Genomic DNA, 72,089 nt, shown 5'->3' with positions numbered 1-72,089 from the left:
ATAAAACTTTACAGAGCAATTTACTGTGAATTCCTCTTCTCCTGATGTCTTGGAAAGTGGAAGTCCCTCCAGTGGTCACCTGTATTTTATACCCCTCAATCATTCCAGTAGAATGTATGTCTCATTCCAGATAATGTCTTCCAATCAGTTTCTGAATGAGAAGTGTTCTGTGGCCATTGGCTGAATGCCCTCAACTTGATAAGGGCAATAACGTTCTGGACATATCATATGCAAACTCACTCCTAGATACTGTAACCCCCTAAGTAGCTCACAAGTGGTGTCATATCTGAAAAAAAGACTGAGAAAAATGGCAATCTAAAGAGTAGACTCAACCTCTTACCACCAACTTGCTCATTGATGGGCTCTTTGCAGAAACTCTGAACATCACTGAGTCTCACTGACGCTGTACTGAGCTTATTGACAGTATCTTGCAGCTATGGTGTTACTTCGAGATAACAACAAAACCATTAAGTTCACCTATTGCATTACACCTCTCCAGTTCTATGGAAAAAAGTGATTTCTCTATCTTAAAACTTGAAGAAACAACAAACTAATAACCAACAAAAATATTGCCACCTTACACTCTTATTAAATACAGAAATCCTGGAAGATGGATGTACTTTTTTCCCTAGCTAGCTAGAAGCCTAAGGCAGGAGAAAATTCCTGAACATCAGAAAAATGAAGCTCTTTTTTCTTCAATACCTGAGCACTTTAATCCAACCCTCTCAAGAAGATGGGAAAAAACTCAAAGTATTTTGAACTGTTTAAGTATTTACATGGTAATTATCCCAGTGAGTGAGAGAAAGAGAAGAGGAAACCCTCTGTTCCTTGAGATCCTTGTACTGTGAACAATTTGCTAGCTGCCTTTGCATACATTATCCTGTCCAGACCTCTTAATTGTCATTAGAGGTTATCTCCAGGATTTCGAGAACTCCATTTCACAGAGGAGACCAGATTTACTGAATATTTGCATAATTTTTCCCAAGATGGCACACTAGGTAACTTAGGGTACGTATTTAGATCCCTTTGCCAGACTTTGAAGGATGTTGTCTATTTTATCTTTGCTGTAAAGCCTTGAAAAGTATTGGTAATTATGTGCTACAACTTAACATTAATTATCCGAAACTTTATTATCCATTATCACTAGACTGTCTCCAATCCAGTGAGATTTGGAATTAAATCCTGATCCTAAAAGGCCCAAAATCTAATGTCCAGGCTTCCTCCATAAAGCCCCCATTATCCCTTATTATCTTCGAGGCTGGGTACCAGTGCCCACTCAAGAAGAACAATGAGAATGGGTACAGTTGTCTAAATGAAGCAATCATTTTCTCCATGTTGGTCTAGTCTACAGCACTGGATTTCTTACTGACTCACTCTGAGTTCTGAGGGATCACCTGGTGACTCCAAAACTACTACCTGCCTACCATAAACTCCTGTGCATAGCCTTGTAGTATCAGCTGTCTCTTCTGGGCACCAGAATCTTCTCCTGTGGCCAGGCTAGGAACCTCAGTCAGCATTCTTCCAGTCCTGATTCATTGTTTATCATTTCTGCAAATACGTTTCTACAAATGAGAGGTTACAAAGGCCTGCAGACTTAGGCAGGTAGTGTAGATGAGTGAAGCTGGACAGACAATCCAAGGTGAAATGGAGCACCACTGTGGAGTCTAAGCGTCTGGCTGGGGAAGCCGCTACTATGTAATCATCTGAGAATGTGGGCCTGGTATTATCACCTGTACAGATTTTTACAAGAAGACAGAAATCCCAATATTTTATGTAATATTGGCAACTAATCCAATTGTGTTTCTAAATATTATGGAGATACACAATACAAATGAACACTGCCCACAGTCCTCTAGTTAATGACTTCTGCCTCAGGTAATTGCTCAGCCCTGGCTTAAAAAGCATAATTCTCACAGTCTTAAAAGTCTTACTTGCAACAAGGAGAGGTGAGCCAACAATATAAATTTATGTTTGAAAAATAATTATGGAGGAATTTGATTACCATATCAATGCATTACAAAAGTAATCCACTCTAAGTAGTACCGGGAGATAATTCTCCATGAGTCTCTCAAGTTACTACCTATCTTGTGAGCAGAGACACTGACAACCTTTGTTTCAGACAATCTGTTCAGGAATGTTTACACTACAAACAGCCTTGGAAGAGAAATATGGAGTCTCCCTGTAGAGCTATGGTAACCTCCCATTACAAAACACTCAGGGTTCCTCTCGAGTACTATAACTTTCTATCCTATTTGTGTCATTCTGTGAAATTTGTGGCTTTGGGGACCAGTGAAAATGCTAACACCCGGAGTCCTCTGTCTCTGACAACTGTCTTCTTACAGCATTGATAAAAACAATTGCAAATAAGGTAAAGTCTCGGGTTTTTAAAGGTTCTTGATAACCGATATTAAGTTTTTCCTCCACTCTGAATTTTGACCATGGTATCTACTCTAAAATCAACAGCCTTATGTCTCTTTCCATACCCTTTACCACATTTCCCTGAATCAATATATCCTTATCTCGCTTTTGAAAGTACAACATTGCCTCTTCTCCATCAAAAGAGTCATGAGCTCCCATCATTTTTAACACCCAAATCTCTTCCTATCTCATTGTTTTTAACTATTTGAGGCTTCCGTCTTTGCCCTCAGACAATAGCTTGGTGCTTTGCAATAACATAACCTAACATTACAATAGTAATTAATTCCCCGGGTTAATTGAGAATTAAATAAATTTATATATTTAATGTGCTTAAAATAGTACATATGTATGTAGTACATAGTGAGAAAGCAATAATATAACTGATTATTTATTCAATCGAATCTCTTTAATAAATTAGTTAAGGGCTCAACTTTAAATGCAGGTTGTGACTTATAGCCTAACTCTATTATTGGCAAGCTGAATGGTGGGTAATTTAGGGTTAGGTATGTGCTTGGTCTTTTCTCAATTCAAATTCTCAATAGTTTAGAAAGGTATTATTTTCATAAGCTTTTGAAAAAAACAATCTTCTACAAATGATATGAAGGACCAAATACTAATCCCTCTCAAGTCAAAGTATAAATGAACAAATATACTGTTAAAAAGAAACCACAGGGCCATAATGGAGCCATTTAAGTTAAGCCCCCACATCAGTAAACCAAGACTTAATACTTAACCTAACTGCAGTTTCAACTCTCCAGGAGTGTGTAACCTTTAACCAGTCAACATGGGGATTTCCTGGTCAGCACGAGGAAGTTTACTGATAGACCCCTTCCTTTCCACCTAGGAGGGCCAGGCCACATCGCCTAAAACAATGGATCTTTGCTAACAATTCCCCCTCATTCCTCTGCCTTTTTACCTTTAAAAACCTTTTCTTTCCTGTTGCTCAGTGGAACTCTTTTCAGTTCGGATGCTGCTTCATTCAGGAATTGTTTGATAAAGCCAATTCCATCTTCAAAATTTACCCAGCTGAATTTTTGTTATTTAATAATACTATAAAGGCTTTTTTTTAAAAAATACAAAACTTTCCCATAGGTGACCTGTACACTCAAGATGCCTACATACCATCACATAAATATTAGAAGTTTTCTTCACAGCCCTAATCAAAGTCAGTTCACCCAAATATTACTTCCATTGATGTTTCCACTGTGCTATGGCATTTTTTCCTAATGGTCTCAAATAACATCCCTGCCTTTCTATTTTTCTAAGCCTGTGACAATTAAAATAAAAATTTCAAAGGGTAAAAGGAAAGAGGAAAAACTACAAAAATCCGATTTGATTTTCCTACACTCCCCGCCCCCCATTTCCCAGCGGCTAATCCCCTCTCAAACAGTACAATAGAACAGCTAGACATAAAGAAAAGGAGATAAGACTGGCCAGCCAGTGCATTGTTCTTGCTAATCTGCACCATTTACATAAGGGTTAGAAGGCTTGTTTTATCATTTAAACAGGCTTAAAAGCCTCTTTGCAAATGAGATTTAGTTCCTACAAAAGAATGAATTCTAGCTATTTGGTGAGTTTCTGCTAGACCAGCACTGGGAGCTGACTTGGCAGTAACTTAAGCCACTTCTTTGGCCACATACAGTCTATGCAAAGATTGCTTCCAGCTGCCAAAACTGAAAAGTGTCAAGCTGATTAAATTCTTTCCAGGAGGTGAACAAGATGAGGAGCAGGTTAAGAGGCCAATAATATCAGATCTTAAAGGATACCTGGGCAAACTCGTTTTTACGCGGGTGCTTTAAAAGTGGCTTTGAACCCTTAAAGCCTTTAGAGTCAGCCTTTGAAAGGGAACAGAAGGGAAGGCAGCAAATGAAATTCAGAGACAGAAAGAGTTAAAATTTCTCAAACTGTGAAGTGAGGGCAAGCTAAACTCTTTGATTCATTGTTGGTCTGAGTGGCATTGAACACAAGGATACACTGCACGACTAACTCCCTTGCCAATGTTAGCACAAAAGGTAATTTGAAGTAAATGATTTTCTTAACATAGAGGAGTACACCCTTTGCATCAAAATCTTAGATTTTAAAAATTAAGATCATATTTTTATATACCATACCTATTATTTGTTTTACCTGGCACACCTTGAACAGATGTTCAACGTGACCTTGGCCTGAGGTTCGGCAGGGTGAGTAGCACGACCTTGGTTAAATTTGCTCCCAGAAGGTACAAGGGTAGTTACTCCCTCCATTCTTAAATCATCGAGATCCTCTGTAACAACATAAACAATTGCAGAGAAAAAATTAGCCCTAATGGAATTAATAAGAAAAGTCCATATTTTCAGGTATCTGCCAATAGTTAAGCAAAACATTATATTTCCACTTTGCAAAAATATTACCTCATGCTTCAATTATTTTTCAAATCATTTCTAGATGTAGTTGGAGACAAATTACATGAGAAGATTTACAGAAGAAAAATGGTAAGAGACTGGGTCTGTTTTGGACAGTGGGCAGACCATCTATGCCTACAGAACATGGGTCTATCACCTTTTTGTAACTGGTCAAAGAAACCAACCTAAAATCTCTATAGCAATTAGCCTCACATGGTCAGGACTCAGTCAATGACTGCCAGTTTCTCAATTTTTGCCTCTGCTTCCAACTCAGAGCCAACCAAAGACAAGACTATATGTCTTCCAAATTAATTATATAAGATCATTTGCTTCTAATTAACTTGCCTTCACAACTTTCCTATCCAACAGCTTCCAATAAGAGCATGTCTGAAGGCTTCTCTGTTTTCACTCTTAACCTTTCCTTTTTGTTTTCACATGGGGAGGACAATATACCTGAATAGTCATGCCCAAGGTTCACCAAAGCCCGTGCCTACTTTTCCCAGGTTCTCAATCAAGACTAAAAGATTTAAGTTTCCCTGGTAATTCAGTCCTGATGGAATATGTACATGATCCCCTGCTTTATTCATAGCACAAGGACTCCTGTAAAAAGGATTCTATTTATTTGTTCTCAGTCTTAGCAAAAGACGGACATAAAGTTTCAAAAGATAAATTATAATTTTGCCAAAACATAATCCGTCATTTGAGGTTATAACCTATATAAGTAGGCAAATCACTCTCTCCTGATAAGGCTATAGGACTATCTGAACATCTGACACCCCTCCCAAAACAATCAAGAGTATTTTGGGTTTAAATGGGTATTGTAAACAAGTGTCAAATTTTCCTGAGATTGTGACAACTTTCAGTTTAAGTCATAAACAGGCTTTCCATTATCTGAAGAAGGCTTGTCACAGGAGTCTATTTGTCTCCTACCTCAGGCAATCCCAACTAACATTTTTTCATCTACTTGCACATGAGCAATTTGGCAAGCCTACCGAGTTTTAACTCAATTTCATGGGAGTCATAAAAACTCATCACTTTGACCTGGTTGAAAAGGCGTATTCCCTTTTCTTGTTTTAGAGCAATAACCACCACTTCAAACTTTGGTGCTTTTGCTGAAGTAGTTATATAGACTTCTCTCTTGATCTTATGGTTCCTCATACAACACAGACATTACTACTGTCTGAAAACACAGCACCTTTCAGCTATAGCTAATTAGCCTCCATGAGATTTTGTTCATGTCTCTTCCTCACAGTACTGTTCACCACTGAGACATGACTGATCTGCCCTCTTCTGCCCCTCCCAGAAGAAGAGAACTTCACAATTTTCTTAGCTCAGGGAACTTTTTACTATATTCCATTCAGTCTTTTTGAGGACTCCCATTGAAAAGTCTGGCCTAATATTATTTGTTGATAGATCATACCTCAAAACTTCAAACTGGAGTAGAAAATGTCTTACCAATTTAAGCTTGCCTTTGGAATACAATCCTCTACGTGAAGTAAAATCAGCCCAGATGGCAGAATTATTGCACTTACTTGCGCTTGTCAACTAGACAAAGACCACAGAGTATATATATACATGAATATATGAATTTGGGATGCTTTGGAAACCAAGGGGTCAACTCTGTTGGAACTCCCATCAAAAATGGACAAGATGTTTACATGCATTCCTTCTTCAAAAAGAGGTAACAATTATAAAAGTTGGGGTTCATGAAAACAGAAATAATATGGGAGCTAAAGGAAATAATCTCTAGCAGATCATTTTGCCAAACAAGTGGCCTTAACAAAGATTTTGACACTATTAAACTCAAAGGATAAATCCTTAAAGGAATTCAAAGAGACCATTGTAAAATGTCAACATTTAGCCCCTCGTTTTGAAAAAAATAAAAGGGAAAAAATGTGGTTCTAGCTTCACTAGATAATCTCTGGTGTCCTCAAGACAGCTGCTTGGTGGCACTAGGTGGTTTCAAATGTATATTAGCTAAATTTCTCCATGAAACTACTCATCATGGGACAGATAAATTGGTTATTATCTTAAATTAACATGGCTGGGTTAACTTTAAAAAGATAGCTGAAGTAATATTTAAGTCATGTGGACTTATCATCAGCATAATTCTAGAAAAGCTGTAAATGTGAGTCATGGCCAGAAACTAAAGCTTCAAGGGCCCTTCTGATGGATTTTAAATAGCTTTCACTTTCCATGAGATTTCAATATGATTTAGCTGTTGTATGCCTGTATAATTTCAGGATGGGTCGAAACATTGTTTTGTCAAAAAGCTATGATCTTTACAGTTGCTAAAAATGTGCTCAACTTTGTGTTTCCAGCCTTGGGAATATAAATTTTTATCAAGTGACCCAGGCACACTTTTCACAAGAAATACGATAAAAGAACTCTGTAAGGTATTACCCCTTACTCAGAAACCATGTCGCTCTTACCATCTATATACTTCTGAAAAGGTAGAAAGAATAATGATACCCTTGAAATAAAACTAACAAAACTTTCAGAAACCCTTGACCTCTTTTGGTCAAGGGTACTCCTACCCACCCTTGATGCAGTACAGTCTGCTCCATCAGGGACATATTGTTTGCTTCCCTATGAACTGGTAACTGGAAGGCCCATGTGTTTAAAGATTTTACGTATGATACTATCCTCATGCACACAGACATCACAAAATATTACAGGTTAAGGGTGCATTCAAACAGTCTTCTTAAATAGCCTCTTCATGATTTTCAACTATGAGGCTTTATCTATCAGAAGATGTATCAGGGAAAAACTGCTCTTCAACCTAATTGGAAGGGATTCTATGAGATACTGTTAACAACAGATACAGAAGTAAAACTCTCTGGAGTAAATACTTGGGCTCACATTTCACAACTAAAGAAGTAATCCAGAATCAACAAAAGTGGAAGCCTGACCTACTAGGGGACCTCAACTGAAGATTCTCAGAGATTCTCTAGAAGCAGTTGATCTTCATAGTAGAAGATGATCCAAGACCCAACTTTTAGAATAATCCAGATAGTGGACAGTTTCTGTACAAGATTCTGGATAAAAACCTCTGCCTAATTCCTATTTTGGTTTTTATCTGCTTACTTATAATCATTTCTCATTTTCTAGAGACCCTGGATATTGCCTATCCATAATGACCCTTTTTCTTTTATTCTCCTTTTACTAAACTTAGATCAAAGTATAATTATTGTAACACCAATCTTTGATTATCCTAAACAATAGCCTTCAAGCTCACTGGTTGCTAGATACACTATTTCTCACTAGACCCTAATGATGAAAATCTAGGGCAAATTCCAATCTAGGGGAAATGAGATCAAAGGGAATTATAACCAATGGTGTCTTCACTTGCACCTACGGGGACAGATGACCTTAAATAGATCCATTTGTGACTCTGCTAGTATCCTTTTCTCACAGAAAAAGAGAGGGACCTTCCTAAGATGATGGGCCAATTATTCGCCACCTGGACCAATAGAAATGCAAATATGTAATCCAGCTAATAGAAGGTCTGGATTCCAACCTCAAGTCATGAACAGTTTCTTTTTTCCTGGATATCCATGTGTTCCTAACAGATACTACTTCCTTTGCAGCCAGGATAGCTAGCCTTGCTTGCCTTATACTACTATCTTACACACTTTAAGAATAGTATTACAGGGGCGCCTGGGTGGCGCAGTCGGTTAAGCGTCCGACTTCAGCCAGGTCACGATCTCGCGGTCCGGGAGTTCGAGCCCCGCGTCAGGCTCTGGGCTGATGGCTCAGAGCCTGGAGCCTGTTTCCGGTTCTGTGTCTCCCTCTCTCTCTGCCCCTCCCCCGTTCATGCTCTGTCTCTCTCTGTCAAAAATAAATAAACATTGAAAAAAAAATTAAAAAAAAAAAAAAAGAATAGTATTACAAACTTTATCTGCACATAGACACTCTAATTCTATAAATCATCAAATCTGAAAATTACAATTGAGATATAAGCTCCAAAATGAGGCTACCCTTGATTATTCAGACACATTACCTGGAGGTGTTACCAATTCAGTACTCCTACAAATAAGCAAAGCAGTGTTTCCAATAGTAAAAACCATACAAACAAAAGACTGTAAGACCTGTCATTTTAACTCTGGCATAAGTTATAAAATTATACCACTCATAACCTAGATGGATTATAGATCGGTCTCAATTCCTTGGCAAGGGTAATAATGGGCAATTTAGATTTCTTGTTCACTAGTCATGACAGTATCTCTGCCATTCATTGCTAACATTTCGTGCTGTACTTGGGTCAATGGAACAGATAAGTTAGAAAAAGCTACCTATCATTTTAAGGAAAAAAAGCTTTTTGGTTCTCTAAGATTGATCTTTATGACCTACAGAATTATTCTCTTGGCCTTGTTCGGACATTCAGGCTGCTGTTTTTGAAGTATCTCAAATGAACTTTTAATTATTCTTGTTTATGTCACAGGGGTCATGATACCAGCCCATTTAATTATACCATCTTAATACTTAATGCAAGTTTTAAATGCTTCTACACAGCCACTTTCTTATCAGATGGCCACCATGAGGATACAACATCAAAAAGATTAAGAAGCCCTTGGGATGCAACCGATTATGGAGACAAGTGAACAATCATCAAGCAGTGAAGATCTGGATCTCTAGTCATCTTCTGGCCAACTTTTTGCATGGACAGTATGACTAAAGGAAGGGACTTAGAGATTGAACATACAAACAGAGGGAGGAAAGATCATCGAGGGCATTAGAACACTTCCCACACCTCTGCTGGAACAACCCTGTGAAGCCTTAGCAGAAATTAGTCCCAAACATTCAGGACTTGGTTAATAAAGGCCGGCTTCCCTCCTTTTGTGCCCATTTCCGACTCAGAACCAACCAGAGAAAGTCCAATGTGCTACCCAAACCAAGTGCAAAGGCCGTCTGCTTCTAGTTAGCTTGCTTCCAGGTTCCTCATGCCAACAGCTTCCAATCACAGCATAGCTCAAGCCTTCTCTCCACCTCATCCCCCTCCCCCGACAAACAGTAGAATCTCCATGCCAGAATTCTCTTTCTACTTGCAAATTCAAGAAATGTATTTCACAAGGTGTTTTGAAGTTAGCCTAGGCACCCCATCCCCATCTGAGTATGATCTTTTTTTTTTCTTTCTAGCTCAGAATAACTATCACACAGAGGCAGAAAAAGAGAACCCTAGAGTGAGAAGCCTGCTGGAATTCACTTGCTAGTTCGTTGGAGCCTTCAGGGTGCTGCAAGCTAAGACCACCTCAGCCAGCTGCATTGGCTGTGGACTGTCCAATGCAGCTGTGATGATGTAGTGCAGTTGGCTCTTAAAGTCTTGGGAGAAGGCTTACTCTGAGAAATACTGATCCTTTTATTCCTTACCAATATTAGTTCTGCCAAAGACGATCAATAAGCTCCTAAAAACTATAGAGTACTTACCAAAGCTCTAAAGGGTGATGCAACTATAAAGAATCCTGCATCCTGTTTAGTCATGGAAGGCTACTAATAATCTATGTTTAGTTTGCAAAGGAAAAAAAATACAAATCTAGGTATCCATAATTCCATTTCCTTAACAGCCTTATTACAGGGAGCAGGTGTCTAGGATTAAATCATCAAAGAAAAAAACAGAAATGCCTAAACTTTGAAAATTTGGAAAGTTTACACAAATTGAAAGAGAAGGAGAAAAACAAATTAAAGAATTTGAGTAAGATCCTGTCCAAGGCATTTTCAGTATTGGATAAGTCAAGGCAAGAAATGCTGAGAACTTCTAAAGATAGAAAACTTAGGTTCTGTGAACATCGATGGTATCAGTGTTTCCTTTTCTTCCTTCCCTCCTTCCTCTCTCCCTCCCTCACTACTCCTTCCCTCCCTCCTTCTCTTTTCCTTCCTTCCTTCCTTCCTTCCTTCCTTCCTTCCTTCCTTCCTTCCTTCCTTCCTCCCTTCTTCTCTTCCCTTTTTTGGGCTTTTTTTTCTAAATAAAATGTTCTCCAAGATATTCCTCCACAGTATGCAGCCAAGTGCTGTAACTATGGTAGATAGGTAGATATACCATATACCATCTTTGGTAGTAAGTAGATACAAATTCAGTCTATTAAGGAAAGACTCTCGCCAACTAAAATTTTCTGTAAAGCAATCTGAAATACATTTTCACCAGAGAATCTCATAATTCTTAAGATAATAGTGGTAGAGTAAGATTATGTAAAAATAATCTGGTGGGAATTTTTAAAAATATTCTTGCTCTTTTTTGATACTTTGAAGTCTAACTGTCTAGTGGATATTAATGTCTACTTAAGAAGGTAGGTAACTATAATATGATATAATTAGTTTTATCCCAGAGACAAAACAGATATAAATGTTTTAAATGTTATGGAAAACAAATAAGAAAGCAACAAACCGAGGCTTTTTAAAAACAACAACAACAACTACAACAACAACAACAAAACCTGCCAGATATTATCTATTAATGCTTGGCACTATTCTATTTTAATGAGGTAGAATATTTTCAGTTTCTAACTGAAATCTAAATGATAAAGTAATTATTAGAATGATGAATACACTGGGGTGCCTGGGTGGCCTAGTGTGTTTAAGCATCCAACTTTGGCTCAAGTCATGATCTCACGGTTCATGGGTTAGAGCCTCGTGTCAAGCCTCACATCAGGCACTGTGCTGATGGCTCAGAGCCTGGAGCCTGCTTCAGACTGTGTCTCGCTCTCTCTTTGTCCCTCCCTGCTCATGCTCTGTCTCTCTCCCTCAAAAATAAACATTAAAAAAAATTATAAAATTTAGGAAAGCTGAATACATTAAGTAAGAAGTGAGTAAAAGTATATAAGCCAGACCAGGTAGGAAATGACTTTTTGGAGGGATGGAAGAACATGAAAATGCACATAGACTTGAAAGTATATAGTATTTGGGGGGATTTTATGCAGCTATTTGACTATAACCTGAGATGTATAGGGATATCAGGATGTAATACTGGAAAAGAGCCTAGTCTCAGATAATGAAGGGAGATAAAATTATCAAATCTGTGTCTTAAAAAGATAACTGTAAGTGTATTTACTAAAAAAACCAATTTTCTAGAGTTATATACAATGTTTAGAAATTTTCTTTTTGAACATAGGCAATGCTATGATCTCTATAATATAGAGATATTATCTCAATAAAATATTCTTCATTGAAATGAATATATTCAATTACATTTAGTAAATGAGCTCATAAATATATTACTCATCACTATAAATGCATTTCTCATTAATAAGTTCTTACATAAGAACATACAATTGTACATTCAACTAAATATCAAGAATATATTTGATATAGTTAATATGATCAATTTATTATAGAACTATACCATCTAATTTAATAGTGACTAGCCACATGTTGCTACAGAACATTCAGAATGGCTAGTTTGAATTGTGATATGCCGTTATGAGTAAAGTAAACACAGGATTTAGAAGACTTAGGAAGAACATAATACAAAATATCTAATTTATAACATTTTTAGTGACTATGTGTTGAAATAATAATAGTTTGGATATGCTGCATTAAATGAACTTTATTATTATTTTCTTTTTAAGTAGGCTCCATGCCTAGCATGGAGCCCAATGTGGGGCTTGAACTCACAACCCTGAGATCAAGACCTGAGCTGAGATCAAGAGTCGGACACTTAACAGACTGAGCCACCTAGGCGCCCCTAAATAAACTTTATTATTACAATTAATTTTACCTATTTCTTTTTCCTTTTTTAATGTAATTACTGGAAACTTTAAAATTACATAAGTTGCTCCAATTTGTGTGGCTCATATTGTATTTCTATTGGACAGTGCTGTTCTAGAACATATATTTCATGAATATATTAATTAAAATTATATTTTTAAATAAACTAAACTATGCTATATCCTATAGCTTTAGACTAACTTAATATGCCTTGAATTGATGCAAATAAGAATATAGTCATGAAATATATGTGAGAATATTCCTGAGAACAATATAATCATTTTCATTGACTCTATTCAAAAGATTATTTACTTTTTCTTTTTTAATTTTTTTAACGTTTATTTACTACTGAGAGAGAGAGAGAGAGAGAGACAGAGAGTGAGCAGGAGAGGGGTAGAGAGAGGAGGAGACACAGAAGCCAAAGCAGGCTCCAGGCTCTGAGCCATCAGCACAGAGCCCGATGCGGGGCTCGAACTCACAAACCGTGAGATCATGACCGGAGCCGAAGTCAGTCACCCAACCTACTGAGCCACCCAGGTGCCCCAGATTATTTACTTCCATTACTTGCTTTCCTGCTCTCTGGCTTTATTTTTTTCCCCTTAGCCCTTATCACTCACTACCTGAATATATATATATATATATATATATATATATATATATATATACACACACACACACCTGAATACACACACACACACACACACACACACACACACATATACACAAACAGACAACATACATTTGTGTTCCACATGCCTACAGCCATTTTGAAAAGTAAAAACTGGAAGCGAGGAGATGAGAGAGGAAGGAGTCTGTATCAGTAGTGCATATATAAGCTTCTGGCAGCCTGGAGTAAGGAAGGCACAATAAAAAGAGAGAAATGTGTTAGGAGGTAACTTCCGAGGAAGACTCTGTAGGTTTAGTGAACGATTAAATGTGAAATCCTGGCAGGTTTCTCCACATTACATTTTTGGGGAATATAGGAAGAGATAATGTCTTTGGTTTGGCACGTGCTGAGATGGATCTGTCTTCAGGATATCCATAGGGATGTTTGATAGACAGAGGGACAAGTCTAGGGCTGGAAGTGGGGGTGGAGTGAAGTTACAGACCATATGGCTGAGAAAAACTGATAAAATTATCAGCCCCGCAGTTAAAACTAAGCAGTGACACTTCTTATGTTAACTTTCTCTATAAGTGAAATGATACATTATATTCATATTATATTTAAAAGAAGAGAGTAAAAAAAAATTTTTCCCACGGGGGAAGCATGAAGCAGTAACATATTTTTAAAGGTAGCCTATAAAATAGTGATGCATCCTTTGACTCACAGGGACACTATTGAGGAAAATGAACTAATTTATGACTAAAGACTTTGAGCACTTTATCTTTATACAATCTAAATAACCAAGAATTAATCAAGCAAAGAATTGTTTTGATTTAATTTAAGGAAATAACAGCTGCCTAGATGAAATAATCTCAGGACTTTCATTTCGTTCAAGTGTAATCCATGAAATAATTTACAGCTGCTTGAACTAGACAATGTGGGATCTGAGCGAATTTTCACATCTGTTTCTAGGAACTTTATAACAAAAATTAAAAGCTTTCCAAACATAAGTCCCTTCACAGTGATTCAGCGAAGGGTTACCCAAGAATTATATGGCATTGCAATTGGTTTGTTGATTTACGTTGATAGTGCTGATTTGGTCAAATATTTTAAGCAGATGTTATATATTCTGAGTGAATTATTAAAAATAAAACAAATGTTAAGAAAATATATAAGAAATTAGACAAGTTTAAGTAAAATATTTATGAAAACTTTTTTCTTATGCAAGACAGCTATATTTCCTTATAAGGGGGAAAGAAACAATGGAGAGCAAAACATAATTCACTTTGCCTGGATAAATTCTGGTTAAAAGGTGGAGGGAAAATGTTAAGGCCATGATTCTATTGATTCTCTGTTTCTATGATAGGAAAAAAAATTTAAAAAAGGATAAAATAGGCAGAGAGGGAAAGGATTAGGACCTGACATCTTTGGTGGGGAAAGACATATTTTGGAACAATGCTGGGGGTATCTGACCACAGCAAACCCCCTCAGGCAACTCTCCCTCAAGTTTCCTTCAGCAATTTGATGACAGACCTGACCAAAAATAAGTAGACCATAAAACCTATGACCCACGAGGAACTGGTATGGCCATAGACCACCCCTCATACAATGGAAATGAGTCAATCAGGAGCGGACAACAGAGCACCTAGAGTTATCCAGCCAATCAGGATAAAACCTGAGAAGGAACTGGGGAGAAGGGAAGGGGTGGGGCGACCAGAACCTTAAAAAATAACCACCGATGCCTATTGTTGGCAAGCATTCACTTTTGAATGTCTCCTCTCTGTAAAGAGAGCTTTCCTACTATTCTTCCTTCCTAATCTTATATTCTAATAAACTTTTGCCTGCTGCTCATTTTGTGTCCACCTCTTCATTCTTCGAAGTGGCCAGACAACGAATCTCAGGTATTGTGGTAAAAAATCCTCCCACATTTCAGTCATGCCTGAAATAGGAGTTCAGCATTCTTTCTCCATATATCAGAAGAGTACAACTTAACCAAATTTGTAAATAGTTAAGAACAAAGTGATTGATATCAGAAATTATAGGCTATAATTTTTTTGAATGACCTTAGTTTAAAAAAAAATTAAGTTAGGGGTGCCTGGGTGGCTCAGTTGGTTAAGGATCTGACTTCAGCTCAGGTCATGATCTCAAGGTTCAGGAGTTCGAGCCCCACCTTGGGCTCTTTGCTGTCAGCACAGAGTCCACTTCAGATCCTATGTCCTCCTCTCTCTTTGGCCCTCCCTGCTCACTCACTAGCTCTCTCAAAAATAATCATTAAAAAAAAACTTTTTTTTAATTTTAAGTTAGAATTGCATCGGGGGAAAAAATGCCTTGTGTAATTTAAATGCTGTGCTGGTTTCCCTCTTTAGTAACATGAGAGCAGGTTACAGAGTATTTACTTTCCTTGACCACATGAGATCAATAAACAAAGAAAGTGATTAGACCAGTAAGTTAGGGAAACTGTTTACAGAAATTTAAGTTTACATGTATTCTGTATCTTCTACTATTAACTGAAAGGAGCGAGAAACTTCCTGAGATATCTTTGTTAGCTACCAGTTCCTGTTTAATTTCTTTGACCTTCAAGAGCCAAACACATCATGACCACAAACATTTGTAAAAATTTATAGGCTAGAATTTGTTCACTTAGATTGCAAATGAATCACAAGTCTTTTGCTAATTGAACCAATCATGATGTAAATTGTGAAGGCTTTACTGTTAGTCAGAAAAATTAAGACATCTGGGAATGGTTTTCTCTTTCCAGTCTGCAAGAAAATACTACTGCTTCTAGCAAATTCAAATCTACACACTACTCGCAAAGACTGGTTTCTGCATCAGAGCGTATCTATTTTTCTTAATTTTCACCCACCACGTATTTAAGAGATTATATTGTATAAACAAAAAAAATTTTTTTTTGACTTTTTCCTGAAACTTTTGTCACCTTCTGAATTGCTGTGATGACACATTGTGGATAACACAGAACGAGGGACCATATCTGAAGGGTAGCATCAGGGACTGGATTTGAGGGATAGTAGGGGGAAGCTCGAGAAGGGAGATCAAAAAAGAGCTTAGAAGTAGAGGAATAAAACTGGAAAACATTAAGTGAGGCAAACCAGGCAAAGTGTTTAGAGTGTAGACTCGAGCATGGCAAATAATGGTATCCAGGTAGTCACAGAGAAAGGTTGATTAATCTAAAAGACTGGAATTTAGTAAATGATTAATTTTCATAAGGTGATGAGTAAAAAGGTGTAGGTTTTTCAAATATAAAAATCACTGCAAAATCTTGCCTTTTCATTTCTCATCCCAATGGTTTAGTTACAGAATGATGAGCTACCATTATGTTACGGCAAGCATTGTTTCACCCTCTACGGGTGATACAACATATATACATCTATTCTTTTTGTTTTTAAACTGTTAACCCTATTTAAAATAATTTTTACATTCCTACAGGCTCTATGTTAAATAAATAAGGTATTAATTTGTTGATTGCTAGTGAACATTGACCATCAACCTAACATATATAGCCTGCACCATATTTGATGATATTTTGATTTTTGCCAGACCACAAGTATTAGTTGGGATCACTTTGAAGAGTGTTTCTGCATGGAGATTACATAATTTGTTAACTCAAAATAAGCCTTTTGGAGAGAATATGATAAATTTATACACTAATTGCTACAGTCCCAAGACCAGCAGTTAAATTTTCTGTATCTATTCTCTAAAATTATCTTTAGTAGAATTGACTCTACCTGAAGTCAGTTTATTTTATATACATGATGCAAATACAGGAAGGTAAATTAATGTGATATTTGTGATTAAACTCAGGATTTATTGTCAGTTTACTTTTTTCTTGGGTTTCAAGTGTAATATGTCGTTGGTGGTTGACATCTTCCATCACTACCCTTCTTTCCTCTTTCTTTTCTTGTATTCCATCCTTATTTTTGCTTAAGTCTCCAGCTTTGATAGTATTCTTCTTACTAGATACTAGACATTGTAGACTTCTTTTGCTCCAATAGTCCTCCATTTTAATTCTTTTGTACTTTGCTTTACTCCTTCTCTCGACTTTGTGCTATTGATATTGAGATTTTCACCTCATCATGTGATATTCTCAGTTAGGCAAATTTTAACCCACTACATGCACATTTAAAAAGTTTTTTTTTTTTTTTCAACGTTTATTTATTTTTGGGACAGAGAGAGACAGAGAATGAACGGGAGAGGGGCAGAGAGAGAGGGAGACACAGAATCGGAAGCAGGCTCCAGGCTCCGAGCCATCAGCTCAGAGCCCGACGCGGGGCTCGAACTCCCGGACCGCGAGATCGTGACCTGGCTGAAGTCGGACGCTTAACCGACTGCGCCACCCAGGCGCCCCTAAAAAGTTTTTTAAAAGTTAGACAAAAACGTATTTCATTATGCTTGTCACATTTGTTGGAATTCTAAATCCAATATGGCTAATTCAAAAATAGCATTAAGTATCATAGCTACCCCTCTTCCTATTCCCTCCAAACTCCCTTTATTTCTGTTTTCTGCTCAGCCCTTTGGAATACATTTTAAAAGAATCAAGTTTTTGGAAAATAAAAAAAGAAGACCATGGCTGGCCATATACTAAAATTGTTACTGATGTATTTTGGCTGTGGTTGCCAACTCATTCTCCCTTGTGGTGTGCCACAGGCAAGAAGCAAGCACAGGACATACCTTTCCCATCACTGAGATGGGAGCCACATGCCACAAGATGTTGCCATCCTGTCTGACACACTGTATGTTCCCTTTCCATTCCATGTTGCTTTCTTGGAATTCACATGCTGTTCTCATCCTTTACACTTCAAGCCACAAAACACTGCAACCCCAAATGAAATTTTACAAGACCATTTTCAACTCTGTTCCGTTTTCTTGGATAGTGGCCTCTATGGAACTATTCTTTAATAACATGTCATACAGCATGATATCACCTAAGAACCCATCTCACACCCTAATTATAGAAACGTTTTGAGTTTACTAAAAATGGATATTTAAAGATAAGAAAAAAATATAAAAATCAAAAAATGTACAAAATGGCTATACAATATACTCCTTCTGCAGCATCCTTAGTCTCTTTCTGTGCCTCGAACAATCCAATAATGCCCATGTTTTCAGATCTCTGCACTTACTGTGCTCCCTACCTAGGGTGCCCTTTCCCCAGATATGACCATACAGGGCTTCTCTCCCTTCATTCAAATCTCTGCTCAAATATTGACCTCCAAGAGGGGATTTCCTTTACTATTCTATCTAAGAGAGCATCATTTATCATATTTATCCTTTTTATCTTTCTTTATCTCCAGAACATTTGTGACATTCTGTAATTACTTTTTATGCTTATCAGTTCATCATTTGATTCTCCACTAATAAATTTCCAGGAGGGTAGAGAGTGTCTTACATTTCCTATACAGTCCCTGGAACATAATTGATGTTCTATGCATATATTTTGAGTGAATGAGTGGATGAATCATCCCAACACCATGATATACATGCCATTGTTATTCCATTTCATTGACAAGGTATATTGTAGATAAGGTCCCTCAGAAAATGTGAAGCATTTCCCCAAGGCATATAGTATTAATTGGAAGAGACAGCAATTGAAGATTGATTGGTTTGACTTCAGAGGTGAGGATCAGCTTTTATATATACACATAAACACCTACAACAAATGATTTCTCAAATTAGTGCTCATATAAGTTATTAATAGTATTATTTGCCTTCCATGTTTCAGTATACTTGTATCACATTAACTCCATATATAATACCACTCTCCAATGTCAAACATTTAGAGGAAAACTATCATTTGTTCAGTGTCTGTTATGTTTTAATCACTCTTTTAGGTGCTTTCAGATGTTACACCTTATTTTGCCCCACATAACAACCCTCCAACATAATGGTCTCAACCATGGGTAATTTATTCTTCCCTCTCCACCACAAGGAGACATAAGACAATGTCTGGAGACATTTTGTTGTTGTTGTAGTCATAGGTGAGGGAAGGGGGTGGTGGATATTACTGGGATCTAGTGGGTAGAGGCCAGCCTCTTACAACAAAGAATGTTAATAACATCCAAAATGTCTATAGTGCTGAGGTTGAGAACCCCAGCTCTAAGGTTTGTTTTATTCCCCATTTACCTGCATTACAGGCAGGTACCTTACATGAATTAAATGGATAGGTATAAAAAAACAGACTATTGGCAGGAGATTAAGCAGTTTGGGGAGTTTAAAGTATAGGCCAAACAATAGTGTTTGGCCAAATAAGTTTAATCTATGGATTCTGACATTTGAGTTAGACTCTAGTTTGATCAGGTCACATGATTAATATGTTGTGCAGCCTGGATTTGAACAGAACACTAAGGTGATGTTTTCCCAACCATAGCACAATACTCTATTCATACCACATTACTGATTAACTCTGTTACACAAAGATGGCTTAGTCTGCTGGTGCTACTCTGCTTTTACCTTAACACCAATGAAACCAACAACATATTCACCATACACCCTCACTCCAAATGATATCTATCTAATGGATATTTTCCCTGAAAATTTCATAGGACTATGGAAGAGATAGTCTCTTGACTATTTATTTTGACTAAATTGAACTTTGAACAGCAAAACTTCCCCTAAACCGTCTTTAAACATCTTGGGGCTTTTACCAATTTTTGTTCCCAAAAGCTCTTTCATATTTTGCATCCCATCTTTTTTTATTTTCCCTCCTTTCTTAACTACAGCCTCATCCACAGTCCTTCTGGTGTACAACTGAACTCACTCTCAGTTTGCATCCCCACTCAACACCATGATGAATAAAACAAAGATTTCACCTTGAGATTTGTTCTTATAAAACAAGTTTCTGCCATGACCATTTACTACAAGGTCTTTTAGTATAATGAAAGCCCCAAGCTTATAGCTGCACCATTCATCACCCTACAAGTCTGCTATATGAATAATGCAAAAAGCACATATGTTCTGGCCCCTTCTCGACTCACAACACTGATTTCTTTGCCCTTCAACAGCACTATACATGAGAAAGAAAACAAGAGGAGTTACATAAAGATTAATATGCTGAACACATCTGTGTCATGATGACTCTAAGATGATCCATAATCCCTGCTTTCCAGTATTTATGCCCTTGTATAATCCTCTCCCATGAAAGTGTGGTTGAGCATAGCAACTTATCTTCTAAATAGCAGAATGAAGCCAAGTTGCTTATGTGATTAGGTTTTTTAAGAATGTGACTTTAATCTTGCTAGCACATGTTTTCTATTGTTTTGTTTATTTGTTTGTTTGTTTTTGGCTTGCACACTTTGACAAAACAAGTTGCCATGTTTTGGAGGCCCACATGACAAGGAACACAGGGTGGCTTCTGCCAACATCCAGGTAGGAACTGAGGACCTCAGTCCAATAACCCTTAAGGAACTAAATTCTCCCAACAATGCTTTGAGCTTGAAGGGAGATCGTTCCCCAACTGAGCATCAGAAGACACTCCAGGAGTCCTGACTGACATCTTGATTGCAACCTTGTAAGAAATCCTAAAGTGGAAGACGTAACTGAGCTGTGCCTACATACCTGACCCAAAGAAATTGTGAGATAATAAATGTGTATTTTTTTAAGATGTTTAAGTATATGGTAATCTGTTGCAAAGCCATAGATAACAAATATTACATTCAAGCTATTTTTCTTTTCTTCAAATTATTTAGAATAAAATTCTTAATGAAGTCTGAAAGAATTACTTTAGTGGGTAGTTTTATATTAAATAGCCTGACTTGAAGATTAGTTGAACTTATCAAAGTATATAAAAGACAAAACAGTTAAAATTTCAAACCGCCTTATTTTAAGAGACCTAGTCATTCAAATAATTCCTTAAAGTGTTTTCCCAGTTTCAAAATGGCAAACAAAATTATGAATTAAAGATGAATAGTTATCATAATTTAACATTTGGCCAAATTTATCATACACAGAGCTAGGTTGTATATAAAGTATCTTTATATACAGTTTATAGTATATTGGCGTTCCACCCATAATTATTTAATATAATACTTTCACCCATAGTTAATAAAATAACATGATGTAATTTTGTTATTTTAAATTATAAAGTTTTGTAGTAACTGAATTTTCCCTTTGTAGTTGCAGTGTTGATTATAGCTATGATTTGATACTGTATCTTAAATTTAAACCAAAATTATAACATCATTTGGGTAGGAAAAATATGATCTACTTTATGAGTCTCAGATCCAATATGTGGTTTTCATGAATACATTCTGGCAAAAAAAATGGAGTCAGCCTGTAGCAGCTTTTCATAGAAGGTGCACACATATACACACAGATAGACAGACATACACACATATACATGCATACAGACACACATATACACTCATACTCATACAGACATACACACCCATATTCACATATACATACACAGACACACACAGACACACACACACACACACACACACACACACACACTGCTGGAGGACTCAAGCACCACATGACCCATTATATTTCACACTGTCCTAGCTCAGAATCTCCAAATGGATGATTGCCATGGCTTAGATAAAGCCAGAGCCAGAGGAAAAGTCATCCAATATTTCTTCTGTGTTTCATATTTCAGAACTTTTGAAATGAAAGCACTTTTTCATATAAAACACATTGAACATATTTCTAGATCTAACTTCAGTGTATTGGTGTTCCCACATTCAGGCAAATATTTATATATTTCTCAGTCTATGGATCACTATTTCCCAACACAAACACTCCATTCCAGGACGTTTGGTTTATTCACAGCCTCCAAAACACATGCAGACTGTTCCAGAACTAATTACAACTAAGATGGGTAAAAAAATGTAGTATTCTTTATTTTTTATATGTTATCTGTAAGTGATCCATCCTTTTGCATAAGAGGGCAAATAAAACAAAATTAAACAAATAATAATAATAATAATAAGCCCTTACATTTGCCTTTTAAAGGTATCTTAATCTCCTCTGGCTTAAGCTTTCTTTTTCAATAAGTGTAGTCTCTTTTTAATTTAGATACAGTCAAATTAAGTTCAAATTCCCAAAAAGGCCTTTTTTTTCCTTCTTTCAAGTTTCACTTTTCTCCCTTGCCAGATAAGGTGGGATCTGGTTACAAAGGGAAGAGTGTATGTCCTCAGGACAATGGCTAGCAAGCAGCTACTCTGTGCAGACCCATATGCCCACCTCTGTGTTCCTTGCTGGACTCTGAGAAGATTGTGCTTACGCAGTCTGGTGTTTGGGCATGGCTTGTTCTCAGTATGGTCAGGAGCCTGGCCATCATCCCTCCACACCACTGATTCAGCTCCACTTCCATTCTGGGATCCTCTGAGTCCCACCTCCAGCTTCCTCCTTCACTCAGCCTAGGCTGGGACATCACATCTCTGCTGCGGGGTCCCTTCGCCCCTCATCACCCACAGTTCTCAGCTTTCCTCCATGTCCCTCACAGGGCAGTTAGGAGCGGCTGGGCCTCCTTTAACACAGAGGAGCTGGGAGGACTGGAAGTGTCTTCCTACTCCTATCTTGCAAGTCCCCTTCTCTCCACTCTTTTCTGTTCTACACTTCTGGCTACATAAACACAGAATGGGAACCAACAGTCCAAGAGCGCTCAGAGTTTACATCAACCAGTGTATGGTTTTTGAGGAAAGATTCTGTCACCTTCCTTCCCATTCTTAATCCTTCTGAATGTTTCTACACCCTACACAACTGGGATTTCTGTCCTGAGAGGTGAACCAGGACATTTGTTTCTGACTTCCTAAGTTGGACTTTTTATGTCTTTTCCTACTATCCAGGATAGTACGAGCTTTCCTCTTTCACTTTGTCAGCTTGGCACTTTCTCATGTTCACTATGAATATATGATCTATGATTAAACCTCTGAGGAGCTTTGCTTTAAGATGCAAAGGGAGACCTTTTAGACTTTAGAAAATACCTTTCTCTCTCCCCAGGTCTTCCTTTAAGATGTCTGATTCTGTTTACCCTCAAAGCAGTTAGCTTTGAAAGATAATCAAGAAAAAAACCTTTCATTTAGGCGGTACCCCCTTTTTCCATGAGGTGATAACTTTATGGTGGTCAAAGGCAGCAGGAAAATATAATTTAAAATTAAAAAATAAGGGGTGCCTGGGTGGTTCAGTCGGTTAAGCGGCTGACTTCGGCTCAGGTCATGATCTCGCGGTCCGTGAGTTCGAGCCCCGCGTCAGGCTCTGTGATGACCGCTCAGAGCCTGGAGCCTGTTTCAGATTTTGTGTCTCCCTCTCTCTGACCCTCCCTTGTTCATGCTCTGTCTCTCCCTGTCTCAAAAATAAATAAAACGTTAAAAAAATTAAAATTAAAAAATAATTTAAAATTTTTAAAAATTGGTTAAATGGAAAAATATTATCCCTACTGCTCATGAAAACCTTGTTTCCCACGTGCCCTTTTTATTGTAGGCTACATGTCCTCACTCAAATTTTCGTCTCATCTGCAAAGTCCTCTCATGCTTTCTCTAGCAATAAAAATCCAACCTCTCCTTCCAGTTCAGCTCCAAGGTTACTTCCTCCATGTAGTCTTTCTCATCACCCTAGTTCACAGTAATGATTTATTTCCATTGAATTTCAGTAACATATTACCCATGGTGTTTGAAACTTAATATATTGCTTTGAAACCTTATCTAATTTTTAAAATTTGTCTCTTCATTCACTGACTTGTACATCTGTTATTGGGAACTGACACATTTGCCTATTCCCCACCATATCCATTCAACTCCCACCACCTTGATAGAAAGCCTCCAAGCTGCAAACTTAATTTTATATTTCTTATTTCATCCATATAATTTTGACCTTTTAAATGAAGTAACAGATGTTCAACCTTTGGCAGAGGTAAAGAACTATATCCAGATAAAGAAATGGAAAAGAGATTTTTAAAAGTCTAACAAACACATGAACTGCATCCTTATAGTGGAATTAAGGGCCTTTTTTTAATATTAAATATAATTTATTGTCAAATTGGTTTCCGTACAACACCCAGTGCTCATCCCAACAGGTGCCCTCCTCAATGTCCATCACCCACTTTCCCCTCTCCCCCACCCCTCATCAGCCCTCAGTTTGTTCTCAGTATTAAACAGTCTCTTATGGTTTGCTTCCTTCCCTATCTGTAACTTTTTCCCCCCTTCCCCTCTCCCATGGACTTCTGTTAAGTTTCTCAGGATCCACATAAGAGTGAAAACATATGGTATCTGTCTTTCTCTGCCTGACTTATTTCACTTAGCATAACACTCTCCATTTCCATCCACATTGCTACAAATGGCCAGATTTCATTCTTTCTCATTACCAAGTAATATTCCATTGTATATATAAACCATATCTTCTTTATCCATTTCATCAGTTGATGACATTTGGGCTCTTTCCATAATTTGGCTATTGTTGAAAGTGCTGCTATAAACATTGGGGTACAAGTGCCCCTATGCATCAGTACTCCTGTATCCCTTGGGTAAATTCCTAGTAGTTCTATTGCTGGGTCATAGGGTAGATCTATTTAATTTTTTGAGGAACCTCCACACTGTCTTCCAGAATGGCTGCACCAGTTTGCATTCCCACCAACAGTGTAAGAGGGTTCGGTTTCTTCACATCCTCTCCAGCATCTATAGTCTCCTGATTTGTTCATTTTAGCCACTCTGACAGGCGTGAGGTGGTATCTCAGTGTGGTTTTGATTTGTATTTCCCGGATAAGGAGTGACGTTGAGCATCTGTTTATGTGCCTGTTGGCCATCTGGACGTCTTCTTTAGAAAAGTGTCTATTTATGTCTTCTGCCCATTTCTTCACTGGATTATATGTTTCTTGGGTGTGGAGTTTGGTGAATTCTTTATAGATTTTGGATACTAGCCCTTTGTCCAATATGTCATTTGCAAATATCTTTTCCCTGGAATTAAGGGCCTTAGATATTTACTTCATGAATGTAATTTTGATCATCACTCCTGCTATTTTATTTTAAAAAAATAAAGAGAACATGAGTTTAAATATCCTTCCCAGTTATTTCAATAAAATCAATACCAGTTTGAGACATTACAGTAGGCTTTGAAGATTGATTTTTAGATTGGTAAATAGGAAGGGGTAGGGGGGTCTAAGTAAGAAAACAGCATTTAAACAGGCATAAAAATGGAAACAATCATAAAAATCTTTCTTTTAATAAGAAAAGTTTGGGCCATAGGGCAAGAATTCCTACAGCGTTCTCCTCATCGTACTTTGAAATTTAATTCCAAAAACATCCACCATTCTTATTTTCCTTCAGTCTCACTGAAATCCACTGGTTCAAAGCCAATTATCCAACCAATGATTTTTGTCCCATTTATAATAGGTTATGCCTGCAGGTACAACTTTCTGGAAGATATAATAAATATTTAAAATTGTTCCAATATGAGAGCATAGCCATACTTTGCATATTGCAAAACCACTGATACATATTCAACTGGATGAAGCATTAAATAGTGCTAGAAATAAAGTCAGCCAATTGTGGGCTAGCCAACATCTTATGAGGTAGCCAGAAATTTGACATTTTCTAAACATGGGCATTTTATTCTAGATATTGACTTAATTCAAACAGATCTATAAGACTCACAGGAAGAAGCATGTTAGCAAAAGTCCAGACCCACACAGAAAGAACTTTGCAGAAGTAATGAGATATAATCATTGATTTATCTGTAGGTGCTCCTAATTTTTAAGTTCCTGAAAATCAGAAACCATAGATATTCACCTTTGTTTCTCTAGAGCCATGCATAGTTCTTTGCATATATTTAATCAAAGTTTGTTGAATGTATACATAAATAAGAGGTCCTTCTGTGAAATACAATTGGATGAGTAAAGTGATATTTAATTATGAAAGGTCTTGAATGGCAATATTGGTTAAAAGGATCAGACAGGCCAAGGAGGTTTGCTGAGCTAGGATATGATATAATTTCTACAGGATTTCAGAACACTGGAAAGGTGAAATGGTTTAGTGGTTCGGTATCAGCTCTGGAGCCAGACTTACCAATATTTAAGTTCTTATTACACCTCCTACTAGCTGCTAGCTGTGTGATCTGGGGCAAATTATACAAATGATTAAACATCTCAGAGCATCATCTCCTCCATAAGTAAAATGAAGAAAAGCAGTGGCTAACTCAGAACTGCTTTGTGTTCTCAACACACGAGAAGTGCAAATAGTGTCTTGCACATAGATAGCAGTCAATAAAGGGTTCTTACATTGTTATTGGTTTGAAAAGTGATAAAAATCGATTTGAAGTGGGGACACTGCAGAGAATGGTACCAGATGATGATCCTACTTCCCTAAAGCTATGGAGAAGAACAGTCCATTATCCTTCATATTCATTTCAAAAGTAAAAGTGACCAGCATATTTCATTTTCAAAGCCGCCCTTGACAAGTTTTGAAATTAATGTGAAAAACAAAGCTTTTCTCTTCTGAATCACTGAAGTACAAGATTTCATTGTTGGTGTTTTTACTCTTGGGCCTTCTGCTTACTATTTGTTATTTGTAACTACATGGACAATTGAAGTCAGAGACTAAACTAACATGCATTTTCATGTTCACTCTATAATCAAAATTGTTAGCAGACTCAAAATCTATAAACAGTGGGTACCGAGCAAGATAGCAATCTAAAGTGAAGATATCAATAAATTCGTTGATACTGACTTAAATTCATGTCACTACAAAATGAAAATTTGTAAAACTGGAGGAAAAGAGTATATTTCAATTTAATTTTAAAGACTAAGATTTAATTAGCAGCTTTTCTTCCAATCTAAATTAAAATAATGCTGTATATTGATTTCTATGAGTACTTTATGTTTAAACTATAATTGGCTCTAAAGGTTTCAAGATATTTATTTATATTCTCGTTTTATCTTTCTTGTAAAAAGCTCACCAGTTTCCTCATTTCTACCTAAACATTGCTATTTGTTTCCATTTCCACATCTTAGCTCATGCTATTTCCCTGTCTCTCTGTATTAATCACTCCCTTGAAGACATGCCTAAAGATTTACTATAACCATAAAACTTTGATCCAAAGTTTTTCAAATCAATTTCTTATTTATTCATCATTGGAACACATAAATAATATGTACATCACAGTAATATGCCCTCACTGGGTACTTTTAAGTTAATGTTTAACTTTTTTTCTTATAGTTTTCAGGTGTCCTCAAATTAAGTTAATAAGTCAAACTAAGTTAAACTAATTCAATTAAGTTAATAATTGAGAAAGGGACAATAATATTTTCTACCTCCTCCTATTGCTCTGGATTAATGGCTAGTTATCTCCCAAAGCTTAGTAGATACCTAAGAGGACTTGCTGAGTATGCGAATCAAGGCAAGAATATATGAAAGTTTGCCTAGTTATTTTTAATGACCTAAGTCCAAATATGATTACATTAGACCTTAATATCACATATCTTTCTTAGATCTTAATATAGATTTACAACACTAACATACATTTGATTATTCCCTAGGAATAAATCAGAGAACTTCCAGGCAGTGTCTCATTAGAGAGAATCACTACATAAATAACATGACCACTGTTTACATACAAGCATAAACACCCAACTCTTGGTACATTTAGTGCCACAAAGAGTAACATTCTTCAAAGCAATGCCTCATGTAATTAGTTTAATGAATTACTATCTTCCTGCCCACCTCCCTCTCTTATGTATTCACTCTTCTAGAACTCTTAGAAATATCTGAATTTTGTATTAACAATTCCTGCAAAAATTTATGTTAAGAGGCCTATTTTTGTTAATTAAAAACTCCCATAGTGCATATATATGAAGCATTACATAACTATATTTGAATGCAGACATTGGAAATTCATGCTTGAAATTGGTCTTCAATTCTATGTTCTTGTACTTTTTCTGGAGTTAATGTATAGATCACAGTGCACTTGTGTCCATGCTCAACCTTTCAGCCCTTCTTTATCCCTAATTGCGTTTGGAAGAAGCTGGGAAATGGCATATATTCCTAGTAGAGTATGGTAACTGTTGATCAGTTCTTTCGTTCACCTTCTTTACATCTTCATTACCTCCATCAAGCTCCAGTTCCCTAGTTGTGTTGTATGATCTTTTCACTTTCCACCTTCCAGGAAACTAGTTATTGGCCCATAACTGGTACTTATCCAGCCTGCCTCTCCCTTGAGGTCCACAGGCCTCCAAAACTGAAGGGGGAGATTAATGGTATAAAGAGAACTTAACACTTTCCCTGAAAGAGTCATTCAGACTACACAAGAGAGTTTTCTCCATTTACTTACTCACCATTCATTTTTCTGTTTACTGCAATCTGGATGCTGCCATCACCACACTACTACTATCCTCAGTAGAGCCAATGATTTCCCAGATGTCCAATCCAATGAGCCTACCCAGTCTCCATCTTAGTTAGACACCAGTGGTCACCAGATTTTTCTTCAAACTCTTCACACTCTTGGCTTCTGTGACCATGCCATTTTCTGGTTTCCTTTGTAGCTCTGTTAATTCCTCCCTTTGTGGACTTCATTTTGAGATTCCTCAAGTTACATGTTTAGTTTTCTCTTCTTTTTGCTCTGTTCTCTTCTAGAAGAGCACTTTAATTCCCATGGCTTGCAATTATCACAGACATGCTAAAAACCCCTAAGCATATTTCCAGTTTGCTGAGCCCCATATAGTCAATGGGCACCTGAATTCATAATTCAGACATTAGGAATCCATCTTGACTCCTATTCCACCCTCAACTCCCCTCTCCATCTTCTAACTTACCATCAAGGTCTGCTGGTTTTACTTCCCAAGTATGTCTTACACTCACTTGTTTCACTCTATCCTCACTATGGATGCACTAAGGGTTAAAGCACTTGGACTGCTGCAAAAGCCTTCAACTCTTTTCCTTACTTCTTGCCTTGTCCCCTCAGATGATCTTCCACACACACATCTTCCACATGATCTAAATAATACGCACATCTGCTCACATCATGCCCAGACCTTCCCTGACTACAAAACATATCTCAACTTTACTCAGTGTCACAGGAGACCCTGCGTGATGTAATACCCTGCTCTCTTCTCAATTTATATTCCTGCTTCTATCATCTAGCTTCCCCGAATAGCTGCTTCTGGTTTGCTTTCATATACAACGCTGTTTCTTAGCACTGTGCCTTTGCTCATGTAATTCCCTGAGGTCTGCAGTCCTCTCCAGCTTCTCATCATTTCATCTTCTTTACCAAATGAATTCTATCCATAATTTAAGGCAATTCAACCCTGTCCTCAGCTCCAGGGTGGTCTGGCTTACTTTTCTCTATGTTCCTATTATACTCCTGTCTTTACCACATAGTATTATAATTTTTGGTTGGTGTGTCTTTCTCTCTGACAGTGAAAAATTTGAGTAGGGAGGCCATGTTTTATTGTTCTTTCTGCATTCAGTGTCTACTTCATTGCCTAGCACATAATGGATTAAGCTTGTTGAATAAATGAGAGAATGAATAAATTAATAAAAAGGCACTCTATTGCTTGCTACCATCTGTCCATATTCTTGACCAGAAAGTCCTGTTTACTTCCCTATTAAGAAGTTGATTGACCATTCTGACCACACAGACTTCCAAAGTTGCTTTATAACTCATATTCATTGGAATCTTGCTAAACATCTCAACCATATCCTTTTAAACATATTTTAGCCTTAAAGTTTGTCAAGTCTTGATCATGATATGTGCTACCCTCTAAATGACATTACTCATTGGCTCTCTTTGATGCCCAAAACTTGAAGTGAGAAGTAATAGAACAGAGATTCTGGTATTTTGCAGATTCTGCAGATTTTGGTATTTAACAAACTTGGTGGTTAATTTACATTGCATCAGGAATGATTCCTAACTTTCCAATAAATCTGGATTTTCAGGCCTCAGTGTAAATAAGTAGATCTCAGGGACTAAATTGTGCATCCTCCCACTCCAAATTCTTATCTTGAAGTCCTAACTTCCAGTAGCTCACATCATGATTATTTTTGGAAATACAGTCTTTTTAGAGGTAATTAAGAGGAACTGAGATCTATAGGGAAGGCTTTAATCCAATATGACTGCTCTCCTTACAAGAAGAGGAAATATCACATAGACATGGGCAGAAGAAAGATGATATAAAGAAGAGAAAGAGAAGATAGTCAACTATAAACCAAGGTGATAGGACTCAGAAGAAACCAACTCTATAGCATCTTGATGTGGAAGTTCCAGCCTCCATAACTGTTGTTTAAGCCACCCAGTCTGTATGTTGTTATGGCATTCCTAGTAAACTAATACAGTAGACAACAATATTAATCTTGAATATTTTATTAAAATAAATAAATTTATTACAGGAAACATAAATCTTGCTACCCATACAGCAGGGAAGAAAAAAATTAATCTTTCTTTTTTGCTTTTTTTTGATCAAGAAAGCCTTAGGAATACCTTCAGCTGTTGGTGATACACTGATTGAAAGTAAGAAAGCACAGATGGTAGTTTTCATTTCTTCAAATACTTACAAATGGTAAACATCTGGAGATGTGTACTCTGTGTGTGAATGTTTCCTGAGAGATGGTACTATGCAAAATTTTACTCCTTTGGCCAGAGTGCTTTGAGGGTAGACACATGGAGATCTTAAATTAGCTCCACTAGTTTACTTTCCTTTCAAGATACACATGAAACAAGTAAAACTCAACCAAAAAATCTATCTTAATACCAGGAATTAATTAAACATGGTGGTACAAAAGCATTTTTAGTTTCGATGTTATGCATGGTTCTCAACTATATCATCCTTTACCCAATCTCTGCACCACCCCCCTCTTCTCTGTCCTACAAAAAAATCCATGACCATTGCTTTTCCATTACAACATTTTCCCAACAAATTGTAAAGATTAGGAGGGAGGATATCAGGTTGCCTGCTCTGACTTAGCTACAGATGTACTACATCACATTAATCTCACTAGATTCAAATTAAATACCAACAAATACAATTTAGTTTCTTTCAAAAGTTTGCAACCTGAGGTAATAATTGATATCAACGTTCTTAAAATACAGCCAACTTCTGATTATTAAAGAGTTACTTAGTGGATGAGATAATCCTTTATCCTGTTACCTTTCCCAAAAAGGTCCACCTTTTATCTATAATTATTTTGTTTATTTATGATTTTGTTAATAGCTGGTCAGGATATATTAGAGACTATTTTCTCCACCAAAATATATTTGTTGGATACATTATTTCAGGAACTGGAATATGAAATAGAGTAAAACACAATTCCTGCACTCAGTTACTAAAGTTATGTTTCTTCATAATACTAATATAGGACAACTTACCAAATACAAGTCACTTTGCCAAATACTTAGTAATCATAATAATCTGTTTCCTGGATTTTTCTCAACAGATAATAGATTTGAATCTAAATAATCGTGATTTTGTTTTTCTCTATCAGTTATGCTCTTCATATAGCACTGGTTGACAGTTACAGAAAAATATAATACCTTTATCTTATTCCTGACTTTATGAGGATTCCAAAACACATGAAAATTGTTGTCATAAAAAATATTTACTTTTATTGTCATAAATTTACATTTATTGTCATCATTGATGTCTTCTTAATCTAGAACTTGTTTGTAACTTATTTTTACTTATATTTTTTTCTAACAGAACGATTTGTTTTCATTTGCTAACAAATATGCATTCTTTATCTTTGTCAAATACAATCCTTTATTACTGAAATGTAAAAAGTGCTATTAAATTTGTCCATATGCTGACCTTTTAAACACTCAATGTTGCATGGTACATAGGGAGCCCATTAGGGCTGCAAATTATTTTACTACGCTTGGATCTTTTATTCTTACTTTGCCTCCATTTATTTCTGGCATCTTCTTCATCTTATATATTCTTTATTTCTTCTTCATATATGACATTTCTTTCATCATACTCAGTTTTTTTCTCTTTGCTCTGCATTTTGTGAAATGCTTCTAAACAGTGACTTTCATGTAATCATTTGAATTTCCATAGTCCTTTTCTGACTATTTCCAATGGAAATTTCAATTTTTAAGGTCTACTTTTTAGTTTTCCTAAATTCTTTCTTAGTCTTATTTCATTTTCTGCCTTACAATTTCTTAGTCAGGAAGGTGCAGAGATCATTTTTCCCCCATATTTTAGAACATTATTATCTTGTTTTTTTCTTTTTAATTGAGGTAAAACTTATATTCAGTGAAATGCACAGATCTTTCATGTAATTGAAAAGTTGGCATTTTAGTCTGTAGCCAACACTTCAATCAAAGCACAAAAAATTTTACCACCCAAAAAAGTTTCTTTTTGCCCTCCAGCCAGCAACCATTATCTTCACTCCCATTCTGATTTTCTATCCCCATAAATTAGTTTTGTCTCTTATTCAAATTTGTGTAAATAGAATCATACAAGTTTCTTTTTTTATTTGATTTATTTCATATAACAGAATTTTGAGATTCACTCATATTATTGAGTATTCCAGTAATTGGATTTTTAATTGCTAAGTAATATTCCATTATATGAACACACCATTCTTCTTGTAATGGACATCAGGGTTGTTTCCAGTTTGGAACTATGAAAGAAAGAAAGAAAGAAAGAAAGAAAGAAAGAAAGAAAGAAAGAAAGAAAGAAAGAAAGAAAGAAAGGAAGAAAGAAAGAAAGAAAGAAAGAAAGAAAGAAAGAAAGAAAGAAAAAGATATAATTTATTTCTTTGGGGCCTATAGCTAGAAAAGGAATAGTTATGGTAAGTGTTTAATTGTTAAGGTCATAGGGTAAGTGTGTTTAACTTTAAGGGGAAACTGTTAAGCCTTTTTCCAAAGTGGTTTTACCATTTTATGCTTTCAACAGTAATAATGAGACTTCTGGTTCCAGCCGAGATGAGGTAGCTGCATTCCTTCTAGGACCTTCCACTTAAAACTAAAAATCCCTGGATGTACATTAAACAGACTCCAACACCAAGATGTATTAGATTCTGGAATTATCTGACAAGGATTTTAAAGCAATCATCATAAAGATGTTTCAACAGCAATTATATATTCCTTTGAATCAAGTGGAAAAATATAAAATTTCAGCCAAGAAATAGTAAAGGAGATTGAGCAAAAATGATAAAAGTGAAAAATATAATAACTGAAATAAAAAACTTGCTAGATGAGTTTAATAATAGAGTGGAGACTACAGAGTATAGAATCAGTAAACGTGAGGACTGGGGCACCTGGGTGGCTCAGTTAAGCGTCTGACTCTTGATCTCGGCTCAGGTAATGATCTTACAGTTCCTTAGCTCGAGCCATGCTGACAGTAAGGAACCTGCTTGAGATCTTCTCTCTCTGTCTCTCTCTCTTCCCCTCCCCTGCTCTCTCTCTCTCTATCTCTCAAAATAAATAAATAACAACTAAAATAAACAAACATGAAGAAAGATCAATGGAATTTATCTAATCTCAATACCAGAGAGAAAAAATAGACTGGGGGGGGGGGCGGAATGAACAGAGTTCAGGACGATTCTGTGGAATAATAACAAAAAGGTAATATGTGTACCATTGCAGACCATTTAGAAAACCATTTGTACCATTCAGGAAACAAAAGACCAAGACAAAAATCTTGAAAGCAGCTAGAGAGAGATGCTGCATCATTTATAGGAGAACACCAACTTACATCTTCTCTGAAACCACAGATTATCAGAAGAAAGTGACAGCATTTTTCAAGTGATGAAAGTAAAGAATTGTCAACTGCAATCTACATCAGTCAAAACACACTTTAGGGATAAGGGTGAAATAGACATTCTTAAGTGAAGGAAATTAAGAGAATGTGTTGGTAGCAAACCTACCATTAAAGAATAGTTCAAGGAAGTTCTCTAAACAGAAAGAAAATAATAACAGAAGAAGAATTAAAACTTCAAAAAGGAAAGATGAACATTGGAATAGGCAAACTAATAGACTATCTTTATCAAAAGTTTTTAAAATTATGTTTGTTAAACCAAAAATTTTAGCATCACCCAATGATATTGACTATATTTTCATGTCCTAATGGTTAGTCTATCTTTTGAAAAATGTCTAAGTTTTCCCCCATTTTGGGGTTATGTTTTTATTATTAAGATGTTAAAGTTATTTAGATATTCTTTTGACATATATCTTTATGTGGATATAGATAACACTTCTGATTTTTAATTTTCCTCAAGGTAACATTTTTTAAGTTAAATCCAAGTTACTTAACATATAGTGTAATAATGATTTCAGGAATAGAATTTAGTGATTCATCATTTACATATAACATGCAGTGCTCACCCCCAACAAGTGCCCGTCTTAATATCCCTTGCCCATTTAGCCCACTGCCCACCCAACACCCTTCCACCAACCCTCAGTTTGTTCTCTGTATTTAAGAGTCTCTTATGGTTTCTTGCCCTCTCAGTTTTTATATTATTTTTGTTTCCCTTCCCTTATGTTCATTTGTTTTGTACCTTAAATTCCCCATTTGATGAAGTCATATGATACTTGTCTTTCTCTGACTTATTTTGCCTAGTATAATACACTCTAGTCCCATCCACGTTGTTGCAAATGTAAGATTTTATTCTTTTTGATTGCAGGGTAATATTCCATTGTGTCTGTGTGTGTCTGTGTGTGTGTGTATACATACATATACCATATCTTCTTTATCCATTCATTAGTTGATGGGCCTTCAATACTTTTGCTATAGGCAATAGAGATGCTATAAACATTGGGGTGCATATGCTCCTTTGAATCAGCATTTTTGTATCCTTTGGATAAATACCTAGTAGTGCAATTGTTGGGTCACAGAGTAGGTCTATTTTTAGTTTTTTATAGAACCTCCATACTGTTTTCCAGAGTGCATTCCCACCAGCAATGCAAAAGGTTCCTCTTTCTCCACATCCTCACCAATATATGTTGGTTTTTTGGTTGCTAATTTTAGCCATTCTGACAGGCTTGAGGTAGTATCTCATTGTGGTTTAGATTTGTATTTCCCTGATGATAAGTAACAATGAGCATTTTCTCATGTGTCTGTTGGTCATCTGGAGGTTTTGGAAGTGTCAATTCATGTCTGTTGCCCATTTCTTCACTGGAGTATTTGATTTTTGAGTGTTGATTTTGATATTTTATAGATTTGGGGTACTAACCCTTTATCCGATATATCATTTGTCAATATCTTCTCCCATTCCATTGGTTGCCTTTTAGTTTTGCTGATTGCTTGCTTCACTGTGCAGAAGGTTTTTCTCTTGAGGAGAACCCAATAGTTCATTTTTGCTTTTGTTTCTCTTGCCTCCAGAGAAATGTCAAGGAAGAACTTGCTGCAGCTGAGGTCAAAGAGGTTGTTGCCTGTTATCTCCTCAAGGATCTTGATGGCTTCCTGTCTTATGTTTAGTTCCTTCATTCGTTTTGAGTTTATTTTTGTGTATGGTGTAAGAAAGTGGTCTGGGTTTAATCTTCTGCATTTCACTGTCTATTTTCCCAGCACCATTTGCTAAAGAGACTATTTTCCATTGGATAGTCTTTCCTGCTTTGTCAGAGATTAGTTGGCCATATGTTTGTGAGTCAATTTCTGGGATCTCTGTTCTGATCCATTGATCTATGTGTCCGTTCTTGTGCCAGGACCATACTGTCCTGATGATTACAGTTTTGTAATACAGCTTGAAGTCTGGAATTGTGATGCCTCCAGTTTTGGTTTTCTTCATCAGGATTGCTTTGGCTATTTGGGGTCTTTTCTGGTTCCATTCAAATTTTAGGATTGCTTGTTCTAGCTCTGTGAAGAATGGTGTTATTTTGATAGGGATTGCATTGAATATGTAGATTGCTTTGGGTAGTATCAACATTTTAACAATATTTGTTCTCTGAATTCATGAGCCTGGAATGTTTTTCCATTTGTGTGTGTGTGTGTGTGTGTGTGTGTGTGTGTGTGTGTGTGTGTCTTTCAGTTTCTTTCATAAGCTTTCTATAGTCTCCAGTGTAAAATTTTTCAGCTCTTTGGTTTGGTTTATTCCTAGGTATTTTACGGTTTTTGTTGCAATTGTAAATGAGATCAATTCCTTGATTTTTCTTTCTGCTGCTTCATTATTGGTGTATAGAAATGCAGTTGATTTCTGTATATTGATTTTATTTCCTGCAGCATTGCTGAATTCATGGCTCAGTTCTAGCAGTTTTTAGGTGAGTCTCTTGGGTTTTCCACAAGGAGTATCATGTCATTTGTGAAGAATGAAAGTTTGACTTCCTCCTTGCCAATTTGGATGCTTTTATTTCTTTGTGTTATCTGATTGCTGAGGCAAGGACTGCCAACATTATGTTGAATAACAGTGGTGAGAGTGGACATCCTTGTCTTGTTCCTGACCTTAAGGGAAAGCCGTCAGTTTTTTCCCCATTGAGAATGATATTAGTGGTGGGTCTTCTGTATACAGCTTTTATGATCTTGAGGTTTGATCCTTTTATCCCTACTTTCTTGAGGGTTTTTATCAAGAAAGGATGCTGTATTTTGTCAAATGCTTTTTTCAGCATCTATTGAGAGGATCATGTGATTCTTATCCTTTATTTTATTAATGTGATTTATCACATTGATTGATTTCCAGATATTGAATCAGCCCTGCATCCCATGAATAAATCCCACTTGATTGTGGTAAATAATTATTTTAATGTATTGTTGAGTCTGTTTTGCTAGTATCTTGCTGAGAATTTTTACATCCATGTTCATCAGGGAAATTGGTCTGTAATTCTCCTTTTTAGTGGGGTTTCTGTCTGGTTTTGGAATCAAGGTAATGCTGGCTTCAGAGAAAGAGTTTGGAAGTTTTCCTTCCATTTCTATTTTTTGGAACACCTTTAAGAAAATAGGTGTTAACTCTTCCTTAAGTGTTTGGTAGAATTCCCCTAGAAAGCCATCTGGCCCTGGACTCTTGTTTTTTTGGGATATTTTTGATTACTAATTCGATTTCCTTACTGGTTATGCATCTGTTCAAATTTTCTATTTCTTCCTGTTTAAATTTTGGTAGTTAGTGTATATGTTTCTAGGAATTTGTCCATTTCTTTCAGATTGCCCATTTTATTGGTATGTAATTACTCATAATATTCTCTTATTACTGTTTTTATTTCTCCTGTGTTGGTTGTGATCTCTCCTCTTTCATTCTTGATTTTATTTATTTGAGCCCTTTCCTTTTTCTTTTTGATCAGTCTGGCTAGGGTTTAGCAATTTTGTTAATTTTTTCAAAGAACCAGCTCCTGGTTTCATTGTTCTGTTCTGTTTTTGTTTTTGTTTTTTTAATTTCAATATCATTGATTTCTGCTCTAATCTTTATCACTTCCCTTCTTCTTCTTTTTGGGTTTCAATTCTTGTTCCTTTCCCAACTCTTTTAGGTGTAAGGTTAGGATGAACCTTTCTTCCTTCTTTAGGAAGGCCTGGATTGCTATATACTTCCCTCTTATGATCACCTTTGCTGCATTCCAGAGGTTTTGAGCTGTTGTGTTTTCATTTTCATTGCCTTCCATGTACTTTTTAATACCCTCTTTAATTTCTTGGTTAATCCATTCATTCCTTCATAAGATATTCTTTAATCTCCAAATATTCATGGTCTTTCCAAATTTTTTTTGTGGTTGATTTCAAGTTTCATAGTGTTGTGGTCTGAAAATATGCAGACCTTTTTTGAACTTGTTGAGAGCTTATTTGTGCCCAGTATGTGATCTATTCCGGAGTATGTTCTATGTGCACTCAAGAAGAATGTGTATTCCACTGCTTTAGGATGAAACATGTTGAATATATCTGTTAAGTCCATCCAGTCCAGTAATTCAAAGCCAATGTTTCCTTGTTGATTTTCTGTTTAGATGATATGCCCATTGCTGTAAGTGTGCAGCACTTGTTAAGTGTGTATTGAAGTCCTCAATATTATATTGGTATCAATGAGTTTATGTTTGTGATTAATTGATTTATATATCTGTGTGCTTTCACATTTGAGGCATAAATATTTACAATTGTATTTTCTTGGATAGACCCCTTAATTATGAGATATATCTTCTTGGTGGATAGACCCCTTAATTATGAGATAATGCCCTTCTCCATCTATTATAGTCTTTATTTTAAAATCTAGTTTGTCTGATATAAGTATGGCTATTCCAGCTTTCTTTTGATGACCATTAGCATGATAGATGGTTCTCCATCCCCTCACATTCAATCTGCAGGTGACTTTAGGTGTAAAATCGGTCTCTTGTAAGCAGCATATAGATAGGTCTTGTTTTCTTATCCATTCTGATACCCTATGTCTTTTGATTGGAGTGTTTATTCCATTGACTAATGGAGTGAGTACTAAAATATATGAATTTAGTGCTGTTGTGGTGCATGTAGAATTGGTGTTTCTGATAATGTTCTTTGGTCCTTTCTAGTCTTTGTTGATTTTGGCCTTTTTTGTTTTGCTTTGTTTCATCTTTTCTCTACTCAAAGCGTCCCCCTTCAAATTTCTTACAGGGCTGGTTTAGTGGTCACATACTCCTTAATTTATGTTTGTCTGGGAAACTCATTATCTCTCCTTCTAATTTGACTGACAGCCTTCCTAGATAAAGAATTCTCAGCTGCATATTTTTCTGACTCAGCACATTGAATATATCCGGCCACTCCTTTCTGGCCTGCCACGTTTCTGTGGATAGGTCTGCTGCAAACCTGATCTGTCTTCCTTTATAGGATAAGGACTTTTTTCCCTTGCTGTTTTCATAATCCTTTCCTTGTACGTGTATTTTGTGAATTTGACTATGATATGCCTTGGTGATGGGTTTTTGTTGAATCTAATAGGAGTTCTCTCTGCTTCTTGCATTTTGATGTCTGTGTCCTTCCCCAGATTAGGAAAGTTTTCTGCTATGATTTTCTCACATAAACTTTCTGCCCCTTTTTCTCTTTCTTCATCTCCTGGGACTCCTATGATTCAGATGTTGCTCCTTTTTAATAACTCACTGACTTCTCTAAGCCTTTTATTGTGGTCTTTTGCCTTTGTTTCCCTCTTTTTTTCTGCTTCATTATTTTCCATAATTTTGTCTTCTATATTGCAGATTCGCTGCTCTGCTTCATCCATCATTGTGGCATCCATTTATGATTGCATCTCGGTTGTAGCATTTTTAATATCGTCCTGACTAGATTTTACTTCTTTTGCCTCCACAGAAAGGGATTCTATGCTTTTTTTCAACCCCAGCTAGTATTCTTATTATCATGGTTCTAAATTCTAGTTCAGACATCTTGCTTATATCTGTGTTGATTAAGCCCCTGGCTGTCATTTCTTCCTGTTCTTTCCTTTGGGGTGAATTCCTTTGTTTTTTCATTTTGGAAGAAGAAAAAAATTAATAAAATACAAATTAAAAATTAAAAAAATTAAAAACCGGACAAAAAATCAAATAAATGAAGCTAGATCCTAGGTGTGTTTTGGTCTGCTTATCAAGAGAAGCTTCATAGAATAGAGAGAAAAGGGAACGAAAAGCAAGAAAAGATAAAAAGTTAAGAATAAATTTAAAAATAAAAAAAATATATAATAAAATAGAATAAAATGAAATAAAATGAAATAGAATAAGAAAGTAAAAAATAATAAAAACGTAAAAATAAATTTAAAAAAGAGAACAATAATAAAATTTTCTCTTTCTGTATCCAAGAAAAAGGAAAGAAAAAAAATAAACAAAAACAAGCAAAAAAACCCAAACTAATAAATGAATCAGCAAACAGAATGAAACCCAAATTAAGTTACATACAGCTTCCCCTAGAACTGGAACTATGGAGCACTTGGTCTGTACACTGAGCAGATGTAGTGGTTTGTGCTGGTCTTCTAGGTTATGTGCTTGGAGGGCATAGTTGGGCTTGGTGTAATGGCTCTGTGCTCCACTAGGTTGCACTGCTTAGCTTACTGGGGTGGATCAGTGTAGCGCATGTACTGGGGTGGATCAGTGTAGTGCACATGACCTTGTGTGGAAATGGCTTCACCCACCTCCCTAGTCTCTGGCACAGGAACTCTGCGCTGTCACTAACTTGCGATCAAGCACCTCTCCTTTGTCTCAGGCCTCCATCCACTCTCCATCTCTATGCTGTCCATGTGCAAGCTGTCTGCCTGCCAGGTGTCACCTCCTTCTAGATGGGGCACTAGATTTTATCTCAGATGGGGCACTTCAAGGACCCCTGCAGCTTGGACCTGTGTCAACTCCCTGGGGGAGGCTATCGCTGAGCAATGGCCGGTACTATTTTGCCCCAGGAAACGTTCAGGTGATCACGCAGCAGCCAAGGTTCAGATATTAGGGCAAAACACAACACACAGCCAGCACCAGGTTTCACTGCACTCTGGCATCTTTGTCCCAATACCAGTACACATGGCTGCTCTCGGAGGTCCACTGGGACCTTTGCCTGTGGGGAGGCCATTGTGGACTTTACCAAATGCTCTCCAAGCAGGGGGACTGCTTCTCTCCGTGTGGCCCATGGACCCCTCAGACCCCACTGCTTGCCTCTAGGGATTCTCCCTGCTTCCTCACCAGAGCACCACCAGGCACTGAGCTCTGGAACTTCAGACTCGGCATTCCACTGTTTATAGAATCCTGATGGTATTGAAACCCTCTCTTTTCTTCCCATTAGTGGTTTGGGAACATATTTCTTATTCAGTCCCCTGTGAGTGTTTTCACTCTTTCCCTCTCTTTCTCTCCAACTACTTTCAGGGGAGTGTTTTTCCTGCACTCTCCAGATGTGCTGCACTCTCCACCTCTTTCCTCTCTCTGCAAAAACAGCTCTCTACCCTCCACAGCTTTTCTCTCCCCAACTTTACCTCTCTGCACTGTGTATACCTGCAGAGTTCTGTGGCTCAAGTTATGCAGATTGTTGTGTTAATCCTCAGATCAATTTCTTAGGTGTGCAAAATGTTTCGGTGCTGATCTAGCTGTGTTTCAGGAACGAGACAAGCTGAGGGTGTCCATGTGGCTCTGCCATTTTCCTCCAACCTCCAAAGGTGACTTTTGATAAACAGAAGTATAATGATACTTAATTTATCACTTTTTAAAATGATTGGTGTGTTCCATGTCCTGTCCAAAAATCTTTGTTTACCTCAAGTTCATGAATATATTATCCTATGTTTTCATTTAGAAGTTTTATAGTTTTAGCTTTTGCATTTATTTTTAAATTCATTTTTATATATTACAGAGAGGGGTGCAACTTCATTTTTATCAGGCATAATTCATTTAAAAACTTTCCTTTCAGACTATATTCACAAAGGTCCATTTCTAAACTCTCTGTTTTGTTTTCCATTGATCCATTTTTCTATTCTTATTCTAGTACCACACTGTATTTATTACTGTAGCTTGTAAATATTAAACTTAGGTAGTATGAATCTTCCACTTTGTTCTTATTTTACCATATTGTTTTCTGGCTATATAGGACAATTGTGCTTCCATACAAATTTTAGAAATAGTTTGTTAATTTCTATAAACAGGCTGTTGGAATTTTCACTGGGATTGCATTAAAACTATACTGACATCTTAATAAGATTGACTCACCCAGTCCATGATCATAATGTATCTTTCCATTTATTTGAGTTCTCTTTATTATCTCTCAGAAATGTACATTTCTAAGTACTTTATGCCTTTAATGCTACCTTAAGTGGGTTTTTGGTTGTTTTTTATTCTATTTTTTGCTACTAGTATATAGAGCTAAGATTGTTCTCTGTATATTGACCTCATCTTGTTTTACTTCCATTTTAATGTTCCTTTCTCTTCTCAACTACCAGTTAAATTTCACCATGTTATCTTTTTATAGTTTTGTTTTTATCTTTTGTTTCATAAACACCATATTTTCTGAATGTTAAGATTACAAAGCAAATATCTGAATTTTACCTATCTCTTATATAGAAAATATTGTCAATTCATTAATAGAAAATCCTCATCCTCTATATATCAGACTCTCTTATTTATGATCTGGAATATTTTCATTTTTCTTGAAGTTAATGTTTTATAGATTTTCTATTCAGATCTGACATTTTCTCTGGAAGAGAATTTGTGAGTTTTCATTATATTCCTTCATTCTCTACTTAGTTATTATAAGAATCCTCTTTTCACATCTGAAAAGGAACATCTTACAAAAGAAAATTTCTAGAACATATTCCGTGAACCAACAATCTTGGAATTTGTAAGGAGGCTGGAGTCACAGGAAGTCTAAGAGAAGAATCTCTTCATCAGGTTTCTAGCTTTGTTTTGTTTGTTAATACCCTAAAGCCATGATCCAGATTTCTTTATCCGTGTCAGCAAAGTTAGCTGTGCCAGGGATTCTTCCCACTGGTGCTTTTTGCTGTGTCAGTAATTAACCTTATACCACACTAGGGTTAATTCCTGTATCTTATAAACCCTGACCCATTATCCACTAACAAAAATAATACCAAATGGTATGCTGCTAGAATATCATACATCTTGTGCTCCCTTTAAACACTTTGGACATATTTTTTTAATGTTATTTATTTATTCTGAGAGAGAGAGTGAGGGAGGGGCAGAGAGATGGAGAGAGAGAATCCCAAGTAGGCCCCAGGCTGTCATCACAGAGCCCGAGATGGGGCTTGATCCCATGAATTGTGAGATCATGACCTGAGCTGATACCAAGAGTCAGACACTCAACTGACTAAGCCATCCAGGTGCCCCAAACATTTTGGGCATATTAACAGAAGAGTGTAATACTGCCCAGGGAGAAGACTTGAAGCTGATCTGCAGAGTCTCTAGTCTGATCTCTGCTGCATTATTTCTAGCTTCAAGCTTCTAGCTTCAAAAATTATGGAATTGATGGCCATCTTCCTTGGTTGTCAGTTACAATGCAGTTTATTTTTATTAGTATGTGAGGGTTTAAGGAAAAAGAAAGTTGCTTAAATATGTTAAAATAGTAATCTTAGCCTAACAGTATGTTTCAATTTTCAAAAAGAATTATTAACATTAATTTGAATTTGTGGATTATCTTATCAGAGATCTGTCAAAATATTAATTTTCTTGAATGTAGTAAAAAAAAAGGGACAGTCATAATTCCAAGTGGTTAAATCTAACTAATTATGGGGAAGAAACTTTCTGGTTTTAAAATATTCACCACCTTCATTTTTTTTTTTATCAGTATAAACAAAGTTAAAACTAAGACATATGTGCTACTGGCTGTCAGACTGTGACAAGAAACAGGAATAAAGTTACTCTTTCCTAGTAGTTATATTACTTTAAGGCTTAAAGTGGGTTTAAAGGTATTATCTGAAACATGAGAAAAATCGCTCTTACAGTATCAATTTTCTACCAAAGAGACTCCCTTTGGGGTTCTTCCTTGGATGCCAAAATAATGAGGGAAAGAATCCATTTAAATTTCCCTTATCAGTGCACACGCACACACATATGCACACTGATTTGGCATATGTATTATCTGAACTGCAGGATGAATTTATTTAAGTTCCTCTGATTTCCCAGGATTTGCACTTAGAAAAACAGACAGATGAGTTTTCAATGTAAAGTTCATGCCCTTATAATTCAACCACTTTTCCAAAGCACACGGATGAGATCCTTTGTTTAAAGGATAAAGATATTCCTAATAAATCATTTAAAAATAAACATCTTGTTATTTCATACATGTAAAAAAAAAACTTTCAGCCATTAGAATACAGTCAGAAAGCCAATATGCAGGCCATATGAGAGCGTGCACGTGACCCACTCTCTCATTTGAGACACCAGATGCCTGCCACTCCACTGAGACTGACAATACTTCTCTTTGTCTGACCCTCACTCCTTCTTCCATGGGGAGTATTCTGACCTCAGGAGCATACTCATGAGAGTAGATTCACCTAAAATCCTGTCGAGGGATATCTTCTGACATCTCTGATGTTTTGACATCAGGATTCTAATTTGAGAGCTTCCCTTTGAGCTTCCTTTGTGTTTTCTTGCACTTTTTGAAAAGCAAAATTATCTTTGAAATGATTCAGATTTCATTCATCTTTGGCTTTTTAGGCAATGACTAAGTTTTTCAAAGTTTTACTCTATAGGCACATAGTATTCTTTGAGGAAGATGGTAGTCTAGTTAAGAATTCCTAGCAAAGCCATAAACTTCCACCTCCATATAAATTGTGGCATTGAAAGTGTGCATGTTTCATGGAGCAAGATGACAGCAAAATATTATTAAGTTAATTAAAAACAAAGAAATCAAATTTCAACTCTCAACTACAAAGTAGAAAATATTTTAATTTTTTTTTTTTTAGCGTTTATTTATTATTGAGAGACAGAGAGAGAGAGCATGAGCAGGGGAGGGGCAGAGAGAGAGGGAGACACAGAATCTGAAGCAGGCTCCAGGCTCTGAGCTGTCAGCACAGAGCCCAATGAAGGGCTCGAACTCACAACCAGTGAGATCATGACCTGAGACAAAGTCAGACGCTTAACCGACTGAGCCACTCAGGCGCCCCCTAGTAGAAAATATTTCAAAGGCTTAAATGATTCATAGCAACTATATGTACATTGAGGATCCATATCTATCCATATTTTGGGAAATTCTTTGAGTTGATTATTAAGATAGTTTACTCACCCATGTTCAGAAACAGTTGTGTCTTTTACCAGCATCCATGAAACTGTCGCAGACTATCTTATTGGCTTGAAAGCAGGGCAAAGATCACTGACCCTTCATAGTTTTTGACATCTATGTTTTCATTTTAACAACACATATACGAATGAGTAAAAGTAAATGCGTTCAGAGCAAGGCCATCATATTTAAAGGTTAGATGAAAGAGGCTTTAGAAAATGAAGCATCCAAGGAATAGGATTATCTAATCAAGGTGGTAGTTGAGCTCATATTATAATACCAAGGTTCTTTATCCTACCTCTATCCTCAACAACCTAAAACTTACTTGGACATGGGGACTGGGCTTTTGCCATTTTGTCTTAGGTCTCAGTCAAGTTAGTCAAAGGGAATATATACTCAGAGAAATTGCTCTTATGGCATCCAAGGGGCATAAGTGCAATAGAGGGAAAGACACAAACTAGGTAATCTATACCAAAGTAAGTGGAATTAAAAGATCAAAAAAGAACAATATTCATAAAGAGCATAAAGGAGGGCCACAGAGAAATAAAGGGAGATCTTGAAAACACGTAGAAAAAACAAATAGTTATAAGAAAAAAGAAAACCATTTGAAGATATTGGATATAAAAACAAAGCACACAGAATTTGGAATAAACAACTGATAATCAGTGTTCTGGAAATAATTTTTAGGATCCTTGCCAAAATGTTTCAGGAAAGGATAAAGAAATGGAAAGAATAAGGAAAAATTAAGAGACATGGAGAATATAAACAAAAGCATCAATTTATATAAAATGGAATTCTCACTTGAAGAGAAAACAATATAGAAAGGAGCCAATATTTGAAGAAATATTGCCTGAAATTTTCTTTGAACATGCAAATCCTCAGAATCAAATGAATTATAAGGGAGTATCTAAAAAGAAATAGGTAAAGGGAAAGAAATCCCCCCACACATAGAAACATTACAGAGAAATGTAAAAACCCCAAGGAGAAAGAAAACTCTAAAAGCTTTGACAGACAAAAATGGATTATCTGCAAGAAATAATTAAAGTAGCCCACACTTCTCAACAGCAACAATAGTCCCATATTTTTGAAGAAAACATTCAAACTAAAATTTTATATCCATCACTAATTTAATGTAAGAGCAGAAAAAAATTTTAAATAATATTTTCAGATATACAAGTCCTCACAATTTATCAACCAGAGATCTTCTTTGAAAGAACTGTTATAGAAAATACCCTATAAAGTGAGACATGGATCAAAGAGGATGCTAAAAGTGTTTGGGATGTGAGTATAAGTTAATCACTTAGAAGAGTTTGTTCTTGTAAATGAACAAACAGAAAGTACAACTGTAAAAATCAAGAATTAAAAAGAACTGTAGACAAAACCAGCCAATGAGGAGAGCCGGGAGCTCAAAGGGAACTGAAAGTAAGCAAACATAACTGTGTTAGCTCAAAAATCATTGGGGAAAGATAAAAATATGCATTATTCTTAACAAATTCAGGAAAATGCCAGAGGGTAAAAGTAGAATGCATAAATTTTAAACAAGTAAGAGTAAAATTGATCCTACTGAAGTTATGAAAGAAGAAAAAAATAAACAGAAAATTGAAAACAAGATAAGTAAAAATATTCCCTAATCAAAGAGTAATTACCAGGAAGGTACACGGGCAGCTTAAAAAGAACATTTTGGGAAATTTAACTTGTAGTTAAAAGTAATCAAGGGACACCTGGATGGCTCAGTCGATTAAGTGCCTGACTCTTGGTTTTGGCTCAGGTCGTGAACTCGCAGTTTGTGAGTTCGAGCCCCACATTGGGCTCTGTGCTGACAGTGTGGAGCCTGCTTGGAATTCTCTCTCTTTCTTGTTCTCTGCCCCTTTCCTGCGTACACCCTCTGTCTCTCTCAGAATAAACAAATAAACTTAAAAAAATTTTTTTAAGTAAATAAAAATAAAGGCATTATATGTCAAAATTTGCGTGACACAATTAATTCAATTAATTTAAGGAATTTCAGAACTGAACACATTTACTAGAAAACGAGAAAAAACTTGTTTATTATTAAGATAATAAATCTGAGGATACTGGAAATGATAAAGGTTAGGTCAGAAATCAGCAAAACAGAAAACAGACAACAAAAAGAGATGATTAATAAAATCAAAAGATACTTCTTTGAAAAAACTAATAAGACAGATAAATCTTGACAAGATGAAAGAAGAAAAAATGAGAGAAAAGTTTCAAATGGATAAAATAAAAAATATAAACAGGAAAATGTAGAGAGATCAGAGTTTTTATTAGCAAATATATACCATCAGTGAAAACATTTTTACTTTACTTTTTAAAAAATTTTTTAACCTTTATTCATTTTTGAGAAAGAGAGAGGGGGGGGGGAGGGGTAGAGAAAGGAAGACACAGAATCTGAAGCAGGCTCCAGTCTCTGAGCTGTCAGCACAGAGCCCCATGCGGGACTCAAACTTGGGAACCCCGAGATCATGACCTGAGCCAAGGTCGGATGCTTAACTGGCTGAGCCACCCAGGCATTCCATCAGTGAAAATATTTTTAAAAATAAAATTGTTAGGGGGTGCCTCACTGGTCAGTCGGAAGAGAAAGCAGCTCTTGATCTCAGGGTTGTGGGTTTGAGCCCCACACTCTTTAGGTTAATTTAAATGAAAGGGAATAAGAAAGTGTTCTTTTTTAATAAAATTGTTGCTGAGAAATTAAAGTCATGCTCTGTATTTTAAAGGATTTTGCTTCTTCCCTCCCTTCTACCTTTCTTTCTTCCTCCCTTTCCTTCCCTTCCTTTCACTTCCCTTCTTTCCTTGTCTCCTTTTTCTTCTCTCCTTCCTCCCTTCCCTTTCTTTCCTTTTTCCTTCCTTCTTTTCTCCCTCCCTCCTCCACCCTTCCTTTCATTTTCTTCCTACCTCCCTTCCTTTCCTTCTTTTTACTGTATTCCCACTCTATCAATCTTAACCTCCCTCATACAAATAGATATTTCTGTCAAATAGGAAAGAGGTAACATATAATGAAATACGAAAGAGAGGAGTGCATTTATAGATCGACATGGAACAGAGTGGGTACTGTTGCTACTATCCTCAATTTTGAAGAAAACTTAGTCATGTTCTCTAATTCATCCTCAAAAATCTGTGTTCAATGTGATTGAAAGATAGGCTACTTGCTTGTGTTTACAGCACACAGTCTTATAAATCAGCTTAGTGCTAGGCTTGGCAAACTGGCCTATAGGCCAAGTTTAACCTGTTGCCTAGATTGCAAATAAAGTACTATTGGAACACAACCATAGGCATTTATTTACATATTGTCTATGGCTGCTCTACACTACAACAGCATGTTTAAAGAGTTTGTGAGAGATCGAATGGCCTGCAAAGTCTAAACTATTTATTATTTGGTCCTTTACACAAAAAAGTCGCTGACGTCTGGCCTATTGTGTTAGAGAGCCCTCTTAGTTCTTCTTAGTGCCGACCTGAAATCAGTCATGAGCAACTTTCTGTCATTAGTCCTAATTCTATCCTTGAGGGCCATGTAAAATGATATTGTCCATTTTTCCACATGACAGTCCTTCAAATTCATGAAGACTCACTTATGACCACCCATAAACCTCTGTTGCATTGACTAACATCTACAAGTCATTTTTTTCCCCATTCAACTGTGTTTCTAGACCTTTCAATGTCTTGCTCTTATTTTCCAGTAAATTCCTAGGGCAACTTTCCACAACATTTGTAGAATACTTGTCTACCACTATATCTCTTAACCTTAAACAGTAACTAGTGGAAGCTCAATAAATATGTAGTGATTAAATAAATATTAGAAAATTTGGGGAAAATTGTTAATATTTTAGCACATCCTCCTTCATTGTTTTTATTTTGCATTAGATTTTTTTGTATATCACAATTATACTGCATGCTTTCTATACTGATTTTTACTGCAATATTGTATCATGGTTTTTATTATTATCAACCCACATGAAATTCAGTGTCTTTTTATGTAAAAAAATAATAATGACTATCTCATACACACACACACACACACACACACACACACACAACACACACACACTCACACAGGTTCAAAGCTAGAAGCTGGCTAGATTTCTATCTAAAACACAGTTTTTTAATGGGGAAGGGCAGTCAACATATGTAAAGCCTCTATCACAATTCTTAACCTATAGGGGGTAGAGATAATCTGTGTAAATATAATTTAATAATCCGTGTAAATATAATTTAAATTTTCCTATTGGGGATCAATGTTCCTTTTAAAATATGGCATCTAGGGGTGTCTGGCTGGCTCAGTCGGTAGAGCATGCTACTCTTGATCTTAGAGTTGTGAGTTCAAGCCCCACACTGGGTGTGGAGCCTACTTACAAACAGGAAAAGAAAAAATATTATAAATAAATAAATAAAATATGGCATCTAAAACAGAACACAAAGACTTACTTAAATATGACTGGTCTAATTTGCATCTTTTGATTTGTATATTGTATGCTTTCAATAGAGCCTGAGATTGCATCTTCTCTCTCTCCCTCATAATCTTTCTCACACTCCTCTCTCTCTCCTTTTAAAAACAGCAATTTCTTAGTTTTATTATAGGTCCTTCTGAATCCATATTTTTTTACACAATGCTTATCTGTCTTTCCTATCTTTGGGTCACTTAAATATGATAAGTATGTCATCTGTCACCATTCTAAGTTTTGCAAAATGTCAAAAAACCCTAGAAGCAATCCCTCAGAATTCCACTTGAGGTCTTGATTAAAATCAATTAACCAACAGATTCTATAAAATAATAACATAACATAATGAAGACACCAGTTAAATGCTTATACTCAAAGGTATTTGCATTGCATTTCTCATTTCATTTATTTCTATGACTTATAAGTCATCTGTTTAATAATGTGTCCTAAAGTTTTACCATCATTCAAAACCTACATACTGGATTGTATTAGGCACTTTGCACACTTAACATTTCATCCTCAAAAAAAAAAAAATCCTATGACAGGTTATAGAACTGTGATTCCAAGAAATTAAGCAATTGGTCCAAGGTCATAAGACCAGAGAGGGCAGAGCTGATTTAAACCAAAGTCTGTGTCTTTAATCACTAGACTCCTCTGTCTTCAAATTTACCTGACACTCCTTTACTCTGCACACTCAAAGTACTCAGAACAGGGGCTGGTAAACTTTTTTTGTAAAGAGCTGTATAGCAAATATTTTCAGCTTTGCAGGCTGTAGAGTCTCTTTTACAACTGTGTAAGCTCTGCCATTGTAGTATGAAAGTAGCCATAGAAAAAGTGTAAACAAATGTCTATGGCTGAATTACAATAAAACTTTATTTACAAAAACAGGCAAAGAGTCAGATTTAGTCCTTGGCCCATATTTCTTTACTCATTCTACAAAATAAAATCAGTTTTCAGAAACTCTTTAGCCATGTAATAGGTTAAATACAGAAGAAAATATTAAACATGCTATATTGTTTTGTTTTTTCAGAAATATAAGACATTAATCTTTATTTTATTTACAAATTAATGCTAGTGCCCTTTGGTTAAATATAGAAGAAAATATTAAACATGCTATATTGTTTTGTTTTTTCAGAAATATAAGACATTAATCTTTATTTTATTTACAAATTAATGCTAGTGTCCTTTGTCTCTGTCTTATGATCACACTTCAGAGAAAGAACGTGAGGTGTCCTGAGGGTCAGTAGGATTCTCCTGACCAGAGCAGTCAACATTTTGTCTTTCTTCATGCACTCTCAGTGAGTTAAAAGGTTTACAGTGTATCTGGACTGATTAAGTAGATTAATAGATTTTATTATCCAGTTTTAACGAAGGAGCCCTGACAAAAGAGATATATAACTTAAAAGGTTTCTGAATACAAGCTACAGATTAAAGATAACACTAATAGTGAAAAGTAAGGAAATAACAAGAAAATGGCATTCTGGCCCTTCTTCATATAATATAATATCTGTGTCAGTCAGAAGTAAAAAAAAAATCATCTAGTCACATCTGATAAAAAGTATAAATTTTTTACATAAGTATATATTTTTCATTGAAATATTACTAATGATAGAGAACATGTAGATAATTTGAAAATAATTACATATACATGCATTGATGTCTTTCCCCCCCTCTTATGTAGAGAGAGACACAATTAAAAACAGCTGGAGGCCACTGTCCTACTAGAATTTAATGGTCCTTCAGGGCAGGGGCCACAGTTACACATCCAATGCCTTGCACTGTGCCTAGAACAGAGTATGCATTTCAAAATATATAATGAATGTTGAAATTAATGCAATAATACAACCTTAGTCTAATTATTTATATACTTTTTTTTTGAGAGAGAGAGACTGATTGAGCTCAAGCAGAGGAGAGGAGCAGAGGGAGAGAGAAAATCTTAAGTAGGCTCCACACTTAGCACAAAGCCAAATGTGGGGCTCAATCCCACAACCCTGGGATCACGACCTGAGCTGAAACCAACAGTTGGTCGCTCAATTGACTGAGCCTCCCAAGCACCCCTCTATTCTCTAACTCTTAAGTTAAAGACAAGGAAGTAAGTAATACAGGATTACTTATACAGAAAGAAATTATTCCTGGGAATATCAAGTCAGCTATGCAAAATCATGGGGGTCCGCTGACTTCAAGGTGAATAGGGGCATTTTGTATTTGTTGTTCATATGGAAACTTAAACAACATTGTATTTAAGCCTGTAAGTCATCATTACAACTTATGGCAATAGGGGTGCCTGGGTGGCTCAGTCGGTTAAGTGTCTGACTCTTGATTTCGGCCCAGGTCATGAACACAGTTCATGCATTTGAGCCCCTCTTTGGGCTCCATGCACTGACATCATGAAGCCTGCTTGGAATTCTCTCTGCCCCTCCCCATTCATGCTGCTCTCTCTCTCAAAATAAATAAATAAACTTAAAAAAAAACTTTTGTAAATAAAAAGATACAAGATTTTTAGGAGAATAGATGTGCTATAACAACCTAGATTCCATAAACAAATGTTAATGTCATATAGTGGAAAGAAACTTTAAGTCTTCTCAGTTTAGAAAGATTTCTGTAGTATTTCAGAAGTATTTTATAGCTCTCAGCATTTAAAGCACTTAATTTTTAGATCTATACCTAAACTGGTCAGCTATAGGGTACGTCTGAAAATGTAGCCCATTTCAGTGATATTTCATTTAAGATTCCTTCTTTAACTATAGATTAGCTTGATTTGGTAATATTTTGCATTCTTCTCAATAGTAAAATGCACACAAAGAGACATATTAAATATCTAGCTCTGTAATATCCTTCCTCTTCTTTTAATATGTATACTTAGAAGCAAACTCTCGTCCATTTTCAGTTCTTAGTATTGTATTTTTAGTATTTGTGGTAGCCAGCCTCCAAGCTGTTCCCTGTTGATCCTGTCCCCTGGTATTCACACTCTGTTCTTCCCCACATCGTGTCCGGATGGAACTAGGTGACATAAAGGATATGCCAGGAGTGATGGTGCGTTACTTCTGAGGCTAGCTTATAAAAGACATGTGGCTCATGCTTCTGTCTGTCTGTCTGCCTCTCTCACTCTTTCTTTCTCTTGCTTCCTGGATTGCTCACTCTGAGTCTAGTTAGCAGCCATGTCATGGGGACACTTCAGCAGCTTTATGGAGCAGTTTATATGACAAGGAACTGAGGCCTCCTGCCAACAGTCAGGTGAGTGAGCCTCTTTGGAAGCGCATTCCCCAGCCCTGCACCCCTCATTGGGGAATGTGACCAAAAAAGACCTGACCAACCGACTGACAGTGGGCTGGATCCAGGCCCTCAGAGGCTTCTCACCTGCTTGAAATGTGGGTTTCACTTGCCTTTCCTGCTCCCAGAGGCTGCTCCAAGGATATCGCCTTGAGATGGTGATGTGATCTTGAAAACACCTGCACGCTACATGTGACTGCGCCCTGTTGAGGCCTCTTTATAAACTTTTAAGATTTGGAGGTCGGGTGCAGGGATCTGTTTGTCTTGCTGCTGCCCAATGCAAGTCTTGCATCTAAGTTCTTTTTGTTATTATTAAAATTGTCACCTATCACTATGGAGTTGCCGGCCTCGTTTTTTAGCCTTTTCCTGCCCTCATTCGCACAGGAGACCAACTTCAGATTCGTATTATACCAGGAAAGCTCCTGAGAGGGTTGTGAATCTACATCACCACCCACCCATGTCAAACCTGGCTGTCAGTCTGACTATAACCTCCTAAGAGACCCTGAGTCAAAACCACTCAGCTAATCTCATCCCAAGTTCCTGACCCATCAAGATGTGAGATAATAAATGTTTGTTGTTTTAAACCACTAGGTTTTAGGATAATTTGTTAGGCTGTGATAGATAACTAATGTAGTATTTGTAACTTAAGGTAAAACAAAATCCAAACTACTGCCTGTCTCCTCAATATTTTGCCTAATATACATTTTTTATCCAATATGAGAATCCAATTTTTTTGTTTAACCATATACCAAAAATGTCATCCCATTCTTGACCAAACTGAATTCACAGATTATCCCCATAAAATTCCTCCCTACCTTTCAAAGCTTTTATCATGGTTCTATCACTTCCAAGAAGCTACATTAAACATTATAGTTTTCTTTCTCTCTCTCTTCTACAGATGTACTCACCACACTATTTTCTCCACATTTTGCTCTAAGGAGAATTATAAGCATCCTAAGGGCAATCTAAATTCACATCTCAGGCTTTTAAGTTTTCTGCCTACAAGCCAACAGTGAGCATCAAGCTCACAGACAGGACTGTAGTTAATGTAGTTAATTAAAAAGGATCTTAGTTCACAAGTCGTAATAGTTGAGGTCTAGAGATAGTAAGGAACTTTCCCAAACCTACATAATGACAGGTCTGCATTAGATTGTAGGAATTCTACTTCTCCATCTAGTTCTGTTTGGACAAGACCACGTTAAAACAAAAAGTGATGTTGGTATGACAGTTAATAAACTGCAGAGGCAGAGGAAAAAGGGTTATATCTAACTCTGTGTTCTTTATGGGATCCTTTAAGCCCCATCACAACCCAATTCATGGTTATTATTTTTATCATGCCAAATATTCAATTTTTAAGCAATAAGAACCAGGTTTAAAAAAAAAAAAAGAAAAGAAAACCAAGACCAAAGGAAGTTACAGGCATGATTTATTTTAAGATCTATGTTTTAAACAATGTTTCTCTTTCCAGATTTCTGGACTACTTTGTCGGAGAGAACACTCCACCTGCAGGGTTTTTACCTTGATCCTGGCTATGCTTATGACTAATGATTCCCAGCTGTTCTCTTTGTGCTGCATTTGCTCTTTCCCTGCATTTGGTGCCTAAGAGATTAGACGTTGAAGATACAGACATATATATTTATATGCATATAAGTAGGATTTCCACAGAAAGATATATACATCTCAGTTGGTGGGACAAAATAGCTCCCCAACTGAGGAAAACAGACAGCCATATGAATACTCTGTTTTGCTCATCCCTCCTTGTTTTCGTTCACTCTTTGATCATGTTCCACAGACTTCTTTCTCTCCTACAGAATTCTCCGAGGGTAGACGGCTTTTGGCAACACTCTCAAGTGACTTTTGGGGGCAAAATGGAGCAGATCTGATCTGTCTGAAGGTATCATTTAAGAATCAGGGGCAGATTTTGTAATTTTACCTATGTAATGCATTACAAGCAGCGGGCATATGATAAATATTTGTTGAAATGGAAAAGGAATTAATGCATTGACTGCCCATGAATCCACAGCTAAAGAAAAGTTGTCTTCAATATCTCACATGAGCAATTCCTCACCATTTTTAATCTCATGTCAGTAATACCCAACAAACAGGATTCAGCAATGTGAATTTTTTCCATAGTTACCCTCACATGACACATCACATTCACATAGATGGCATATTCCTATTGGTATATCCATAAATTTTTGAAAATTCCTATACTTAATTTTTTTTTTTTACGTAATTGTAAGTAACAGGCTTTAGAATTCATAACCATCAGTAAAAGCCATTCATAATGAGCACGGGATTGGTTAAATAATGTATAGCATTTCCAGGATGCCCATTTCATCTCAACCTCTCCAGAATGCAAATTGGAATGGAAGTGAGATAATGACCTTGTTTTACAAAAACTCTGAATTTGTTCTAATGTGAAAAAGGCCATCATTTTTAATCTTGGGTTCTTTAAGTATTTTCAGATACAAATTATAAAATTCTTCTCAGCTATCGACAGCCTAAGAGTATAGATTTATACTTTTGTTGAGAACCATTTATATATGTGACCTATTGACCCAAAAGAAAATGAAGCTTGGGCATCTGGGAGGCTCAGTCAGTAAAGTGTCCAGAGACCAACTTTCGATCTTGGCTCAGGTCATGATCTCATGGTTTGTGGGATCAAGCCCCACGTCGGGCTCTGCAATGAGAGCACAGAGCCTGCTTGGAATTCTCTCTCTCCTAGTCTCTCTCTCGCCACCCCTCCCTTGCTACCTCTCTCAAAAATAAATAAATAGTTTAAAAAGTGAAATTGGATTAACACATTGAAAAATACCACTGTGGGGATTTGGAAATGCATAGTAATTTAAATATACCTGGGTCATTATTTATCTGAAGAATTCATTGACATTAGCACCATATGATGAATAGGGAATGATTTTTTTACTCAAAGAAAAATGATTTCAAATGTTAAACATATGCTGTATTATTTACTAGTTATGTGAACTTGGACAAGCTACTTAAATTCTTGAAGCTTCAGTATAAATAGCAATAACTTAAAAGTTGTTTGAAATATTATGGTAATAATTTAAAAACTGTTTGAAATATTAAGTACCTTAAAAGTAAAGCCCTTTATAGCATCTCATACATAGTAGGCATCTAATATATGTACTCTTTTCCTTCCTGCTAACTAATCCTTCTCTCCATATGTTTCCCCCACTGTCTATTTCTGCTCAGCAACCCTTCCTATCCTTTTATGTGCTTTTCCGAGTTCCAAAGGAGTTGGAAAACTGAGGATTACTTCCCTGAGATTCTCTTGCAGCTAGGATTCTGGATGCAATTTGGTTCTGTCATGAGATGCACTCGCAAGAAATTGGAATATGAGGGTGATAGAGGACATTTTCCCTCTGGCCGTAGTAATGCCAGACAAACATGCTTCAATAATGTGAATTTTTTTTTCAATGGTAGGCTTCCACTGCTGGCCTCCTCAGCTAGTTACTAGCTTTGGCATTGCAGGACAGGTCTGACTCGGCAGCAGTTTCCTAAAGCTTTCTGAGTAGCAACCACTCCAGAAACTTTGGATCAGCAATAGAAGCAAAGGTTTCAAAACCTGAAACCCTGATGTTTGCTCCTTCATCCTGTCAATAATTTTGTTAGTACCTAATCCCTGTATTAAATCACTCTTCATTTGAAATACCTAAATGGCTTTTTGCACTGAACCTTGACTAGGTTCTAAACATGTTCTAGACACTGGGAAAGTTTAGAGTAGAAAAAGATTTGATTCCTGTTATCACCAATGTGAAAGTCTAGGGAGTAAGCAACTCCATCATCAGAAATATCAGTTATCTTTTCATTACTCACATTAAAAGTAATCCCTGGAAAACATTATATTGTATATTAATTACTTTGATATAAATCCTTTAACTTCTCATTTTCTCAGAAGTAATTAAGCCTATCTTCTTATGATTTATTAGTATTAGGTACTGATTATGCTGGTAGACATAAGCTAGTAACTCAAGTTTTTAACCACTTAACATTTTCATGACCTCTGTTCTCCTTTGCAATCTAAATGTTAAAGCCAGAACCAACTTATTTGAATTAACCTGATCAGGGGCAAGAGTATATTGTCACAAGTGTATTGATAGCATTTATTATAAAATCACCTAGATCTTTTTCTTTTTTACTTTTTTTTAACTGAAGAAGTAAAAATCCCAATTCTAGAGATTATACATTAATGTAATAGTAATATAATATTAATGAACGTAACTATTAACAAGTCAAATATGCACTTTAGATCCCCTTCCTTCCTCCTTTCCTTTCTTCTTCTTTCTCTTCCTTCCCCTTTTTCTTTTTATAAATTTAAAAGGCAGATCTTGGGTTATTTCTCATATCCTTTAATGCTCTGACATTGTTTCTCTGTTTAAGAAAAAATTAGTTCTTGCTCTATAGGGACTTTGTCCAAGATATTCTTTACAGTTCTGGGAATGAATAATCCTTTCTCACTTCCTATATACTTGTCAACTCTTATCACTCATTCATTATATATTTGTTCTAGTTTCTGCACTTCCTATGAATTTATATTGCAATACTCTTTTACACAGCCATTATGCAATCATTTCTCTGTCTTAGTTTTCTCTAGCGGTGAACAAAGTTGATAATCTTTGTCCAGAGGGCTTAGATAAGTTATAATGAATAGACTTAATGTGAATCTATGTTAAGGGCTACTTGGAGTGCTGGTTTGAGAATTTGTCTCAGGCAAAGTCTGGGATCAAGGGAAAAGACTGACATGTTCGTTTAGTGATGACTGTTATTACCACTGGCTGGAACAGAGGAAAGTAGTAGCACATGTGCCCTATATTTGCCATCCTTAATCTAAAATTCATTTATTCAGTCATCGTTGCCCTTAGAATAAGCACTCAGCTAGGCAGAGCCTTCAGACCACAAATGGTAATGGGATGCAGGTGTGCATTTCTAACAAGCTTCCAGGTGATGCTCCCGCCGCTGCTGCTCTACAGAACACACTCGGAAAAGCAAGGTAGAGAGAGCTTCATGAAATTAAAAACAAACAAACAAACAAACAGAAGTTTACTTTACAACTTTTCTTTAAGGGGTAAGATAAACCTTGAGACTAGTTCTTGAAGGCAATAAAGGAAAAGAAAGTAATCAAAGTTTATCTGTCTGAGAGAATGGGATTATTTGAGAAGGGACAAAGCCAAGAAGAATGAATCTGAAGAACTACGAGGTCCTTTGGAACTAATGTGTCTTTATATTATGATAAGAAAAACTAAATCAGGTCTAAGTATACCTGGTTCAGTCTTCCCAATTGCATTTTAAAGAATGGAGATGCTTTGGAAAAATGAAAATTTTTTACATTCTGCTCTCATCAAGTATTTCCATTTTGTGTTCACATAAAATCTGAGAAAAATTATCTAGGAATTCTCTCACTTAGTGTTAAGAACCAAGGCAAACAATTTTCTGCACCTCAGAGCAGCAAGAACAGTGTCTGCACAGTTATGATCATTAAATGTAAAATCCCAGAACTTTAAGGGGACAAGAATTCAGAGGGGCAGAGTCTAGAACACCAGCCACCGAAATAGGTGTTATTCCTTAATTCTCATTTGGACATTAATATATATATATATATATATATATATATATATATATATATATATATATACACACACACACACACACACACACATACACACACACACACACACACACACACATATATATATTCTGCACAATTTTGGAGGACCTATGCTGTCTTCCTTTAAGGAGGTCAGCTTGTGCTTTATGAACATCTAAAAACCTCTACCCCTCAACAAAGAAACAGATTTAATTACTTTACATGTTAACTTACTGAGGGCTGATACTGGCAAATACTCCAAATAACAAAGTAAAAGTAGCATGTTTAGGAATTGTGATCGGTTGTTTGCTTTTAATTTTTAAACAATAGGGCATTTCTTCTAAGCAAGGACTTCAGCCAAAAGTAGAAAAGCAATAGATCAAAATTTTATTAGCAATGCAACTGTATGAAATTCAAAAAATTAGTTTATTCAAGTTTATGTTTCAAGTTTATTTTATATACTAGTCACAAAATGATGGCAAACCAAATAAAACTTGCTAATAACTAACTTCTTCAGACTGTAGATAAGTATGGAGAATAGATACATATTTACATATTTTATCTACAGTGAAACTGCATATCTTTCACTAAAAATTTTGCTATAGTTTTTTTTCTCCCTTGGGGCTAAATTACTTATTATCGCATTAATGAAGACTCTTAAGAAACCTACTTCCAATGGCCACCAAATTTGTTCTAGATTTAATAAGGCATCAAAGTTACTCTCCTGATTTAAAGAGAATCAGTATATCCTGCTAGAGGAATACACTTGTACTAGTTTAGGTGTATTCTCACTCAGTAAGACATTTCTATTGAAAGACTATCTAATGTTGTGCTGATGTAAGCAGGAAATCAAATTCAAGTCATGTTGCTTTCCTGTAGCCTCGGTATGTACTACATGAAGACAAGAAAGTTCAGGGGGTATCTTAGTGTTGTAATATTATTTAATCCTATTCACAAGACTTCAAATTCTTTGCTTCTTGTGTCCTAAATATGTTTAAATCATTTGTAAGTTTCGAGCACAATTTAAGTATTAGCCCCAAAATATCTTGGCAAATGACTGCTAATCTTTTCTTCCTTCCTCCATAACTTCCTTCATTTCTTTCTTCCTTCTTAATTTTTTTTTCCAGTTATAAATATATCTCCCATGACCATGGTAGAAGATGAAATGAAAAATACACAAAAACATGTGAAGAGAATGAGAGTCTCCTGTAATTTTAGTCTCATGAAGTAGCCACTGTTCATATTTCAGCATATTTTCTTCATTGTTTTTATGCTAACATTTTCTTTAAACTTTATATACTGTATAAAGTTCAAAAAAGAATAGAAATATGAAGTAAGTTGTCTAAATTATTCTTTGTACATAAAATAAACTTGTAAAACAAATTTAATTTACAACCCAGGTTTCCATTTTTAATAACTTAACACCATTTTGCCCTGTGTCGAGTTTACTTATATGTAACACATTCTTTTTGAAAACTTAACTTCATCTAGATGTAAATTTTCAAAATTGCAAATCAAAAGCATTAGCACCCCCTTGTGGTATAACAAATTTTAAGCACAAATGAATGCTTTCCTTAAACTTGCCTCAAGTTTTCTTTCCCTGTTTTTAATAATGCATAAAATAATTTTAAAAAATCTCAAAACATGTAATTCTAAATATATTATAATCATTTCAAAGTGCAAATGCACAACACAAATCAGCTCAAAAAATGTTAAAAGCAATATTACTGATTTAAAGAAAAATGTAATGCTTTGTTACATATTTGTTAATACCTTATGTGATTTTTTTCTATGACCCTATGATAATAACAGCATTTTTAAGACCACTTATATGTATTTTTTAAAAGTAGGCAAAACTTGTCAAATGTGTGTATGAATCAGCTGGGCTTTTGTTAAAATGCAAATTCTGATTCAATAGGTTTGGATAGAGCTTGACATGTTCTAATCTCCCTGAAGATATTGATGTAGTTGGTCCAAATAGCACACTTTGAGAAGTAATTAAGTGGAGAAAATATTTAAGTTTTTTGTTTAAGGAATTTAAAAATCTTTATAAATACTTTATACAACCAACTAAGCAAGAAATATAAAGATACGATCCTTTGGAATATGATGGCACTTTAAAAAGAGTAACACTTCTATAAACTAATTGATTTGTGTGCATTTTAATTATACTTTACATTAAGTTTTGTTATATTTATTATATTATTTTTATATTACATTTATTATATTATATTTAATATAGCTGACATTAATAAGTTCACAGAAAACTCCCAAACTGTATTTGTGGATTTCTTTTATGCCTTTTTGATTTGCAAATGTGTAAAGTAAACACTATATTGATATATATTTTACTTTAACTGTTACTTTCAGATTTTCAAGAAATCTTTGCTTGAATTAAAAATCAATTAGAAGAATGGATTTTAATCATAGAACTTTTATCAGCACCAAATGTCAAAGATCAATGCATTTCACACTGTGTTTAACGTTAAATCTAATGAGAACATTGTAAATTTTAGCTACTATTATACGATACCATCAAATACAATATTCAAAGCTTCTGATTATAATACATTTATTAATGTTTTTGTAGACAATTATACTGACAGGACTGTGGCTAAGCAAAAGTAACTAGGTAGTGATGCTTCCTCCTGTTAAGGGATGCATAACCTGTTACCTATGACATTGAACAGCTATTTCATAGGTTCTTGTTTTCAATAATCTTCCATCCCTAATTTAGTACGATACTTAGAAGGAGGAAAAAAATGACTTGAATGTTAGCTGAATTCATTTTTCTATTTGTCTTTTATACTTTATCACAGAGTACTGAAAGGTTTAAATCCTCAGGAAAAGGTTATTATTTCTTCTAAAATATTTCCATATACTTATAATATTATTCTAATAATTTTTATTTCCATAAAAGCAGAGAGATAACATACAGAATGATGGGTGTGCATTCTTGTGTGTGTGTGTGTGTGTGTGTGTGTGTGTGTGTGTGTGAACATTAAATTGGAGATAAATAAATGCCCTAATGCTTTGAATCTTGGGATAAGAGTAAAAGCAGGATTATTGTGCAGGTCCTAGGAAACAATGGGAATGACAGTCATTTTTGATGTCTAAATAACACAATTTTATTTAAAAAATAAATAGGGGACAAATCCTCATAGCATATATGTCCATCATATAAAAAAGTAGTAAGCATGTATTATTGTCCAACTTACCCAAATTAGAAAATCAAAGTTAAAAAGAGGTAAGTAACTTACCTTGTCACTTGGAACCAAGGATAACACTTAAGTCCCAATAAAAACACTATGCTCCTGAAGACCAGGAACTACCGCTCCTTAATGTATGTAGACTCTTTAGGACACACAGCATGAAAGACTCATCATATTGTCTCATCATATTGTGTCCCTTTTAACACAGAACCCCATCAAAAGCCCATCTATTATTGGGTAGTCAGTGATCATGGTAGGGGCTGAGCACTTTGTAGCTTTGAGACAGATATAGGATGTCATCATTGTGTGACAGTTTTACATATTGCATAGCACTGTAATGACAAAATATCTTTTTTTCCTATTTCAATTATTTCATAAGATGAACAAAGAGTATCCCTCTCCCATGCCAACTGCAAACTCTTTCCAACATACCACTGTAGTCTTTAACACGTATGGGATTAAGTATATGAGTAGGTAATTATATAATATACTTTAGGAAGTGACAATATGAGAGATTAGAAAACTATACTGTGGACAGTGCCAAAAGTAGCAATATAAACTAAAGAATAACAGCTTGATGGAAAGAGTGATAAAGAAGCAGCTGTAATACATTATTTTTAGCTTTAGATATTTAGTTTATACTGACTTAGGTATATAACTATTTTATCGGCATCTTAATACAATTTGCCAAAATATGAATGTATACATTAGCTAAACACAAGTCATATTTATAAGTGAAAAATTATAAACTTATGACACTCCTTTGCCTCTCTCCCAATGACTTTTCCAACTTTTAATGGTTTATATTTGTATTTCTTTCTTTGCAGACATAATAAAATTAACATGGAGATGTCATTTAGAGTTTAGATTTTGCATAAACTTATGATTTTACTTAGAATACTTTCCAGCTGTGGAGTTAATATTTATTCAAATTTCTAGATATACAAAAGTAAGGAATACAGATCTTCCTATTCCCTCCCCCCCCCCACCTTTGGAAAAAGAAATATTTCATTGAGGAAGCCTGAGCAAGCACAGAAAATGTTCCAATATGGACTAATTTGGTCTATTTCTACTTGTGAAGAAATCACCACTCTGTCACACTTTTGACAAATAAAATCATAAAATCTAGTAGAATTTCAAGTGAGACCTTCCATCAGGTAGAATAGTAGCTCCTTATGCGTATGTTTTCAGTTTACATGAAATGGAAAACAAATGCATGTCCTACATTATTACACAGAGGACAAAAATATAACTAGGGTTCTCTTACTCTGGTATCCTCAACGGGTTATAAACTACCTAATTCATTCTATGTGATCTATAAGAAGTATTGTCTACTCTGCAATTCCAAAATTTTAAAGCACAATGAAGTACAACAGAGATGACCTTTGCTATACACTCGATTTTTTAAAATTAGAGAAATATCCTGATTTTAAGACACTAGATAGTACCTTTATTCCAATTTTGTGAACAAGGTGAATAGTGTAAGATGGATGACATGTCAGGTCGATGAATAATTTCTATTGAACAATGATAATCAGGGAATATCACATAATCATAAGCTAAGATCTCTAGCAGCTTACCATAATACTCACTTGTTGACATTTTTCTCAGTATCTTAAATGAAGATAAATACCTTACAAAACTTACATTTTATACCGATGTTGAAATAGCAGCTAATATTGTTTGAAATTCAAATCAAATTAAATAGATCCAATAGAATAAGTTAGCAATTCATAAATTATATTAAGCAGAACACACCAGCTTTATGATATGTCACTAGCATTACTTGAAAATAATTCGGTAATCAAATTTGAGAAAATGTGAGTAGAGTTTAAATTGGTTTCTAAACTGCAGAACTTCTCATAAGTTTTGATTATCTAACGGTCATTGAAAATCTTCAAGACAGGAAGACAGTATGAATAATATTATAAATTTATTTGACCACAGAAATTTCTTTCTCAAGGGAACATTCTATAGGATCAGTATGTGATAAAAGGCACTTTCCCCCCCTCTATTCCCTTTATTTAGATTCCCCCAACATCTTCCAAGAAAGTAAGACAATATCACAATCAGAATTTGAGTTTGATACAGTCAACAATGTCCATACTACTCAAAGAATTATACAGATTCAATGCAATCCCTGTCAAAATTCCAGTGGTATTTTTTAGAGAAATAGAAGAAATAATCCTAAAATTTGTGTGGAACCAACCAACCAACCAACCAACCAACCAACCAACCAAAGAAACCAAAGCAATCTTCAGGAGAAAAAAGAACAAAACTGGAGGCATCACACTCCCTGATTTCAAACTATAATATAATGCTACAGTAATTAAATGTATGATACTGGTATAAAAACAAAACACTTAGATCTATAGAACAGAATAGAGATCATGATATGAACTTTTGATGGCTCAATATAGATGGCCAAATGACTAAACTGAAATTTAATAGGGATCAAAGTAAAATTACATGTTTATAGTCAAAAGGTCAACCAAATGAGTAAAAAGCAAGGAAATCTACCATAGCTGTCCTATATGAGCCAAGAATATGTTTGAAATATGAAATGGAAAAAGCCAAACGCAATACTAAACAACATACAAGATACATCCTCATTAACACACATTTAACTACAGTAGATCAAGAAGAGAGGCCAGGGTAGAAAAAGCCCCAAAAACCAGCATAGTATTTAGCAGTTGAGGAAAATGAGGATGTTTACCAAACAAAAAGAAGATTTAGCACATCGATGATAATTTTACTCAACTAAGGGTTGAGTATGAAAGAGAGCCCAGAATTATTCAGGGTTGCTCCAGGAGACTAAAATAATAGAAAGGCAAATTCTAGCCCTATGTAAAAAAAAAAAAAAAAAGGTCATGCATTACCATTACCCATGTTGTTTTGAAACACATAAAATCTGTCAGATTCAAAGCAATGATCATCACAGTGCTATCTCGCTAGGCTTAGCACTTTCTGGAACCAGACAGCAGCTATAAAACCCAAACATACTGTTTATGGTGCACTAAAGTGTAGTAATCAAATCTGGACAAATACAGTAAAATGGATATCAGAGTACCCCTAAGAATAGTCGAAAGTAGTGCAATATTTCTGCAACCTGATAAGAAACAAAGTCATCATACACACTGATCGAAGATGTAAATAAATGAAATGGAATTTTTTCTGGATCATCACAGAAATACATGCACACACATATATATGAAGTTATATATATGTATACATATATACATACTGGAAATCATATCAAATATATATTCTGGAAACACACACGCACATACATATCCGGAAATAGTAATTATGGTAACATCACAACACTGTTCAAAAATATTTTATGTATTATAGTGTGAAAGTGTCAGATGGACAGTGCAAGATAGATACAGAGCTAATATACAGTTTTAATGATGTCTTCAGTTAGAAAACATTAAAGCAGACAAATGATCTTATTGGGGAAAACCAGTGATCAAATTCACTGAAAGTACTGTTTAACAATTTGCTTGAAATACTACATATATACATAATTTTCCATTTATAACTATTGTTAGTATTACAAACACACATGCTTGTTTCTCAAAGCAGTTAGAAGGCTGTCAATATGTTCATATACTGAAATCGATGTAAGCAATATAAGTGCACACCTAGCTATCTTTGGCATTAAAATATAGAAAGAAGGCTAGTTTGCAATTTCTCTATGCTTCTTCCTACTTTGATATTAGTGCTATTTATTTATCAGTCATAATAAATAAGCTTGCACACAAAAGGTATTTTTCCTTGTCTTTCACACTCTCCACAGGCACACAGGCTTCTGCCTACATTAAGCTCAACCACCAGCACAATAAACACAGTAAGATTAAGAATAACTTTTAAAGCATTTTACAGATTGTGGGTGCATGACACTAATTTTTAGATGAAAGGAATGATGGATAGTTCCTGATGGACTTGACATTGCATCCACTGCTATAGTTATCTTTGACTTCAGGGTTAGAAGACTGATGACAAAGATTCCAAGGGGTAATTTCCTTCTGGGGATATACTTATGAACAAATTAAGCAAAGTTAAAAATTAAAAACAAAATAGATTTACAAGCCTCATTATGTGGGAAGCAGATAGACCAACAACAACAAAAATGTGGCCCTGTTACTAAGTGAATCTAGGTCTAGCCAAACACCCAGGGCACGCCATTTACAGAGAGGAAGGATCTCACTGGAATGGCTTTCTTGAGATTGCTGAGGTCCACCGCATACATGGTCTCAATGCTTAATTCCCAAAGGTGCACAAGTTTCTGCAGGCCCCTGCTCTTCTCTGAGGGAGGGTGCCATTTCTCAACGACTCCCTTGAAGAGTCAAAACTTCCTCCATCAGCCTTCAGGATCAGTCAGAGAGCAACAAAATCACCATTGCCTTCTCTTTAATAGAGGAAACTCCTTTTGCCCCAGGCGTCTGTGCCAGACAGTCAGCACATACCATCTCATTTAATCCTTTTGACCATTCGTGCACTATGATTTCCAACTTAATGAGAAGACTCCAAGAATTAAGCTGACTCTTTTCATACCTTAATGTGCAAATATATGAAAAGAGATTTTGTTAAAATGTACATTATGATTCAGCAGCTTTGTGTTTGGGGCTAAGATTCCACATTGTTTGCAAGCTCAGAGGTGATGTCTATGCTGCTTGTTCACAGGTACCCTTTGAGTAGCAAGGGGATAATGACCGAATCCACAGGGCTTATACTTAGCAGAGGAAAAGTCTGTGCCATTGACAGTGGTCGAAGGTATATTTCAAAATGTGTGTAAGTTAGGTAGGGGAACTGCAACTAATTTGGGCGCTTCATAAACATTCACAGTAATTTCCTTCTGGGTTGGTTTATATTTTTTTAATGTTTACTTATTTATTTTTGAGAGAGAGAAAGAGCGAGCACACAAGCAGGGAAGGGGCAGAGAGAGAGAAGGAGACACAGAATCTGAAGCAGGTTCCAGGCTTTGAGCTGTCAGCCCAGAACCCGACGTGGGGCTGGAACCCAGCAACTGTGAGATTATGACCTGAGCCGAAGATGGATGCTTAACCGACAGAACCACCCAGGTGCCCTGTATTTTTTTTTAAATTATTATTGTTACTAGCATGAGGATTGCCCTCCTCACCACAAGGAGAGCTCTGAGGCTTATGTTGAATACTGATATCACTGCCTTGTTTTATCTAGGTGGGGCATGAATCTCCTATGGTTCCCATGGTTGAGTATGTTGGGCATTAACTAGTTTCATGATACAGTTAGGAAATGTGTTTGATGGGAGGCTTTCTAAGGATGAGCAGGAGAGAGTAAATGTAGGAAATACAATAAAGAAGATCTTCTCAAAATTTGTTTAAATGTTCTGAAGCCAGATTCAGTTACAAAACTGTGTCTGCTGGCTAGTGACTCTATGTTCAAGTAATGTTCAAGTTTACTCTCTGGTAGTGGTTCCGATAGTTTGAAGAGAGAAAGTTGTCTTTGACACGGAAATATTTGGGCTTCCAGACAATCATTTTGATGATAATAGAAAATATGAGAGAATGGGACAGGAGAGAATGAGCAATGAGAAAAGACTTGGTCTCAGGAAAGCTGAAATCAAATTGCAAACTGAACAGAGGCTTTGGTGTTAGTAACTTAGTTGATGACCTCACCTCATCTTTTCTTGAAGTTATTCAATTATTCATATAGATAAGATGTAAGTATGGAGGGAACACAGGTGTTCTACAGAGGCAACTCAAGTACTAAAGTGGCAATATTTATCCTCAATCCTATTTTAAATTTTTTTTCAACGTTTATTTATTTTTGGGACAGAGAGAGACAGAGCATGAATGGGGGAGGGGCAGAGAGAGAGGGAGACACAGAATCTGAAACAGGCTCCAGGCTCTGAGCCATCAGCCCGACGCGGGGATCGAACTCACTGACCGCGAGATCGTGACCTGGCTGAAGTCGGACGCTTAACCGACTGCGCCACCCAGGCGCCCCTCCTCAATCCTATTTTAAAAGCCAAGGTAAGGGAAGCATATTTAAACATTAATGACACCGACTGGCAATGTCCTCTAAATTCCTTGGTAAAAGATACTGGAATTCAGCGAGAGGGTTTGTAGTACTGCTCAGTAATGGTTAAGAACTATGTAGGAGATTTGCAACGAGGAAGTGAAGCAGTGGCCCTGTTGAGTTAGGAAAGGAGGGGCAGGGGTAGGGGCAGGTGCCCTTGTGTTGGGTGCAGCAGAAGGGCCTCCACCCACTTCCGCTCCTGCCTGATGTCTGCCTCAGGGATCTGTGACCCCCCCCTACCAGGAGCATATGCATCTCCTTGGGGAAGAAGCTTCTGGGAGTCATTTATATTGCTGAAGTTGGAGGGTGATGTAGGGAGGGGCTGATGTGGGTTCCAGTCAGTCCTAGTGGGTTTAGTTTGTCTTTGCTCTTTCCTACCCCATGCCCATCTTTCCTCCTTCACTTGCTGCTCAACTGACATCAGCCCAACAGCAGACATAGAAGCAACAGCAACAGCTTTACACAGATTATTTAACCAGCTCCCTTCATGTGTGTGGTCAATCCTACAAACCCCTTATTCTGTATCACTCTTAGAACTTTTGTTTCTCTGAGCAAACCCTAAGTCATGCGGGGTCAATTCCAAATAATCTTTTCTTAGTAAGGGTCAGTATGTAAGGATTGAAGATCTTGGCATAGAAACACGCACCTTATTTCTGAGAGCCAATAACCCAGGTATTTTTTGTTTTTGTTTCTGTGTTTTTTTGTTTTGAAAGATAAGTTAGTGAAAGGAAAAGAAGATGGTCCACAACACAGGTTGACAAATAAAAGCCCATAGCCTAAATCTGACCTACTGCCTGTTTTTGTAAAGTTTTATTGAGACACAGCCATGCCCATTTGTTCACTTATTACTTATAACTGGTTTCATGATGTAACAGCAGAGTTGTGTAATGAGAGATGGCATGGCCTACAAAACCTAGAATATTTACTATCTCACTTTTTGCAGAAAAAAGTTTAATGACCCCTGTTCTTAACCTTAAAGATGGAAATATACCAGGTTTAATATTAAAATACTATCAGTTTCTATTTTTAAAAGCTTTCTGTCATTAGAATTTCTTATATAAAGACCTTTCAACAAAGGATTTGGGGCCTTTATAAAAACTACTGATCTAGTTATAATGTAAATTACCATATATTAATCATCTACTTTGTGCTAGGCATTGTTGAATATAAAAACGTTGCTACAAATGCTCCAACTTTACAAACTAATAATCAAGTTTGAAGAGCCTATTAAATTTCCTAGGAGCACACAACTAGAGTGACAGAGTTGAAACCCAAATTCTATTCTAATTTTTAACCCTAAAGTCTACTCTGGGAATATTAATGTTAAATATTTAGTGGAGTCTTACTACTGCCTACAGCTCAGTAAACTAATACTTCACAAAAATAAAAATATGTAGGATTTGACAGAATTACAAGTAAAGTTAAAAAACACAACTTTACAAATAACTATCATAAATAAGAAGATGTGTCTTTGAAATGCTTCACAGATAAAATAAAAATATAATTCAAATGCATATAAAAACAATGCTGTAATATTTAATAACAGCACCTTGGGTAAGACTCTTATTAGCTGACTTCTTACCTGTTCATGTATAATTTGTAGCTTCTTCCAACTGTTCCAGTTTCTTACAATGACTGTCCATTTTGAGTACATTATCTAATTATAAAAACATCTTTGATATATAGCTATATTTCATTTTTTTAAAAACTGTCTCATAACAAACTAAGTCCTATTTTCAACATTCTGTTTAAAGGTTAAGATAAAATCTGAGTAAGTCTTAGTCCATGCTGCCAAATAACATACCAGCTTAAGCAATTTTATGATATATTTTGTGCAGCTCATCACTGATCTTGATTGAGATTAGAAAACTCTCGTCTTTGGGGTACAGATGATGGGCCCATTCTGCTATCAGCACTATTTAGCTCTTGAAATGTACCCTGTGTTTCTATTTTTCCCTTTAAATGCTCATTCCCTGTTTTTCTTCCTTTCCCTCACCGTGCTCTTTTTCCTTTCCTTTCTCCCCTGCAAACAGAGTTGAAGAAATTCTTGTTTTGCAAGGTATGTTCAGAGGCTATTCAGGGAATGATGGCACTGAATCATTCTGGCTTTGCCCTGACTTCTAACCATTGGGCTAGCAGCTTTATCTGTCAGAAATTGATTTGCCTCCTAAAATGTAGGGTGTATAAGGTAATCGAGAGGGACCTATCTTGTACAAAGGCCCGTTCTTTTAAAGAGCAGAGATCCAGTTCTGAAAACATTATGACAACAGTGCTAGAAATAACCCCAAAGCACAGAAACACTGAGGCCAACATGAACAGACAAGGACAAAAACGGAAGGGATTGGATGCAATGAAAGCAGAGAAAAAGATACCTGAAAGTGCAACGAGAAGAAATTAAGGAAAGGAAAATGAAGGAATAATCCACTGTGGTTCCTACTTGCCCCCAGTGGGCCAAATGGAAGAAAAAAGATACTTGAGATGATGTTTTTGGGACAAGCGTGGTTCCGCGACTTGAAATGGCCAGGGACTCACTCCAAGAGCATGTGAAGAACAGTCAGCTACCTCCTCCAGGGGTAGGCAGAGAAACCACACTCTTCAGTTCCTTTGCATGTTTGTTTTTCAATGTACTTACTAAAATCTAGAAGTCTCAATTTCTCTATAGGTCTCTCTTTTTCTCTAAGTCTCGCCCCTTCCCTCCCCACCCCCTATTCTACCTCCCCTTTCTTCTCTGTCTCACTTGTGTGTACTCTCTCCCTCCAGAACAACAACCTATCCCTGTAGAGTCTATGACATCCAAACACTCAGCTTATATTTTATAACTTCTATGGGATTTATTTCCACTGACAAACCTCTCTGTTTTCTTCTGCTTTGCCTTGATCCAATATTGACTCTGTCACCTTCTTTGTCTTTTGTCCTGGTGGCTGAAGATCAGAGACCAACTGGTGATCAATGAGAAAAACAGGCTTCAGGAGGAAAGGCAAGGGAGGTGGTTGGAAGATGCTGCCACCTGGACCTGTGCCTTGTTTTGATTAAAGAAAAGAAAAAAAAAAGTAATCCAATCCCCAAACCTGCAGCCTGATCCAGGATTAAGACTCCTGTAGCTAGCCACACAAGAACTAGGGTCAAAGAAGGCCATATGAGAAGGATGCATTGTCTAACTCTTCATTGTATCAGTTCACACATTTCAACACAGAAGAAAGTCTGTAAGGAACTCAAGAAATACTTGTCAATTAAGTGGCTACATATACAAATCAACCCCCACTTGAAAATCCCTGTCACCCTTCTTCCCTTGTTCTTTTTAAAAATATTATGTACATATAAAACTTTCATTTTTTAGTTTATTTATTTTGAGAGAGAGAGAGAGAGAGAGTACACAGTGGGGGAGGGGCAGAAAGAGAGGGACAGAGAGAGAATCCCAAGTAGGCTCCATGCTGTCAGCTAAGAACAGGGCTCAACATGGGGATCAAACCCACAGACCGTGAGATCATGACCTAAGCTGAAACCAAGAGTCAGATGCTTAACCAACTGAGCCACTGAGGTGCCCTATATTTTTTAAAGTAGGCTCCATATCCAATGTGGGGCTTGAACTCACCACCCCAAGATCAAGAGTCACATGCTCTACTGACTGAGCCAGCCATGGCACCTCATTTCTCATCTTTTCAATCACAGTCAGTCTTGCTGGAACCTGGCAATGCAGTGAAAAATTGCAAATTGAAAATCCTGAAAGAAATATAGTATACTGAGAAGTGCTGGGAGTGGACTAGAGGGTACCTGGAGTCTTGTGCTCAGCCACTGAGAAATGAGGGTGGGGCAGAGTTGGACCAGTTAAACAATGGAAAAGGAAAACACAGATAGGAAAGGTGAGATCCTAGGGACTTCAGAAGAGGAGTAATTGAAAATCAAAACACTGAAAGAGAACCTTAGAAAAAGTACCGAAGCCTCCCGATAATCTGGCAAAACCGGCCATTTCTATGAAAGTGCTTAAAAATTAAATGTCAATGAAGGATACAGTGACCATGCCAAAAAAGTCCACATAACTCAGTCATTATTTTAAGAATGAATACACAGTGGGCCAGCAACCTAAATTTTATAAGCAAAATAGAACATAATTTTAAAGATAATTGTTAATCTTTTAGGAAATACTCTAGTCAAACTTTTCTCCAGTATTAACTCTGAATTTGTTCACACCATCTTAAGTGAATTCATTTTAAGCAATCTTTTCCTGGTACCATTTTCTCTCAGATAACAATATCCTCTTCTGTTAGGAAAGGACCCTAAGGATGCTGGTCCCGGGATGAGACAACTTGCCTAAGGCCACAGGACCCATGGCAAGGGCAGGACTGTCAATTAGCCCACTAGCTCCCAGCTTCCATTTCTAGGCTAGGCCCACTTCCACACTTAGGGCTAACATACAAAACACATAAAACCAGAAGGTTTACTATCATGTAAACATGACACTTTCCAGGGTGCATCTTGAGGGAGTATGTTCCTTTTTGCTTTCTGGGATCTTTTCTAACTTCAAAGGCAGCAGTCCAGAGAGAGAAGATGACAAAATATGTAATCAAGATATCATTTTTTTCAATTGATTGAGTTTATAACTAGATCAACTATATTTTGTTTTATTTTCATTCTTTTAAAATAGCATAGTCCCTATTTCAAAGAGAAGGATATTGTCTGCAAATGCCATTTTGCAAAGTTTATGAAAACTGGAGTTTTTGTTCATTTAAAAAAAAAACTTCAGAAATAAAAAAATATATACATGGCATTTCTATCACACTAACAAAATGTATGGCATAGAGATGTTTTCTTACTAAGAAACTGTTAACAGAAAACTTATCTAGTTAAGGATATGCAGTCTCCGTAGTTACATAACATAGCAA

Source organism: Lynx rufus, unplaced genomic scaffold (genome assembly GCF_022079265.1).
Source record: "Lynx rufus isolate CCGP_SWC_20201006 ecotype Redwood Valley unplaced genomic scaffold, mLynRuf1.p SCAF_12, whole genome shotgun sequence".
NCBI classification, from domain to species: Eukaryota; Metazoa; Chordata; class Mammalia; order Carnivora; family Felidae; genus Lynx; species Lynx rufus.
Note: the sequence above shows the minus strand (reverse complement) of the source record.